The sequence below is a fragment of the Molossus molossus genome, unplaced genomic scaffold (assembly GCF_014108415.1).
Source record: "Molossus molossus isolate mMolMol1 unplaced genomic scaffold, mMolMol1.p scaffold_m16_p_13, whole genome shotgun sequence".
Taxonomy (NCBI): domain Eukaryota; kingdom Metazoa; phylum Chordata; class Mammalia; order Chiroptera; family Molossidae; genus Molossus; species Molossus molossus.
In genome coordinates, this window is record NW_023425348.1 from 47,783,992 (window position 1) to 47,856,080 (window position 72,089).

The 72,089-nt window shown below is 37.6% G+C and overlaps 6 protein-coding genes and 1 pseudogene across 6 annotated transcripts; 3 read left to right on the forward strand and 4 right to left on the reverse strand.

Annotated features, from left to right (window-relative positions):
- Nucleotides 1-468: 468 nt before the first annotated feature.
- Nucleotides 469-1,464, reverse strand: LOC118628801 (olfactory receptor 51E2). Its single transcript, XM_036259764.1, has one exon. It carries the CDS (start codon nt 1,420-1,422, stop codon nt 469-471), a length of 954 nt encoding a protein of 317 aa, XP_036115657.1. The 5' UTR covers nt 1,423-1,464.
- A 6,681-nt stretch (nt 1,465-8,145) lies between these two features.
- Nucleotides 8,146-9,090, reverse strand: LOC118628475 (olfactory receptor 51F2-like). Its single transcript, XM_036259465.1, has one exon. It carries the CDS (start codon nt 9,088-9,090, stop codon nt 8,146-8,148), a length of 945 nt encoding a protein of 314 aa, XP_036115358.1.
- Nucleotides 9,091-27,256: 18,166 nt separating this feature from the next.
- Nucleotides 27,257-28,201, forward strand: LOC118628337 (olfactory receptor 51F2-like). The gene has a single exon (XM_036259219.1). The coding sequence runs from the start codon at nt 27,257-27,259 to the stop codon at nt 28,199-28,201; it is 945 nt and encodes a 314-aa protein (XP_036115112.1).
- A 3,461-nt stretch (nt 28,202-31,662) lies between these two features.
- On the forward strand, nt 31,663-32,613 carry LOC118628553 (olfactory receptor 51F2-like). The gene has a single exon (XM_036259535.1). It carries the CDS (start codon nt 31,663-31,665, stop codon nt 32,611-32,613), a length of 951 nt encoding a protein of 316 aa, XP_036115428.1.
- Nucleotides 32,614-35,302: 2,689 nt separating this feature from the next.
- LOC118628554 (olfactory receptor 51F2-like) lies at nt 35,303-43,999 on the forward strand. The gene is given in 4 exon segments (XM_036259536.1): nt 35,303-35,350; nt 42,811-43,058; nt 43,319-43,596; nt 43,599-43,999. Coding segments are annotated over 4 exon segments (975 nt in total).
- Nucleotides 44,000-47,572: 3,573 nt separating this feature from the next.
- LOC118628472 lies at nt 47,573-48,510 on the reverse strand (annotated as a pseudogene).
- Nucleotides 48,511-59,134: 10,624 nt separating this feature from the next.
- LOC118628340 (olfactory receptor 51F2-like) lies at nt 59,135-60,079 on the reverse strand. The gene has a single exon (XM_036259225.1). It carries the CDS (start codon nt 60,077-60,079, stop codon nt 59,135-59,137), a length of 945 nt encoding a protein of 314 aa, XP_036115118.1.
- Nucleotides 60,080-72,089: the final 12,010 nt, after the last annotated feature.

The following is a 72,089-nucleotide window of genomic DNA, read 5'->3' on the forward strand; positions in this document are numbered from 1 at the left end:
CCTGCTGCATGCTGCCAACTCTACCATCAGCTGTGATGTTGAAGAATATATGTTTTAATACAATTTCCTTTTTGATTGTGAATTTTCATTTATGAAAACTGCTAATTTGATAGGCAAAAAATGCTACCTTGGATTACTAGTCATATAGAGTAAGTTGTCCCTTGTTTCAAAGCCAATTGTATTTTTGTCACTCTTTTTTAGATGCTTTTAAAAAAATACTTATTGGAGCATTGGTAGATTTTCTAATTTAAACTTTTTATATAATAAAGGTATCAATAACATTTTGACCTGTGGAAGGAAATCATGATATATCCCCAAATTTTACTCTAACTTGAGGCAGAATCTGTAGATCAAACCAGAGTAAAGCATTGATATACTCATAGGCAACTGGAATTAAGCTTACATTAGTAAGTCATTATATCAAGCCATTAAGGATAAGGGAAAGTGGATTAGTAAGGGTCACCTGCTTCACACAGCCTGAATGTCCTTGCCGCAGCTGATCTTGAACATAGCCAGAACTCGAGTTCTGATCTGTTTGGTTTTGGCACCATAGATGATGGGATTGATCACAGGAGGCAGAAGTAGATAGACATCACCCATGAGAACACGCACAATGGGATGAAGGCTGTTTCCATAACGATGCACCACTGAGAGGCCAATGAGAGGCACGTAGAAGGCCAATACCACACTGATGTGTGACACACAGTTTCCAAACGCCTTGGCCCGATCTGACTTGGAAGGCAGTTGTAGAACTGCTCGTATTATCAGAAAGTAGGACAAGGAGATGAACAGGACATCCACGCCCATAATCAACAGAATGACAGTAAGACCATAGACCACATTGGGCCGTATGTCTGTTTGGGCCAAATTCATTACATCCTGGTGCACACAATAGGAGTGTGAGAGCACATTGGAGTTGCAGAAGGCTAGCCGCTTGATGAGCAGAGGCAGAGGGATAAAGAAGAGGGATCCACGGACCACGGCCACCACGCAAATCTGGGCTGTTACCGTGTTGTTGAGCACAGCAGCATGGCGCAGTGGGTGGCAGATGGCTATATACCGGTCAAAGGCCATGGCCAACAGAATGGTGGACTCAATGGCTGAGAGTGCATGAATAAAGAACATCTGGGCAATGCAGGCATCAAAGGTAATCTCTCGGGAATCAAACCAGAAGAGGGCGAGGATCTTGGGCATGGTGGATGTGGACAAGGCCAGGTCAATGGCTGCCAGCATGCAGAGAAAGAGGTACATGGGAGCGTGCAGGCTGCGCTCCATCCTTATAATAAAGACCACGATGCAGTTTCCAAATACTGCCATGGCATACATTGAAAGCAGAGGGAAGCCGATCCAGAAATGGACTTCTTCTAGTCCTGGGAAACCATTAAGCACAAAGGTGGCATGTGTGAAGTTGCAGGAACTCATAGCTGGCACGGAGAAGGGGGCACTGGAGAGGATCAGGTCACACTGGCAGCCTGGTAAGACATGGAGCACAATCAGAGAGGCCTGCCCTGGAAACCTAGGGACTGAATGCACCTCAGCTCTCCCCTTATTCTCTCCTCCCTCTTCAAAGCCATTTAGGCTCTTTCATAAGCTATGAAGCCCTCTCCCAAAGGGAAAAGTGACAGCTCAAATTCATGTACTAATCACTATTCTCAAGGTCCATTTATATTTTTAAAAAGAAACCTTTTGGAAACCCCTTCTAGAGCTGTGTCCTCCTTCCTCTTCCCTCCCCTTCCCTTCCCTCCTCTTCCTTCCCCTCCCCTCCCCAAGCCTCCCCTCCCATCTCCCTTCTTTCCTCCAATTATTCATTCACTCCATAAACATTAACTTATATTACCTACTATCAACAAGATTATTTGCTAGATGCTGCTAATACAGAGGTGAAAGACACTTTTTCCCCTTCAGATGCCCTGCTTAGGTTGAAAAACAGACAAGTAACCAAATTATTAGAGTTTTGGGATATGTTAGCATAAGGTGAGCATTTAATGCATGGGAAACAAAGAAGCATGACCAAGGGAACCTTTCTGAAAAAGATGATCCTTCTGTTCAGTCTTGAAACGAGTAGAAATCAAAACAGAGAAGGGAATAAAGTGTGTACTAAGCCATTGAGGACAGGGAGGTTATTTTTTTATTGTTGCAAATTTTCAGGATTCTAGGTCCCCAGATTTTCAGGTCTAAGGTCAGTGAGGGGGAAAGAAACACAACAGCATATATATATATATATATATATATATATATATATATATATATATATATTAAAAGGAAAAAGAATATGAGACAAAAAGGTCAAAAGTCATTCTATTAAGAAAAAACGGAAACTCATCTGGGGTCATGGAATGAAAGGCAGTAGCTCCCTCCAACGCCTTCTCTGGAGATAAAGGTGCTGGCAGGGTGTGTGGACTCTAGCAGATCCTAGATGTCTGGCATGGTCTCTGAATGCTCTTCTCTCTGCTCCTGGAGGATGGGTTCCTACATACCTGAACACTGCCTCCAAGGCCACTCTCATTGCCCCAAGGAGAACCTGGGCTGAGTGTAGATGTTTCAAGAGCTTTGTCTTACCTGGAACAATGTCCAACAAGTCATTTATATGAGGGCAGACATTTCCTTTGTGAAAACCCAGTGTTGTTCTGCCCCACCCCCTCCCCAACCCTAACCACATATGCTCTGACTTCCCTGCTAGGCTCCCTAATGCCATGACTTTTAGAGCTAATTATCTATAAAGAGCCAAGGGCTTGGCTTCAAGAAGAGCCTCTGAATCTAGGGAATAAACTCTGCAGGAGTCTTCATCAGTGGTGTTCATGTTAATCTGTTCATCTGCCCACGAGTCTTTACTCCTAACCTTGGTCCTTACTGCAACTGGGAGAACTCTTCCATTTGGTTTTAGGAGAGAATTTGGAAACCAGAGATCTTAAAATAAATATGATAAGATGAGAACTAAAAGATTTGACTTGAATTATCCCCATCATAGATAAACCAGGAATAACAAATCCAGGGTTTAAAGGTTATAAAATCCATACCCCTGACCACCACTTGCTCTTCTCCATCCTCAGAACTTGTACAAAGACATAACAGCTATTCTCCTTGACAAGTATAGATCCCAACTTTGGACCCTAGCTGCTGTGAGAAAATAAAAAACCCTTTCAGAGACAGATAATTGCATCCTTCAGTGAGATAAAAGGTAGCTTCTATCTTGTATCCGTCCAATCATCTATGTATCTATCATAGGTAGATTAGGTAAAGGATGGAAAGTATGTGGTAATGCTAAGGGAGGGAGGCCAACTTACTGCACCTCTATGTCCAAGAGAAATGGGGCCCACATGAAGAAAAATGTGGGCATGGAAGTAGCAAGGGAAGCATAGTAGCATATTTCCCCCCTTTGCAAGGCCTCCTGCCCCTTCTACTGCATGTGGCACTTACAGATATAAGGGTCTCTTTTGGCCCAGAGTTGGATACTGTCTTAACCCATCTCTTCACAGGACATCTTTTCTGCTTGTAGCAGTCTAAGACTTTGGGCCATCATCTTATTTCCCTGGTTACTTATCTCAGACGACCTCATGTCTCCCTCCCATGTTGCCTGGCCTTTGCTTAAGGTGACCCCTGGCTAGACCCAATTTCCGCTTCTTTTCGGGTCCAAATGTGGCTGTTATATTCATACTCACTTGCCTTAATGGATGGTCAGCTAATGCTCTGGGACATCCCTTCTTGGCCCATGAAGGTGTAGGTGGCACACAAAGGCTTCCCCTGCTCTGCCATGAGGCAGTATGTGGGGTCTTCAAGGTCCCTTAGGATGCAGAATTTGGGCCGCCTAATCCCACGTGAGGGTGCAGTCCCTTGAAAATGGTGCAGAGGGATCAGCTGGAGCTGGTTTGCCCTTTCAGGCACAGGCTTATTTATAATGCTGTCCAGGAGGCCCATGGGAACAGGCTGTGGGAACATGGACTAAGGCTCCAGGGGTGTGACAGACAGGAGAATATCAACATGTCTTTTTGTGTGTCACTCCCACAGGCTTCACACTGCTTTTGTCTGGGGGCGGGGAAACCACAAAGGGCCCACTGCCTCTTCTGTTGCTCCCACTCTTACAGACACAGGGTCTCGACAGTCCGTCTCCACTCCTCCAGGTAACTCAAACTCCCACAATCAGTGCTTTCCGCATTAGCCACTTTGCCAACACAACCGTCAATGAGCGTTTATTAATGTCCTTGCGTTCTAGGAGCTTATATCCTCTTTATAAATCAAAGGAGCATAAGAAAATGTAGCCCTGTCATTCAAAATAAGGGCATGCACTTCTTCAGCTGTTCTTTTCCCATCTTTTCTTTCAGTTAATGAAACACACTGATGTATGGAAAAGATTAGATGAGATTAAAGCTCTTTGTGTTAGGTCACATAGTTAATTAGTGATAATTTTGGCTGCAGGACCAGTTTTTCTGACTCTTTATTCATTCACATGCAACAAATATTTATCAAGGGCTTATAATGTAAAAAACAAAACAAAAACAAATAGCACCCTAGAACCGCCCCAACTCCCATCCTCATGGAATATACATTCTGGTGAGAGGGACAGACAATAAATGGAGTTAATATGAAAAACCAAAAAGGATGTTAAATAAAGGGAAGGTGGGAACAGATAAATATCAAGGGGGCAGTTGAACTTTTAAACGAAGTTGCCAGGGATGGCCTCACATTATAGAACCATTTGAGGAGAAGCCTGACGGGAATGAGAAATATATATATGGAGATATTTGAGAAAGGCCATTCCAGGAAGAAGATACAGAAACTAAAATAAAGTTCCTGAGAAGAGTGTATGTGATAGTTTAGAACAACAAGGAGGCCAGTGTGCCTGAGCAGACAGACAAGGAGATAATAGTAGGGGGATGAAATCATAGAAGTAATGGGTAATTGAATCATACAGGCCCTTATGGGACTTAGACAACTTTTAACAGTTTTCACTTGAGTAGCTACAACAGTGGTCATACGTCTACTACTGCTCTGGCTTTTAGAAAAGTCTCCAGCTTATTGTGAGCTTGTCCACTTTAGTCAGAATACAACATTTGCTCTGTAAACCACCCATTCATGAAGGGTCCATATTACCCACTCCCTAGGGATGGAAGCTTGTAAGTTTCTGAAACTGTTAGGCAGTGGGGCTGTTCACATGTTAGTGTGTAGGGGGAGGTTGGGGAGGAACACCTGTAGAAATAGTGTGAACATCTTGGCTATGTGGGTCTTGAGACTGAAGTTACCTCCTCTTCTTTTCATTTTTAGGACTCTGAGTATCCCCATCCTTTTCCTTTAGTCCATGTTACTCTTTTTCTTTGTCTTTTCCCTCTCCCCATGCCCTATCTTATGTTGTGTGTTCAAACAAACAAACAAACAAACAAACAAACAAACAAACAAACAAACACCCAGTAGGTAATTCTACATCATCTGAACTTTTTCACTGATTTCCAACAGTGGATAAAATACAGTCCCTGGTCTTGAGAAGTGGGCATGGAGTCTGCTGTGGAAAGCTGGTTACAGTGGATTCCAAAAAGGGAAGTCGTGCACAAGGAAAAAAACACAGGTACTGAAGAAGTACCTGGAAAGGACACAAGATGGACTTGAGAAGTGAGGAAAAAGTCTCTGAAGGAAAGTCACTTCTAAGTCAGGAGAAGGGAGACGCAAGGGTGCCATAGGTGAAGATAAGAGCTCGTTCAAGGAATGAAGTGAGGTAGAGCAATCAGGTTCAAGGAAATGCAAGTTGTCTGTTGTGTCTGGAGCACCACATACAGGGGAAATAATAGGCTTGGGAGGAAAATAGAGCTAGGTCACCAGAGATTTTATTACTTTTACTATGTGGTAGAATCTATTTTAGAGTCTAGAAGATAGCAAAAATGAAACAAAGACCTTAAATACCAAGATCTTACCTTGTAATGGGAACCAAGACAAGAAATAAACAGATATGTAGTATGTTGAGGGATGAAACAAGGCAGATAGGAAAGACAGTGAATGCAGATAGGAATTGAGGGAGAAGTTTTGTTATTTTGTATAATGTCAAGAGCCCTGTAATAAGGTGACACTTAAGTAGAAGTCTATATAAAATGATGCAGTAAATCATGTCGGTACCTGGGAGAAGAATATTTCAGGTAGAGAGGATAGCAAGTGTTAAGTCTAAAGTTGAAGCAGGCTTGGTGAGTTTAAAGAAACATCCAGAGGCTAGTGTGGGTGTAGGAGAGTGGATAAAGGGGAGACTAGTCAGAGAAGAAGTTGAGATGATGGAGGGGAGTCAGATATAAGATATAATGACTGTGAATATTCCCTGAATAAGACAGGAGGCCACTGGAACATGCTCAGTGGAGGAAATGACATGATTTGTCTTGTCTAGACTGTAAAGCTAAAGTAGATGAAAAAGATTCACCAGCAGACTATTACATTTCAGGTCCAAGATGATGATGGATTGGATCAAGGTGGTAGTAGTAGAGGTGGTAGAAAGTAGCTGGATTCTAGATATCAATATCTGAAATATCTGGAAGAAAGAGTCATCAGCATTTTCTGATAAATCAGATGTGGAACGGGAGAGAGGGGCCATGGCTCCAACTGTTCTGTCTCAGCAGATTCAAAGGCAGAGTGTCTGAGTTTTGGGAGACTGTGGTTGAGCCTGTTTTTGTCTTGATGTGCATATATAGTGTTGGACATGATGAATGTAACATGATTATTAGATATTCAAGTGGAAATACTGATCCATAGGCAGTTGGATATGAAGTATACATATTAACTTGGGATTTGTCAGCATATAGATGATATTTAAAGCCATAAGCCAAATGAGATGATCAAAATGCAAATACAACAAAGAAAAAAAAAACAAGTCTGAGAACAATATCCTGGGACATTAAAGATCAGGGAGATAGAGTTTACAATAATCGAGACTAAAAATATTATTGATAATGATAAACATGCTGAGAATTTTTTCAACATTCTTATTATTAAATCGTCATATAGTCACTTAATGAGTTCCCTGTACATGTGACTGACTACTTCTACTTCCTTGCTGGACTGGATACCAGCTGCAGAACCCACCTTTACGGAGTGATTCCAATATGTCATTAAAATATGTGCTTTAACAATTTGAAAATTAATGGAGAAACCCAAGTTGAAGAATAATCAACTTGCTGGATTAAACTGTTACATAAAATATATGACACAAATGAAAACATTTCTAAGTAAATTACACAAATTATAATTAATTTGCAATCTATAGTCACTTTTCAGTTTCTGCTAGGGCAGAGAGTTAATGGAGGTTTGAGACATATTCTAGAATGTACTTAGTTCAGAAAAAACATCAGAAATACCTTTGTGAGATTTAAAAACTTTGTTTTGGGCTTTTCCTCCATAGTTTGAAAATTTCTAGAGGACAGAGTTGTATAATTATATATATATTTGTGATATGTAATATATATGTATATACACATACCTAATAGATATACATGTATACACCAATTATGTATGTATATGTGTATATATATATATATATATATATTATGTGTGTGTGTATATTTATATATACAGTTTACAGTATAAGCAACAATAAGAGCAAAAGGACCCTGGAGTCAGTTTGCATGAATGTGAAATATGGCTGTCACTTACCAGCTGTTTAAGCATGTTATTTAACATTATGTACTTTGATTTTTCTCATTGATATTAGAAGTAACTACCTTATAATGCTTAATTGTAAAATGTGTTAATATATGCTAAAAAAACACACCTAAAACCATGACTGGCCAAGGGAAATAATAAGAGTTAGTTAAAACTATTATTACAGTTAGCAAATACTACCTAATTCTCACAAAGGAGTGATTTTTTTTTTCATGATGTGTTGCTCTGACTGTTGTGACATGGATAAAGTAAAAAGGGAAAAATTGTTGGCAGGATTAACAATAGTTTAGATTGAATTGTGCTGGGGATAAGAATTTTGAGATTCAGAGCTTTAGGCTGTTCGTCCCTCTCATTCTTATGTCTCTGTCTCCACATCTGTAAAATAAAGGAATCAAACTAGGTGATATTCTACATATAACCCAATCCTAACTTTAAATTTTTGCTCACTTAGCTTCATCGAGCACTAGTTCTGTTTTGCAATAACATGACCTGATGTAGACTGTCTCTACAATTCTGAGTCTATATGTTTTTGGAGTGGAGAATTTTTATTACGGCCCTGCGTATCTGTTTGGTCTTCACGCTGTAGATGATGGGGTTCATCACAGGGGGGATCAGCAGGTAGGTGTTAGCAATCATAGTATGCACATAAGGGGGGGCCCGTTTTCCAAATCTGTGTACAAAGGACAGACTGATCAATGGAATATAGAAAATAGCAACAGCCCCGATATGGGAGATACATGTGCTGAAGGCGTTCTTCCTCTCTTCTGGGGATGCAATGCTGAGCACAGTCTTAATAATCAAAACATAAGAAAGGAGGATGAGGATTGAGTCCACCCCAACAGTAGAGATCATGGCAGTCAACCCCACCACACTGTTGATCCTGGTGTCTGTGCAGGAGAGCTTCATCACGTCGGGGTGGAAGCAGTAGGAGTGGTGGAGCACATGGCTGCGGCAGTAGGACAGTCTTTTAAGAAGGGCCACCATTGGTGTCAGCATTAGTGTCCCCCTGATGACAACTGCCACTCCAATTTGAACTATTCTGGAGTCAGTTAAAATGGTGGCATACCTGAGAGGATTGGAAATGGCCACAAAACGATCAAAGGCCATGGCCAACAGCACCGAGGATTCCATGACAGTGAAGAGCTTAATAAAAAACATCTGCAACAAGCAGGCATTAAAGCTGATCTTTCTGGCATTGAACCAGAATATACCCAACACAGTGGCTAGGGTGGATATGGACAAGCCAAGGTCAGTGGTGGACAGCATGGATAGGAAATAATACATGGGTTCATGGAGGCTGGGCTGAGTGACAATGGCAAAGAGAATCAGGCTGTTTCCCGAGAGGGCGGTTATATAGAGAAAGCAGAAGGGAATGGAGATCCAGATGTGGAAGGCTTCCAGCCCAGGAACACCAGTGAGCAGGAAAACGATGGAAGAGGACGTGGTGTTCTGGAAGATGGACATGCTGAATTATAAGCACAGAATTCCAAGGTGAAACTCTGGAACAACGAAAAAAACTACATTTAAAAAATCAATCTAATTTCAAATAATTTTATTGAACTCCAAACTAACCAAAGATGAATATCTATATATTGTATAATTATGGATGACTCGTTTAAATTGATAAAAGAATTGTAAGTTTTAATTGCTGTGGTAGGTGCTGTTTAAAATGTTTGTATTTCTATTTTTTGTATTTATCTTAGACTACAATTTTTCTTCCCTGGGGCCCTTTGCTCATAGCTATGTTTATTCTATGTGACCTTTTCTTTCATTCCTCTAGTGAGAAATGTCTGAACTAAATAAAGACATTTACCCAAGACTGGCCGATCCCAGTTCATTCTTTCTGGAATGCTTCAGTTGTGATAAAGAGGTAGCAGGTTGGTTTTCATGGATAGTTCACATCAGAGAAAAGTAGATGGGGTCTATATTACATCAGCCGTAAGTATAGAAAGCAGAGAATCGTAGGACAATCTGGGAAGCCAGAAAATGTCGAGAAAGAAACACAAGTAACACATATTAAATGATACTAAATGGCGTAGGCACCAGTGCAGCGTGTCTATAGTATCTGACCTTTACAATGACCCTGAGAATGCAGCACCTGATGTCACATTTGAGAGAGATGGAGAGTTACAGCACAGGCCTACCACCGTAGGGACAGTGGGGGCATGGTCTCTGCCCTCACTTGACATATGTGCTACCATGTTCAGATATATTTCTTCTGTCTGCCTGAGGACTAGTTGTTCTCTAGAACAGATTTTCTCCATTTTAGTGAGACATACTTTTCAAGAGATACCTAATACAATGTTACTGTTTTGCTCTCGAGGGAAAGATGTTACTTTATGGCAAACATCTCATTTCTTTTTTCACTGAGTAGAAAATTCAAACTAAGCATGTGGGTATGTATGAGTTGGAAGAGGCCCTGAGGATCACAGAGCTCCATCAGTGAGAAGTAGCCGATATTAAGGTAATTCTTCTTCGGGGGAACCGAAGTGTTTCTAGGACACACAAGTTTGCCCAGATAAAGTGCCACCTCAAGGATTCTCTAAAGAAGCATTAGTTTAAAAATTGGGAAACACTGAATGGAAATTAGAGAAGATAAGAAATGTTAAGTTACATGAGTTGACTTCGTGAACTATAACTGAAGAATCTTAAGTTTAGAGTTATAAGTGTGTCCTCAGGGAACCAATGAAATTACTGTCAGGAAGGTATTATCAAATCTCATCACAAAAATGAGTGAACAGAAAGGGAACATATATTAAGAAAGAGAACATTTTTAAATACTACTTCCAGTGATTGTTTATTAAATGCTAGGAATGCAGTCGACATTATACAGAAATAAAGTCTGGCCCAACTGGCATGCATGTCACAATACATTGTGAAAGTCTAATAGGTTAACAGGTTCTATTAGCACTTTTCATGAATAGATTGATTTCTGAAAAACATTTTTGGTAACTATACTTAGTTTTGAAAAAATACATATTGATCAGGACAAACTAAAAATATATTTATTAAATGAATGATACTTATGTTAATATTTTTTTAAATCCTCACCTGAGGATACTTTTCCACTTATCTTCAGATAGAGTGGGAGGAAGGGAGGGAGAGAGAGAGAGAGAGAGAGAGAGAGAGATCGATGTGAGAGAGACACATCGACTGGTTGCCTCCCCCATGACCCTGACCAGGGCTGGGGACGAACCGCAACCTAGGTATGTGCCCTTGACCAGAATCGAACCCGAAACTCAATGGTTTGAGGGCCGATGCTCTAACGGCTGAGCCAAACTGGCCAAGGTGGCTTATGATAATATTTAAACAGGTTTTCCTCTCATTTTTTCACAAGTCTCTGGCCTGTTTATTTACCATTAATACACAGAACCTGGGACTCAGTTTTTAAAGTTAACTTCCTGGTGTTATTGGGAGGTAGAATACTTAAGAAAAAGGGAATACTTCAATTCTGTGTACAAAAGGTTTGGGGTATTTAAAGAAGGCTATTCAGTCCTTGAAAGGACTCTGTGTGTTGTGTAAGTCAATACGAAGTATTGCCAGGCTTTTAGAAAAAAGTGCTGTGTGAAAAGTGCTGCATCAGAATGAACTTGGATATGTCTTCCTTAGCTCCTGCTTTATGCTCTCAGAGACATTTACTGAGTACCTTCATTGTGCAGACTAGAACTAAGACATAACATGAACAAAATTCCTCTTAAAGAGTTTATAATCAAGTGAGGGAGAAAGACTAGCACTCTTTTTAAATAACTCCAATATCTGATATACTATGATGCATAATAACACTGGATATGAGAGTGCAGAGACCTTCATGTATTCTGGCTGTCACAAAGATTTTCATGATGATTATGGTAATATGCAATGACTGAGTTGTAATTTTGGTCACTGAGTTTTAGCAAATTTTATATGATCATTTTTTTTTTTTTTAAATTGCCATCTGAACAATTTTTCATTCATTCTAACTTCTTCATGGCTCTCCTTACACTATTTCATTAATTCAAACAATTTACTCATTGCTCAGTTGCACATTCTCCTTGGTGGTGTTTTCCCTTCCCTTTCTGGCTTGGAGATGAAAAGAAGAACATAGAGTTTAGGTTGAAATAATCTGTGCTGAGCCTGGCAACAGAAAACTCTTTCAAATCCTTTCACTTTATCCTTCTATATCTTCCTGCATCTGCTTCTCATTCATCCTGGGCTGGAAATGGGATTCCTTATTCCTTTTCATAGCCAGTAACTCCACACAAGCTCTTGAGCCCCCACCATCAACAGTTCATTTCAGTATCAAACTGAGAGCTCACACTGTGTATTGTGTCAACCAGAGAAAACCAGAGAAGTTGCCAGGGCATCATCTTTTTTAAAGCTGAAAACCTTATTATTATTATTTTTTATTTATTTATTTAATTATTATTATTATTTTAATCCTCACCCGAGGACATTTTTCCCATTTATCTTTAGATGGGGTGGGGCGGGAAACACACACATTGACTGGTTGCCTCCTACATGACCCGAGCCAGGGTCACCTCAACTGAGATATGTGCCCCTGGCCAGAATCGAACCCGCGACTCTTTGGTCCTCAGGCTGATGCTCTAACCATTGAGAAAAACCAGCCAGGGCTATAATTTATTTTTTTACAGATATTTCTCCTTTTCCCCCCAGACACCCTCCTCCTGATCCCACTCCCTCACCCCCAAGCATTGTTGTCTATCTACATAGGTTACACACATATGCATTTAAGTTCTTTGGTTTATCTCATCCCTCCCCCGGCCCTGCTTCTCTGAGGTTTGTCAGTCTGCACCGTACTACTTTCTATGTCTCTGGGTCTATTTTGTTCATTATATTCCACAAATACGTGAGATCATGTGGTATTTGTCTTTCTCTGATTGGCTTACTCTCCAGGTTCCTCCATGTGGTCTCAAAGGATAGGATATCTTTTTTTCTTCCAGCTGCACAGTGTTCCATTGTGTATATGTAGAAAACCTTATTTTTAATAAGAGCCTAGTAACTCTTATGAAAATGAGAAATGGAAAAGTACCAATTCTGAGCACCTACTACACGCCAGGAACTGTATTAGTTACACATCAGAGGATATGTAACTCTAGTGCAACCTGTAGAGTGCACAACAAGGGTAAGATATTTCTAAGCGGTAAGACAGAAATAGAGACCAGTGACAGATACTGAGTGTGCGTATACAAGAATGTGTCTGTGTGTTTCAAGAATGATTAGTTCCAAGAAGTCTTAACAGTGTAGGTAAAATATAACCATGTAAAGTTCTGATGAACAGAACAAGTTCACAAAGATGAAAAGCAGGAAAGGGTGTTTTTGACGTTGATAAAGACACGAGCAGGAACTGGGTGAATAACAGAAAAACAAGAAAATTGCTATGCTGGAGCCTCACAAGTGAAACTAAAGAAATCAGCGGGGCAGGACATGAAACTCTTGCATTCCATGGGGAGAATAAGAAACTTAGATTTTAGTTGCAAAGCACCAAGAGCCAGGCATTTCCCAATATTTTATGAATAAGTAAGACAAATCATTCTCCATCTCTTCTGATTTAATGCCAACAAAATTCCTTTCCTCTTTAGTATCTTATTTTATATCATTGGCTCTCGTTTGGCATTCTAAAATACTCAAGTTTTGCCCCAATCCAATAATAAAAGATTCCCACACTTATCAATAGATATTTTTAGCACACATCCAATTCATCCAAGATATATTGACCATATCTCATAACTGGCCATTGTTCTTAGTGAGGGCAGAAAGACATAAATCTGTTTCTTCTTTCATTTCCTGCCATATATTTTATGACAAAAATTGTTCTTTGGGCAATCTTTTGTTTATTATTTCTTCATCTAAAGTAACAATCTGGAATCTTTCTGCAATGACTCACAGAAAATTCTCCAACTGATGTCATCGATGATTTTCTAAACACCAACTCCAAAGTTTATTTTTAGACTTGTTTCCCTCTCCCTTGTCTCCAATTTCTTCCATGTTGCCCACCTCCTCTGAAATTTTCTCCTTCATACCTTCGATGATAGTTATTCTGTGGGGCCTTCTGCACCCATTTACCAAACAATATTTTTGTACTCTGTCTTTTAATTGTGGCGCTCCTTAGGAGTCTGAAATTTTTTCTTGCTATCTGACATACTATACTCTCCTTGGCATATCTTAGTTATTACCATGGCATTAAAGAGCATTTATATTCAGATGACTTGCAAATCTGAAATCTACATGGCCTTTTCTGAGTTCTATATTTCATAAGTTGATAGAATTTTTAAAGCTGTGGCAAGGTTTCAAACTTGAAAGCAGTAAAGGATTGTAGAACTGGAGTGAGGAGATCACATCAACAATGCAGGAAAATAACTGACAGCCATTTGGAGAATAAATCTAAGCTCTCTGCTTAGTGCCCATGAATAAAAGGTGAATACAATTTTATCTCCCCTAAGGGACATCTTCGTCCATAATCCCTCAGATAACTCAACTTCAATATGAACCAAACCCATTGTGTTCCTTTTCCCTTCTAAATGCTTTATTTATTAGTAAATTATATAAAATTCTAGCAAATCATCTAATTAGCATTTCTCCTTGCCCCCCACACATATATACATTCTTCTCCTGATTTCATCCCCTGCATACAATTTACAATGAAATTATTTTTTTTGTTAATCCTCACCTGAGGATATTTTTCCGTTGATTTTTAGATAGAGTGGAAGGGAGAGAAGGAGGGAAGAGAGAGAGAGAGAGGGAGGAAAAGAGAGAGGGGGAGAGAGACAGAAACATTGATGTGAGAGAAACACATCAACTGGTTGCCTCTCACATGACCCTGGCCAGGGCAGGATTGAACCTAGGTATGTGCCCTTGACTGGGAGCCAAACCCCAAGCCCTTTGGTCTATGGGCGGATGTTCTAACTGCTGAGCCAAACTGGCCAAGGCCCAATAAAATTCTTAATTTTACTTCTGAAATGTCATAAACTGGAGCATCAGGTGGTCTGCATATGAAGGCATAAGCAACAGCAATATGGTTGGTAGTGGGTGCTTGAAGCTGCATTTAATTGCATTTTCTTACATTGAAAGAATATAACTGTTCATATCAAAGAATAAAGGGAGACTAATGGATTTTATTAGAAAGACATATTAAAATTCCCCCAAGTCACACTTTTGCACTGTCATCATCCTTAAATCTGTTTAATCCATCCTCTATAATCCATGCACAACCTTCATTTTTTTCTTGTGAAAGTGAACTATAATCTCTCAACTAATTTTCCTGTCCATTTAGATCCCAATGATTCTCCTCTTCTGTTGTGAGCTGTGGCTTGTGTTTGTCTTTAACGTCTAAATTATACCATATGACATTATCACTATTGTCCAAGCCATTGTCAATGTGTGTGACTGACATGGGTTTGGATCCTTTCTCAAACACTAACTAGGTTTGAGACCTTGCACAGCAATACTAACAAAAATACGAATTATAACAATAGCTACTATTTATTGGAACTTGTTACTTGAATGTTACTGTACTAAGCATTTTATAAACATATTCTTTTAATTCTTAGTACAATATAATGTGGCAAGTATTATTAAATTTACTTTAAATTCTCTGATCTGATAAAGAAACTGAATATCAGAGAGGCTATAAAACGTATTCAGGGTCACACACGACTAGTGAAAGTCAGAGCTGGGATTCTAAATCCAGTTCTTAATTCCAAGGCTCATGATCTTAAGAACTACTATCACCTGCAAGTAATGAAAGTTTTTTTGATCCAGTTTCCTCATGTATAAGGTAGAATATGCTTAATACAGTGCCTGCCATGCAGTAGGTGTTCAAATAGGTATTTTTCATTTTTATTAGAAACATTGACCTTAGAAGTGAGGTGTTAAGCCCCTGACAACCTCTTTGGTTTATAAGCACCAAACCACTAACCATAAATATATTGGCACAATGATTAAGTCTTTTGACTAACGAACAACAAGCTATTCAACCTACAACTCACAGAACAATATACAGATCTCCTGAGGATAAATACTTCAACAAATTCTACTATCTACTTCAGTCCACTACCTCTTTATCTAATCTAATTTTGTTCAATGAGAGGAAATTCTTCTCTGTGGATAAGAAATCTCAGCTCATTCAGAGTCAAGCATTTTCACTGAACAAAACAATTTTACTTACAGAGCCCATGTAGCAGTTCTATCTGTCCCTCTCAGGCTGGCTTAGAAGGCTGAAAAGGCTTAGATTCCAGGAAAGATTTGAGCTTTTGTGGAGACTGTTCAGCCTGGTTGCAGGCAGTCACAGAGCTGAGAGACCAGTTCCTGGTGGTGGTGTAATTCACTGTGTCTCCAGTGTCTGGGGATTCCTAGAAGACTCCTCCCCACCCCCACCCCCCCCCATATAGTCTTTTTGTATCTGTTACATTATGCAATTACTTATTATGGCTATGTGCTTTATAGGCTGACACAATTTTTTTTCTGTCTTTGTGTTCTTTTATGGAAGGGCTTTTTGTACAATCAGTTTTGAGTTATAATTCATATACCATCAAATTCACCCATTTAAAGTACAATTCAATAGGTCTTTGTAAATTCACAGAGTTGTAAAACAACCATCATCATAGTCCAATTTTAGAAAATTTTCATCACCCGAATAAGAAACCCCATGCCCACTAACAGCCATTCTGTGGAGGCTTTTTAAAAATGAAATTTTATATCAGATTGCTAAAAGGCATTTTCCTATATAAATGCAAATATAAATCAGATTTGTGCCCCATAACTCCTTAGTATCTATTGCTATTCACAGAAGCCATGTTTCACTAGCCTACCTGTATGTCTTCGTATCCTCTCTTTACAAGTAGAAAAAATATAATTGCTTTTTCTATACATGTATCTAGTAAACATTTCATAAGAGTATCCTATATTTCAAATATCATGGTAAGTAATGGAGATCTAGAAAAAGAATACAACATAGCTCTTACTGTTCAGGGTTTCCCAGTTTAGTGTAGAAAACAGACAGGTTAATCAATAATTATCAATATTGATAACCAATGATAAGGTGATCTTAGAGACATGAACCAAGTACTTGATGAATCTAGTAGGTAAAAATATCAGCCCACAAGTTAGGTATGCAAAAATAAAGTTTTATTTACTTTTTCATAATTCAACCTGCTATTTTGAAACCTCAGCCCACTAGGTGGAAAAAAACTAATCAAAATAATTTGGGATATTTCCCCACTTGTGTTCAAATTTTAAAGATCTTATATCATGGAATTTGGGTAGATTGGTGATGGATCTGGCCAGTAATGTCATCTGATGGGAGGTGACTATTGCCCTCTTCAGTCTTCAGTAAATAGTCCCCACAGATTATGGCCCCATTAGCTACTCAGATATTCCCACTGTTTCTGGGCCACTCTTGAGCATATAAGTATTGGAGTCATCCTCGATTTCTGTCTCTGCGCTCTGTATACAAACCTGAAAATCTGGCCAACACCTTTGAAAATATAACCAGAATTTAATCACTCTTCATCACTTTAAAAAATGCTTCCCCTATGTAAGTAACACGTATCTCCCACTTAGATAATTTCAGCAGTTTCCTAATTTCTCTGTTCTTTCATTCTTCTCCCCATCACCCAGTCTGTTTCACCATGGCAAATGTTTTGGCCTAAAACATTTTATTCTTTATAATGTAACAAAACAATAATAACAAGACAATATTTTATTATGCATTCTATGTCCAGGATGTATGTCAAATGTTTATAGTAGGCAAAATAATGACGTGTGCAGATGTCCATGTCCTAATGCCAGGACCCTGTGAATGTGTTGCCTTTACATTGTAGAAGGAAGTTTCAGATATGATTAAAGACGAAGGCCTTGAGATAGGGAGATCATCCTGGATTGTCTGGGTTTAATCTAAGCACACAAGTCCTTCAAAGTAGAGAACTAGAAAGACAGCAGCATGAGAAGAATTTGATCCACTATTGTTGGTTTTGAAGATGACAGATGGAGACTATGAACCAAGGAATGTGGGCACACTCTAGGGAGAAAACATGAGGGTTTTGATTCTCTCCCAGACCCTGTGGAAAGGAATGTAGCCCTGCCCATGCCTTAGTTTTAGTTCAGTGAGACTCATTCAGGCATCTGACCTACACAACTGGAAGATAATAAATTTGGTAGAAGAATCCATTATTACTTTGCTTTATGCTGTTACCAAGGATTAAAGAGTTTAAATAATTACTTAGGTCTCTTAGTTAATAAGTGGCACAACTAGCATTCAAAGCTTGGGCTATTTGAAAAACGTATTCCTTAGAGAATCTTCACACACCATTTTTCTAGCCCTAGTTCCAGCTCAAGTCATTCTAAACCCTACAGCACACATGCACACTATTGACAGACAGGATGTTAACTCACTGTCATGGTGTATGCTCATATTTAGCATATGAAGTTTTGTTCTGTTGTGTCTGTTTACATTGAACTCCTTGAGACCTTTGGAAACACTTTCTCTACCTGGCTGGGTACATTCTAGGGCAGTGACTGATTTCCCATTAGTCTCAGAAATGACTTGGATATGATTACATTTATTTTTACTTTGGCTAAAAGAATGTGACTTTTTTCTCAGAACAATAGTTACTACAGGAGTATCATGTACATTCTGTGCCAGAACTTGGGTTAGGGTTAGAGTGAGGGTTAGGGTTAGGGTTAGGGTTGGTGCAAGCACATGGAGCTGGCGTGCATACTGGCAAAGCATGGACACACACTGCTACACATGCTTTCAAAATACAGCTCTTCTCACTGCCCTGTGCTCACCTAGCCTAGCAGAAGAGTTGCTGGTAATTCAACTCCACCTTTTAAAAGTCTGAGCAAAATGTCCCTCAATAAAATCACACAGCAACAGGAACATGCAGTTGTCAATATCAATACCATTCAGCCGAGTATATACACCACAGTCTGTGATGTCATTCCCCTTCATATTAATGTTTTCCAAACTTGTTAATCCAAACAGAAAGAGCAGAATTAGAAACAAGAAAACTATACCACAGAGACTTGCAATAAATATAATTTATTAAATGTCAACATTTTACCGCCCTAAACAGTGAAATATTCTTGCCTATCAAATCAGCAAATACGTTTTAAAACATAATACACAATGTTGTGTTTCTGTGTTATGGTGGACTAAACACTGTTTTACCATATTTGTATGAGCTTTCTGGAAGTGAATTTTCCAGTGTATTATTGTCTCAACATGCCCATAATATTCTATTTCTAGGAATTCATCCAAAGCAAAATATCAGAGATTCAGGCCATGTTTTATAGAGAGGAACATTGATTGCAGCATTATTCACAGTAGCCAAGACTACAGGTAACAAAAATTCTCAGTGACACAGAAATAAAGTATTTATATTCAGTCATAGGATGTCATACAACATCCTTTAAAGTTCATGCCTGTAATGGCTGACATGGATGGTCACACTGAATCAGGAAATGGAAAAGCAGAATTCAGGGCTGGGAGTCTTACAAGGCAAATCATAGTGCAGGTTCTGAAAGAAACAGAAAGTCTGAAATAGGAGCGTGTACCCTGAGGCATGTCTAGTAATCTAGGGTTAATGTATTCAACCAGTAGAAATAAATCTAAGACAAGCAAACAATAATAAAAACAAAATATGGTTGCTGCATCAATGGTTGTTCTATTTAGGCCACTATTTACAGAAAAATAATCAGGGCCCTACAACTTCTACTGACCCTCCATGGTCTGATAAAAGTCTAACTTTTCACTTTTCCTGGCTCCAGCCATGTCAAATTATTAGCAGTTCTCCTACTCTGTTGATTTGGACAACACCAACCATTCGATTTCAGTGAATAAGGAAATGCAGCTCTTTCTTATCTCTCTCATTCAAATTCTGGCTATTCCTACTTATTATTCCTATTTATCCCATCCCTCTCTGCTCTTATCATGTCTTGTATATGCTTCCACAAACATTCTTCATTCATTATTACAAAACTATTGTATACACACTATATATCTGTTAATAAACAAGATCTAAGGGTGCACCATTGAATATAATAGACATAACCCCAGATATTACAAAGTTCAGTGAAGGATATAGTTAAGTATATGAGAAATTACAATACTGTGTTATAGTTACTTTAAAATGGGAATTAATAGAGATCTTTGCTGCTGAAGGACCAATAGTATTGGTATCACCTGAAAGCTTATTAGAAATGCAGAATATTAGATGTATTGAATCATGCTGTACATTTTTGCAAGATACCTAAGGGACTCATGTGACAATCATATTTGAGAAGAACTCATGTAGATCATATACGTGTTGGGACAACCTAACCCTGTGTGGTCAAGGGAGGCTAATCAAATATAATTGCTAAAAGAAATCTGAAAAAAAAAAAAAAAAAAAACTAATTAAGCATCCTTCTTGGCATAAAAAGCCGTGCCAAGAATTATAGCCTTGCAAAGATCTGCTATATGGAAAAAGGTGGTGAGGTAACTATTTCCAGGGGAACTAGGGGGGAGGGCAGTGGGGTGTTTTATCCCATAGGCAGACTGAGCACCATATTAGGAAACCACACAGCAGGGCAACTGCAAACAAACGCAAAACAAATCAAAGCAAAATAAAAATTATTCAGCTTAGTTAATTTGTCTTCAATTTTGAAATCAGAAAACTTAGAAAAATGATTTTAATTATAATACAAATGCAAATTTATGTCAATAGACTTTCTTTTGAGTTTCATTTGAGGCAGAATTGAGGACTCAATAAACACCGATTGAGACAAGACTCAGAGGTGAGCAAAGCACGCCATGTTCAGGGAACTAGAATTGAGTTCAACAGTGTTGAAGCAGAGAAAGGGAAAGGACTGCTCTCAGGTTCAGAGGGGCTGCAAGGTCAGGTTCCTCGGGGACTGGAAGCCAAAGGATTAGAAACAGGGCGATGTCCTGATCAGATTTGTTTTATTCTAATAGTTGCGTTTTCTATCAGAAGTGTGAACTCCTTGAGGGTAGAGACTACTTTTCCTCCCATGTCCAGAGCATAGTATCTGACACATACTAGGCACTAAATGATAATTTACGAAAATTACTATATTAATGAAAAACCTAATAGTAGGACAATTAAGAACCATAAATAATAATGCTTAATGACATGTTTTGAATATGTACAAAGTGTATTATGCTAAGATTTTCCATGGATTAATATTGGCTCATTTTATTTATTATAGAAAACAAATCTATAAATTAGATATAATTATTTCCCCCATGTAAAAATGAAGAAATGGAGGTAGAGTGGTTGCATATTTAGCATAAATTCATATGTTTAGTGAAGAAACAGAGCTTTGGACCCTGGTTGTCTGGTTCCAAATACTTTGAGTTTAACCAATGCTATGTTAGTTGGGTAGGTAAATGCAGGGTAGGTATTCAAGATATTCATGCCTGGGGCAGGCCAACTAGAAAAGACACTCTAGCAGACAAAATGAACATTGCTCATCATGCCTTTTGTGTATGTATCCACTGATTATTAGGTCTGGAGTGGTGAATTTTTTAAATTCCTTGGGTTTTCTCTGGAAAGGAGACTGAGGTTCTGCTAACATCTCTGGCAGCCTTGCTCACGGACCAGCACTATTTGGATTGGAATCAGATTGGATCATCAAGATCTTCACATTTTCATCTCTGTACCAAACCTGGACATCTCCTTATGCTTTTGTGTCTTGGAAGCTTCCATTTGACTTGTTCAGTTTCCCCATGGAGTCTCATACATTTCATGGCAAATTTATCTCAGGCTGCACAAATATCCCCCCCAAACACTGAAGTGCTTTCTGGGGGGAAGACTATGTTTCTATTCATCCAGAAACTACCTAAAGATGATAGCATATTTGATCAGGTTCTTGATAAATTTCTGGAAAGGAATGTGTCTAGAATCTTGTAACAGGAGAAAAAAACCAAACAGGACAGTTAAGGTCTCTGCTCTTTGGCAATGTTAGTGGAAATAGTTACCCCCGCCTCCGCCCCCCGGCCCCTTTCTAACCAGCAGACCTTTGCAAGGCAATGTAAATCTTGGCACAGCTTCTTATGCTAAGAAGTATGTTTGATTGGTTATTCTTAAAACTGAGCAACCCTCTCAGTTCACCACTAACTGCCAAAGGCTGTATTAATAGACAAAGGCTAAAAGCTATTTATGAGTTTCCATAGTTTTAGCAGAAACTATCTGTCAAACATGCATAACATCTCTACCACAGAGATAAATGTTCTGGTTTCAGTGTTAGGCCAATTATCAGAGCAGCCTAGTGCTTGCAAGGGACACACAAGAGACTTGGAAAATTTTGCAGTCTTTTTTAGTCACTTCTCCCTTTTAAAAAAATAGACTTAATTCTTTAGAGATATTTTTAGGGTCACAGAAAATTGAGTGGAAGGTACACAGATTGATCATATATTGCCTGCCCCACACATGCATAGCCTCCCCTATTGTCAACATCCCTAGCCAGAGAGGTTTATTTGTTACAAATGATGAACCTACATTGATGAATTATCATCACTCAAAGCCCACAGTTTACAACAGGGTTCACTCTTGTCTTGTGCATTACATGGGTATGGACAAATGTATGATGACATACATTGATCATTCTAGTATCACACAGTTTCCATTGCCTTAATAACCTCAGTGCTTCCTCTCTTAATTCCTACCTCCCCCCAGACCCTTGCAACCACTGATCTTTCTACTGTCTCTGTAGCTTTGCCTTTCCAGAATGTCATACAGTTGGAATTATATGGTATTTTGCCTTTTCTTACTGGTTTCTTTCACTTAGCAACATGCATTTAGGTTGCTTTTATGTCTTTTCATGGTTGGTATCTAATTTATTTTTTTTATAGTATCAACAATACAACTAAAAATGGTAGCTAATTTCTTTTTAACACAGGAAATATTTCATTGTCAGGATGTATGATAGTTCATCCATTAACCTACTAAAAGATATATCAGTTGCTTTCAAGTTTTTGGCAATTATGAACAAAGCTGCTGTAGACATCCATGTGCAATTTTTGTATAGATATAAGTTTTCAACTCATTTGTAAGAAACCACCAAACTGCATTCCAAAGTGGCTGTACCATTTCACAATCCCACCAGCAATGAATGAGAGTTCCTGTTGTTCCATATCCTCACCAGCATTTGGTATTGTCGGTGTTCTGGATTTTGGCCATTCTAATAGGTATATAAGTGATATCTCATTGTTGTTTTAATTTGCATTTCCCTAATGACATACAATGTGGAGCATATTTTTATATGCTTATAACTTCCTTTTAGTTGAGCATTTCCTACATCTGTGCACAAGTTAGTAACAACACCCAAGATATTCACAATGCCCAGGAAAGGTCTTGGGCTCTGAACCATATAGTATCTCATAGCCTCAGTGAATGTAGTCACTCAGCAGCTCTGCTGTATGGGTTCTATGTCTTTCCATTGCTGTGCTACTGGCAAATGAGTAGGGAACAAACTGATGGGAAATTCAGAGCACTTTTGCACTATGCTTTGCACTTTGATTTATAGCTGCTCAGAGGTCAGATGGCTCTTGAATGAGAACTGGAATCAGTTTATCTCAGGACTCTCCTTTGGGGAAATGAGAGTGAAACTAAACTGTTTGGGGCACAAAGGATTAGCAGGACACTGCTGTGTAGAGTTCTCTCCTAGGAATTTGTGTTTCTGTTGGGTATCTCTCATCTGACAGCTTCTGGGTTCTTTATAAAGGCTTTCTTTCTCAAATCTGATAGCTTTCCTTTCCTGAGAACTCCCTGCGGGTTCTCCTGGCAAAAGAGAATCTCTTTGGAGATGGTTTAAGGAGGCAAGACTGATGAGAGACTGTTTCCCCAGCTTTACAACTTTCTTTCTGGCTGTAAAGACTCCCTGCTTCTGTCTGAGATGACTCTTCAAAGAGCAGGGGCCAGAATCAAGTGAATTCCCTCTATAGACCCAAGAATTCTTCTTTGCATGAGGTCAGTATTTAAGTTCATCAAGGTCTTTTCTGAATACATCAGAGACTGTAAAATCTTCAGGTACTTTATAAAACCAACAGTTTTGAGGAAATTAGTAACCTTAGTAGTATGTATGCAACACATTTACATATTATATATATTCATATATGACATCAATTTATTTTTATTAAAATTTTTTTTTCTTTATTGATTTTAGAGGGAGAGGAAGGGAGAGGGGGAGAGAGATAGAAATGCACCCTGCATGCCCCTCACTGGGGATCTGGCCCACAACCTGGGCATGTGCCCTGACCGGGAATCGAACCGGTGACCTCTTAGTGCATGGGTCGACGCTTAACCACTGAGTCACACCGGCTGGGCATGACATCAATTTAAAAACAACTTCTGTATTGTTCAAAATAGTCATTAAAATATAAACTGCAGTCATGAAGTCAATTGACGGTTTTTAAAAAGTTGAATTTCTTTTTAAGTAAGGAGTGGCAAAGCATGAGGTTTGAAGTCGGAGAGAAGAATTCTTCTAACATGACTCCTCCGAGCCTTGGTTTTCTAATCTCAGTTTTCTCATCTGTAAAAAGTAGCTAATAATACCCAATGCATCTTTCTGTGATAGTGATGGGTAGGATATTTAAGTCATAGCCCTGGAAGAATTCTCCTTGGGAGAGAAAAAAACATTTAAATATATCTTTCCAAGAACACTTATTTAATATTTGCTTATTAGTTTTACTGCAAAAACCAGGGTGGTTTTAGAATGATAAAATTAAAAACAAAAAACGAAAGCTATTCCTGCTCACAAGCTTTACTAATAGAATTCCCTGCATTGGAATAGTTCTACTATTTTCTTTTGATTGTATAAGCTGAACTGAAAAAAGATTCCATGAGAATTATGCAGAGTTGTGGAAAGAATGATCCAGAGAAAGAGATATAATAAATAAAATTGTTGGGCATGTAGGGAGTATTTAATACATTATTACCATTGCTTTTAAAGAGAAGGCTAGCTTGGATACTTAGATAATCCACTGAGGTCTCTTAATTCAGTTGCTATAATAAAAAGACCCTTAACTTGAGAGCCCTCATCTTTAAAATAAACAAGATATACATGAAAGGTCTTTAACACTTCATCTAAAAAAACTCTGTTTTTATCACCATGTATAAATTTGAGCAAATTCCTGGTATCAAGGATAAATACCCAATTAATAAGAATACTGTTACTTTTTCATCCCCTCTTTTAATTTATTCCAATATGGTTATATGACCATTCCATCTAATTTGAGGTGGACATATATCAGGAATCACAATATGTGCCTGATATTAAGTGTCTGGGGTCTACAACTATGACTAGAGGCAATTCATTCATTTATTCAACAGATACTCTTAGATGCTATTGTGTCAGACATTTTTCCTGGCTCTGAGGTCACACGTCTGGGAAAAACTGATAAGATCCTTGCATGTTTCTGGGGGTCAATTTTACCTTAGTGGCTATGCCTCTGCAGTCTTAATAGTAGATACTTCTTTTGTCTTTTCCTTAAATACTGTTATTTTCCAGGGCTGTTTTCTAAGACCTTCTTTATCTTAGATTTTATTACTCCAAGATATTTTCACCAGTCCCGTAAATCCAATCCAGACACCAGTTGGACAGTTCTCAAGACATTATCAGGAGAGCATCACAGAAGTTCTCGAGTATATGTCATAGGTGAAAAAGTGAGGCTTGTCTTCTAACTGGCATCCAAGTGCTCACTCCAAACCCCTGGATTATATTTTTGTTTTGCATTATCTCAGGTCAAGCTTTCCAACCATTAAATTTTTAGTGAGTCCTCAAAAGGCTTTGCTTAAAATTTTTTTTTCTTTATTGATTTTAGAGAGAGAGGAAGGGAGAGGGGGAGAGAGATAGAAACATCGATGAAAGAGAACATCAATTGGCCGCACCCTGCATGCTCCCCACTGGGGATTTGGCCTACAACTTGGGCATGTGTCCTGACTGGGAATTGAACAAATGATCTCTTGGTGCATGGGTTGACACTCAACCACTGAGCCACACTGGCTGGGCTCAAGAGGCTTTCTATATTAAACATTTTTCTCTTCTTTCTTCACATACCTAGAGAAATACCTTTTTGATCACATTTCCTATAACCAATCATTTTCATTAAATTTGAAGCAACTTCTTGTTCATTGAGGATTAGAATGAGACTCACCAGATTAATTTACATGCATATATTTTCTTTCTCAGAGTCATGTATGAACCTTCTTGGAGTACCAGGTCAAATTCTAATTCTGTCCATTGAACCCACTGCCACATTTTGGGTATATACATATTGTATTTGTTGAGAGAAAACATGCATCAATGTTTTAAGGAGGAACACAGGCTTAAAAAACCAAGTATTCTCTCTGTAGATAAAAATAGGGTATCAGAAAAGTAAGTAAAGAATCAATATAGAGAAACCTCTTTGACCCTATAGATTTATGGATCTGGGTGAATACATGCTCATATCCTCAAACAGAGGAGATGGTTTTCAATCATCACATTTCATCTAAATAGAGATGAATCCAGCATCAGTGATGGTTTCTTAGGGAACTCCCTGCCCCAATATATTTCAATGCCCTTTGGAAAAAATGAAACACTGAGAAACATTTGAAATATCTTCTCCAATAGATATCTGAGAGCTTCCAATGAGTTTTATTGTTCTTGTTGAACTAACTTTTAGGCTATCTGTCTTCAGGGATAATTTTTCTTGAATAATATCAGGTTCACAGCAATTACCTGTATAAACATTTTTCTCTCTCTCTCTTTTCTTTTATTCCTCATCCGAGGATATTTTTCTACTTATCAGGTAGAGTGGGAAGGAGGGAAAGAGAGACAGAGAGAAACATCGATATGATAGAGGCACATCCACTGTTTGCCTCCCTCATGACCCCACCAGGGCTAGGGATGAACTGCAACCGAGGTACATGCCCTTGACAGGAATCAACCCCATGACTCTTTGGTCCACTGGCCGACACTCCAACCGCTGAGCCAAATGGCCAAGGCTGTATAAACATTTTTATATCTATCACTAACTGGGTATAATTGCACAATTTTAATTGTTTTTTTTTTTCCCCTAGTATTTTATTTTTATCAATAGCTGTCTTTGTTCAATCAGAAGTATTTTTTCTGGTTGAATTTTCTAAATCTTAATATTATCTTTATTATCTTATTTTCATTGGGTACACAAGGACTTATAAATCTTAATGTCCCCTTAAGGGTTTTTGTCTTGGAAACTGAGAAGTAAAGAAAAGCAGGATGAATCGCCTTTTGTGTTGTTGTATGGTTGCCCAGAAATATCCTATCTCTCCATGAACATAGACTCATAAAACTGGAAAATATATTAACATTATCTATCTAATCTCCTATTTTATACACAAATGAAAATATGCAGAAGCTTATATAAAACGTGTGGGAGTCTTGCTAAAACTCATGTGTCCTCACACAGTTTAGTGATCTGTCTCACCCAAGATTAACTCCAAATCTAAGAAAAGAATAACTTGGTCTGCACTTCCACCGAAGCACAGGAAAAGGTTCACCAGTGATCCTAAATTATATAATATGTAGAGGAGAGTAAAAAATATTTTCTCCCCTATTTTTACAGAATGTGCTTTTCTTTCCATAGGGGAATCTACTTTCTTCACTCATCATGCCATCCTTCAATCAGAGCATCTTCCATCCTGCAGTTTTCTTTCTTACTGGCATTCCTGGTTTTGAAACTTACCATGCCTGGATCTCAATCCCATTCTGTTGTCTGTATGCCATTGCCATCTCTGGGAATGGCATGACCTTGTTTGTCATCATCACTGAGTCGGGTCTTCATGAACCCATGTACTATTTCCTCTCCATGTTATCCTTCACGGACCTAGGGCTGTGCCTTTCCACACTGGTCACCATGCTGGGTATTTTCTGGTTTAATGCTCAAGAAATCAGCTTCAATGCCTGCATTGGCCAAATGTTCTTTATCCACAGTTTCACATTCATGGAGTCCTCAGTACTCCTGGCGATGGCCTTTGACCGCTTCATTGCCATCTGTAACCCACTGAGATACACCACAATCTTAACCAATTCAAGGATCATCAAAGTGGGCTTTGTAATAGTGATTAGGGGAACAGCAGCTCTAGTGCCTTTACTCCTGCTCCTTAAAAACCTGTCCTTCTGCCATAGTCATGTTCTACACCATTCATATTGTTTCCACCCAGATGTGATGAAGCTTTCGTGCACCGACACCAAGATCAATAGTGCATTTGGCTTGGCCATTGTCATCTCTACTGCTGGCTTAGACTCCGTCTTAATTCTCCTCTCCTATGTTCTGATAATCCATTCTGTGCTCAGCATTGCCTCCCCAGAGGAGCGGAAAAAGGCCTTTGGAACATGTGTCTCACATATCAGTGCTGTTGCCATTTTCTACATCCCCATGATCAGCTTGTCACTGGTGCATAGATTTGGGAAGCATGCCCCTCCCCTTGTGCACACTCTCATTGCCAATGTTTATCTGCTTATCCCTCCTGTGATGAATCCCATAATCTACAGTGTAAAGACCAAGCAAATTCGCAAGGCTGTGCTTAAAATATTTCTTCCTAAGCTAATTTAGGAAATATTTAGAGTACCATATCTTCACAAAGTCTTCTCTAACTCATATTTTATCATCCACCAGTGTGAGTTACAACCATACCTTGACAGAGTGTGTTTATATATGCTTTTACTCTATTCTGATGGACTAGCAACTAACTACTTATGCAGAACATTCTTTGAGAGCAGGGACTGTGCATTGGGTACTTCTGGTGCTTCCACAAATACTTTGATGAGCACAGAATAGGACCATGGTTAAAATAGGTCTGCAAGAGAGATAAACCACAGAACTTATATGCATGTATGCATGAACAAAGGTCATGCACAACAAAGCTGGGGACAGGGTGGGGAGGGAGGGGAAGGGGGGACTCAATGGGGGGAAAAGGAGAAACATCTGTAACAAAAATAAATAAATAAATTAAAAAAATATAAAAAATAAAATAGGTCTGCAAGCCTGGATGAATGATGTCATGCTTTGGGGTCCAGAGTCTCACCACCTCTTCAGTATATAGCTATTCAAGAGATATCTGATACAATTTAGATCAGTAGGAAAATCTAGGTTTCAATAATTCTTACATTTAATTGGTAATGATTATTTCTCAAGAATAGATTATTTATTAAGTACAATAAAAAAGAATAAAAATGGCCCTGGCCGGTTTGGCTCAGCGGTTGGAGCGTCGGCCTGCGGTCCAGAGAGACCCGGGTTCGGTTCCCGCTAAGGGCATGTACCTCGGTTGCAGTTTGTCCCCGGCCCTGGTTGGTCGAGCGGGTGGCAGCCACTCGATGTGTCCCTTCACATCGATGTTTCTCTCTCTCTCTCTCTTCCTCTCTCTCCCTCCCGCTCTATCTGAACAAAAAATGGAAAAATTTCCTTGAGTAAGGATAAAAAAAAAAAAAAGAATAAAAATGAATAGAAAAGGTACTTTCCTAATTAAAAAGAGTCCTTTAGGTCTCTTTAGCTGGGCAACTTGGTTCTTTATCTAATCTTGTGGTTGGCAATTATTTCCCCCCTTAAAATAGCCAGTTTTTAAATGGATGTCTTGGCAATCAAAACGTAAGACAGGCACTTGCATTGCAAAAAAGAAAAACCAGCCCTGGCCGGTTTGGCTCAGTGGTTAGAGCATAGGTCTGTGGTCCAGAGACACCAGGCTTCAGTTCCTGCTAGGGGCGTGTTCCTTGGTTGCAGTTTGTCCCCGGCCCTGGTTGGTTGTGCGAGTGGGGGCTACTCGATGTGTCCCTTTCACGTTGATGTTTTTTTCTCTCTCTCTCCCTCCCTCTCTATCTGAACAAAAAATGGAGAAGTGTCCTTGGGTGAGGATGAAAAAAAAAAAGAAAAGAAAAGAAAAACCAGCTGTCAGAAGTCTATACATTTTCATAAATTTTTTTATAGACCTTTGAAACAACTCCCATTCAATACTGATAATAAATATGGTTACTCTGATACAGAATTTGGACGAGTAGGTCTGCTAAGATCTTTTTAGAACATTGAAATTCTGTTTGAGAATATTTCCTAAACTGAGAGTTCTGAATAATAGATATATGATAGCTTAGAGAAAAATTTTGATATTCTTACCATTCAGGTCTCCATTAACACCGAGTAGGGAACTGCAATATGTTATGGAGCCTCGAATAAGGTGCCCAGCTTCCTCAGTTGCTTCAAAAGGAGCTTTAGACATCTGTTCTTCTAAGAAAGGAGAACGATTGAATTCTTAGCTCAGCTATTTTTATTATGTTATTTAGATTTAAATGCTTCAGAATCCCAGGACTTCCATGAGGTGGATCCTGCCCCTGTTTGGCGTTGTCATTTGCTCCACCACTTGAACCCAGGGTTCCAGGCCTACTGAATATGTTATTAGTCACCACTGTTTTTTCTAGGTTCTGTGCACCCTTCTCTCCTGACGAACCTGGGTTGAACTTCCTGCAGGATGAATACATGCTCTTCTGTGCTCTCATCATAAATATGCCCTGATATAATCACCCAGTTTTATGTTTATTTCTCTACTGGGTTTTGGGCATTTAAAGGGAAATGACTTTGTCCTAGTCTCTGTATCACCAGTGAAAAACCCTGGAATATGGTAGATTCTCAAAGTGTTTGTGAAAGAATTAATGAAGCTTTTGTTTATCTATTTCATGGCCGAAGCAAAAATGTTTCTTAAAAAAGTACCAAATCCATCCAAATGATATGGGAGGATACATTTATCAGCTGGATATGGGGGAAGGGTGGGGATCAGGAAATAGCTCCTGCACAGAGTAGGTGTTCTTGTTTCAAATTTTACACTCACAAATTTACTTTTAACAAGACCTTATCAGGACATATGATCAAAGAACTATAACTTTAGCCCCTGCAAAGTAAGTGTAATGAGACAGAAGAGAAGGAAGTTATGAGGGAGAATGGACCCTTGGGAAACTTTGTGCTCTGGGGCCACAAAAACATCCACTAGGAGTTTTCTGATTAAGAGATTTCATGCAGCCTGAGCCACGGCTCCTTATATATGCCATCTGTTGCTGAGTAAAACACCTCCCAGCTCCTCAGGCCCTTTCCTGGAAAACAGGGCAAGAAAGACCACATCTCCATGCTTTGTAAGTACAACTACTACATTCAGGGGAAAAATCAGACTACACACACTGGATCCCTGTAAGAATAAAAGACTTGTTAATTGCAAAGAGCTCTTTCCAACAATCTGTATTTCTGGGCACATCTCTTCTAACTGATGGGGTTTAGTTGATCCATGGGGCATATGTTTTGCTTCTTGGAGCAGGTTGTTAGTGCCTGTGCAATGGATTAGATGTGAGTTTTGGGTTGAGTTACATTTCAAAACCATTCCCTAAGGCCAGCTGTTGTACTGACTCCACCCATCATCCTCATCCTCATTCTCACTCTCACCATTATTAAATGCTTCCTACTATTAAATATAATAGTCAGTATACTAGATGCTTTACAAATGAGGTACTAATTTCAACAGAATTGAAATCTGATGAACCTCAGCTAGTTGGTGACAGATCCAACATTTGAATCTAGATTTGCCTGACCCTGTCACCATATCACTGACTCTGTAATCAAGGAGAGAGATAACTCATAGTTGCCCCCATAGAACTGACAGCATTCTTTAACAGTGGGTTTGAAGTATTATCTTACAAGAAGGACAAAATTACTATCAATAAATGGGGGAGGGGACACAAATGTTTACAGTAAAAGACATTTGAACTTAAATAGATGAATCATTGATCCATTAGTTTGTGTCCAAATTTTGTATTATCATATAATTGTTCATTTCCTATTTTCTGTTCCTTCAAGGAGGTCTTATTTAGCCATTCTATATAAACTCTTTAAATAATACAGATAATAAATTTCATAAATGTTCATCAGATGAAATAATTATTTTCATGTTAAATTCAGAATAAAGAAGGCCTTTTTTTTTTTTTTTTTTTTTTTTTTTTTAATTGAAGGACACTCAACTTAAGATTCTGAAGTTTCAGTTTAACATGTCAACTTTCCAGAACACCACGTCCTCTTCCATCGTTTTCCTGCTCACCGGTGTTCCTGGGCTGGAAGCCTTCCACGTCTGGATCTCCATTCCCTTCTGCTTTCTCTATATAACCGCCCTCTCAGGAAACAGCCTGATTCTCTTTGCCATTGTCACTCAGCCCAGCCTCCACGAACCCATGTATTATTTCCTCTCCATGCTGTCCACCACTGACCTTGGCTTGTCCATATCCACCCTCGTCACTGTATTGGGTATATTCTGGTTCAATGCCAGAAAGATCAGCTTTAATGCCTGCTTGTTGCAGATGTTTTTCATTCAACTTTTCACTGTCATGGAATCCTCGGTGCTGTTGGCCATGGCCTTTGATCGTTTTGTGGCCATTTCCAATCCTCTCAGGTATGCCTCTGTCTTAACTGATCTTAAAATAGCACAGATTGGAGTAGCAATCATCACCAGAGGCACACTGACACTCACTCCTATGGTGCTGCTTCTTAAAAGACTGTCCTACTGCCGCAGCCATGTGCTCCACCACTCCTACTGCTTCCACCCCGACGTGATGAAGCTCTCCTGCACAGACACCAGGATCAACAGTGTGGTGGGGTTGACTGCCCTGATCACCACTGCTGGGGTGGACTCAGCCTTTATCCTCCTTTCTTATGTTTTGATTATTAAGACTGTTCTCAGCATTGCATCCCCAGAAGAAAGGAAGAAAACTTTTGGCACATGTATCTCCCATATTGGGGCTGTTGCTGTATTCTATATCCCACTGATCAGTCTATCCTTTGTCCACAGATTTGGGAAATGGGCCCCCCCTTATGTACATACTATGATTGCTAACACCTACCTGCTGATCCCCCCTGTGATGAACCCCATCATCTACAGTGTGAAGACCAAACAAATACGCAAGGCTGTGCTGAAAATTTTCTATCCTAGTGCAGCAAAAAAGTAATTGGTTCTAGTTTCAAATACTTGAAATGTCTTTGGATTTCAAATAGATTAAATTTTGGACCAGAAATTTTATTTTTCTAGTCTTGGTCATTGTATAGATGAATAAAATGCCGTGCAGAGAGGTTAAAATATTGAGACACATGCTTGGGCTAAAAGCATCCAAAAAGATCACTTCAGTTTAAAGTATAAACTGAAAATTCTTTATCACTGTTTTCCTCATATAACCATAATAATATTAACATTTTTTTCATTAAGATGAAAGAGTTTCAATGACCCAGACACCAATTACTCAGGTTCAGTTTCAAATATGGAATTATTTTTGTAAGAGATACATGTGAATAAAAATTACTGAGTTTTATCATCTGAATCTTGCAAATATAACTGGCGTTGCTCATGATTATGAAATTATTCTTGCTTTTTCCTCTTTGCCCATGACCTCCCTAACCTTTAATATAATAGCTAGTATCATCATCAATATATGTTTTACTGCTATGTTAATAACCTAAAATTTTGGTAAAATATTCTTAATTCTCCCTAGCTCTTCAGGAAAGATTTAAAGCTCAAGCATTCTATGTAAAATAAGCATTCTTAATTCAACTCCAATATGTATAGTTTCTTCAGAAGTACTAAGGTCATGCTTAATGCTTAACAAGTCTGTTTATGGATTTGGCAAATATCATCTAGTAATAAAAACTTTCTTTGAAGTCCCACATGCAGACAGAGTTTAATCTGGATTTATGATGCTGTATTTGAATCCTCTCCTCCAGGAAAGTTAAAGTGGGTATGTTAGCTTTGGCCAGTGTGGTTCAGTTGATTGGAGCATTGTTCTGTACACCAGAAGGTGGCAGGTTCAATTCCAGTCAGGGCACATAACTAGCTTGCGGGGTTTGTTTCTATTCGTGGCATGTGTGGTAGGCCACTGTCTACCTACCTGTCTACCTATCTTAAGTGAGCAAAGATAATGATTCCTTGATCCTGTTGGCAATAGTACCTCTACTAGAACTTCACCTGTGAGAACTTTTGAGCATAAGATGCATGAAAAAGGTGCTAATAGATTCTTTTGTCACCTGAGGTATAAAGCAAATGCCTTTTCTGATCATTTGACTCCAGGTATCAATACCACGAACCTTGCTTCAGCCATATAAAAGACCCCAGGGCAAGCCCCACCAAGGTGATTTCTAGGTATGGAGGAGCTATGTAGAATTTTCCTTCATACCTTAACAGATAGATATGAGACCAGAAAGATATGTGGAGTGGTCTTCTGACCTTTTGGTTGGCTGGTCTGTAGAAAGCTGAGCACACAACCTAGTGAATGTTTTTTTTTTTTTCTGGTACAAATAGAACACACAGCAGAATTCTGAACAGGGAAGAGGGAGGCTTTGGTTCCTCTCTAGAATTCTTCTTTTGACTTTTGTTTATATTAAAAACATAAAGTTAAACGAATGCATTCACTGTTTACTTGGTGCTTAACTTACAGAATCCAAAGGTCATAAGATCAGTAGTACTGGGAATGTGATGTGCAGCATGATGACTACAGTTAATACCGTTATATGGTGCACATGGAAGCTAAGAGATAAATCCTAAGAGTTCTCATCACTAGAAAACAAACCAACAGATTCTTCTCCTTTTTCTCTATTTACATGAGATAGTGGATTTAACTAAACTTATTGTGGTAATAATTCCACAATATATGTAAGTCAAATCTTTATGCTGTACACTTTAAAATTATACAATGATATATGTCAATTATAGCTCAATAATACTGGAAAAATAAAGAGTTTGCCTTTCTAGGCCTCTGGAAGTAGATAGTCTGGTTTGAAAGTGAGAGTCATACCCAAATGTTTTGCCAAATGTAAAAGCTAAAAATAAGTGGCTGTGTGTCCTATGCAGAGACCCCAGAATGTGTTTGTGGTGGGAGGAGATCAATTCTATATAAATAAATCTAACCTCTTCTTGTGTACCCCAAATCTGAACCCAGCTTGAATCCAGCTGATATGGAAGACTGAGAAATACAGCCCACAAGGGTCAGCTCTTTTGAAATATTGAACACAGTAGAGTAAAAAAAAAAAAAAAAAGAAATAAATTTGAGAGACATATCCAAAGTCATCATAGTCCATTCTTTCTGCTAATTATCAAATGTATATAATACTTTCATGATTTAACATAACAAGAGTCAGCAATTATTTACATAAATAAAAACACGTTCTTTCTTTCCCTAAAAAGTACAGATGTAAAAGCCTATTAAGCATGGTTCTCACTATCTTCAAGTGAAAAACTATGTTCCCAATCTGCTCAAGACATGGATCTTCATTATCTGTGACAAATTATCATATTAAGCACTACCATCACTCCTCATACAAAGTAGCAGGGAAAGAGAAAGCATAATTGATTACTATATATGCATTAACATACAGAAAGATGGTGCCATCCTCACTTTTATGGCTTGTCCTGAGACCACAGCTTACATTTATCATTTTCTTCTCCCACTATCATGCCACTATCATCTTTTCTTTAGCCATCATTCTAACTGCTAGGTTAACCCAAATTTTATTCCTGTAAGTACTGGGTCCTCACTGGTCTTGCCCTTATTGGGTTACTGTAGTATTTCACCTGCCTTTACTACAAACTATGGAACATAAGAAGTGCGCACGTAAAATCTCTGGGCTCTATCTATGGTCCTCACTGGCACCATGGTACAGCAGCAATACAATTTCTCTTTGCTTTTTGCAATCAGCTTTGTAAGTCCTTCTTTGCCTGTTTAACATGGTGGCATGGGGAACTCCAAATAGACGTTTTAGCACAGATGTGTGAGTAATAGAAAGTAATTTTTTGGGTTTAATATTAGGAAGAATATGAGAGTCAGAGTCAAGAGTTGAGGTAAGACAGCAAGACAAGATAGATAATTCATCTGTAAGAAAAAAGAAAAAAAAGAAAGGAGGAATAAATATAGTTTGCATTCACTCAGAATGTACAATAGTATGCATTCATTATCATAGAAAATGCAGGGCAATGTTGTCTCTGCACACCTTTGTCATGACACAGTCTGACGAGACCTGGAGCAGTAGGACACAGATCATCACACTTGTCCACTATATTGATGAAATGATGAAACTGTGCTAATCAGGTGGGATGGACAAGAAGTAGCAAGTAGCCCATGCATTTCAGAAGGTGGTTGGCAACCCTACGAAGATGCAGGGGCCTGCCACATAAGTAAAACTTTTTGTGGTTCAATATTCTGTGCAAGCTAGGGCATCTCTTCCACAGTACAAGAAAATATTGTGTCTTCCATTTCCAACCATGGGAAGGATGCACAGTGCTTATAGGCTGCTCTGGATTCTGGAGGCATTTGCACTGTCTGTGTGTCTCTCTGCATCTCTTCCCACACATAATTGTGTGGTCCAGCTAACACAGCTTTCCTTGAATACTAGGAGGGTTGTCAGACATTTCTCCATATAACCTGTTAAAGGAATGGCTTATCTGGATATGCTCTTTCTGAATGAAGAGGAAAACTATGTACTCATAGGTCTGCATACTATGGGCAGTTAAGAAACAAGGCTTTGGTCTGGCCAAACCTAAACACATGAAGAAATTGTCAGCAGCTTTGCTCCCCTGGTCCTCCCCCAACATTTACCTTTCTGGGCCGTGAAAAAGGGTACTCTAAGATACACTACATGTATAGCTCTGACGTGGGGAAACTTCAGTAAATTTTCTGGACTTAATATATATTACTTAATATGTTAAAGTGTGTGTGTGTGTGTGTGTGTGTGTGTGCATGCTCACACACATGTGGCTTTTCCTGTCAGTTTATGGCCCAATGAAATATAGTATGGTCTTTTACATAATTAACATTTTCTGTTCAGATTTTTGTGGTTATTGTTTCCATGTATTATAGTCTGGCTGCCATCTATGCTGTGAGGAAGGGATGAGATTACCTGCACGGGGAGGAAGAAGGCAATTAGCTTTCCACCTGGGCATAAAGGTTCTCTGTTCCTCCTGTTAGAGTACAGATCTGCCTTGGTGGCAGAATGATTCACATTCATTTTTTCATCTTTAAGTAAATTTCTCTGTGGCCTAAAATAATGGCATCAAGAAGGCCAAGTTGAGGTTAAAGGGATAGAAGGAAAATAGCCAGATATTTTATTATTTATTTATTTATTTCAGTTGTTTTTATTTTTTAAATTGACTTTACTGGGGTGACACAGTTCTTGAAACCATACAGATTTCAAGTGTACAACTCAACAAAACATCTGCATACTGCATCCTGCACCCATCACCCGAAGCCAAGTCTCTTACCCATCCCATTTCCACCCTCCTTGACCACTTCCACTTCCACCACTCCCCTTTCCCTCTGGCCATCACTGCATTGCTATCTGTGTCTATGGGTTATGCATATATGTTTTTTGGCTAATACCTTCACCTTCTTTCTTTCATCCAACTCCCACCCCCGACAGCTGTCAGTCTGTTCCATGTGTCCATGCCTCTGTTTCTTTTTGTTTATCAGTTTATTTTGTTCATTAGATTAGATTGCACATATTATTTTCATTAGATTCCACAGATTTTTGAATGGAATCCTCCAATTTAACACACAGGATTTGGGATGACCCTTAAAATAGCTTTCCTTCCCCTTCTGTAGGCTCCTGCATAAAATTTGGGCTGCAATTTCACCTGTCAATGTTATTTCATCATGTGTTCTATCTTCCATGAATTTTCCAGATTTACAGATCACTAATTATACTCTTATCCAGTGATACTATTGATTTAATCTTTATTCCAAACCCATATTCTTCCTATTCTAGGATGAGAGTAGTTTGGACATGTGTGCTCTCTCCACTTCCCTTATAATCTTGAATTCATCTTTGTTTTTAATGTGACAATATCATTATTGTGCTACAATTCACATTCAACACGATTCATCCATTGAACATGCAAAATTTGTTGGTTTTTATTAAATTCACAGACTTGTACAACTATCATCATAAAAAGTTTTAGAACATTTTCATGATCATAAAAGAAATATTGAGAAACCCTTTCCTACCTGGTTTGTTTGTCTTATGATTGCTACGATACTGGCAAATTACTGTGAACAGGCACATGGGTAATTAATTATCATCATTTGTCCCTTACTTTCACCCTATTACAGCTTTGACTTGCAGCTGTTCAGGGTCAAATTGCTGTTTGAAAAGTGGAATCAAAATTCATCTCTAGGACTATCCTTTAGGGAAGTAAGAGTGAGCGAGACTGAAAAGAAATTGCCCTTCATATTCTGTTATTTGAAGCACAAAGGTTAGCAGAACAAAGCCATGTAGAATTCTCTCCTAGGAATTGGTGTTTCTGCTGGGTAAAAGTCTCTCACCAGGCAGCTTCTGAGCTTTTTATAAAGGCAATCTTTCTCGAATCTGATAGCTCCATCTTCCTGAGAACTGCCTATGAATTCTCCTGGCAAAAGAGAAACTCTCCGGAGATGGTTTAAGAGGGCAAGATTGGTCAGGGACTGTTTCCCTGACCTTAGGACAGAAGGACCTCTTTTATTCTTTAAGGTTGTGAGGTTGAGACTCTCTCTCTCTCTCTCTCTCTCTTTCACACACACACACACACACACACACACACACACACACAAACACATACACATACACACACACTTTAAAAGACTCTCTGCTCCAAAAACAACAGGTTCTGGCAAGGATGTGGTGAAAAGGGAACCATTATATATTGCTAGTGGGAGTGTAAATTGGTTTAACCACTGTAGAAAACAATGAGATTCATCAAACAATTAAAAATAGATATACTCCATAATCCAGCAATTCTATTTCTAGGTATATACTCAGAGAAAATGCAAACAGGATTTGAAAGAGGTATGTGCACTCCTATGTTCATTGCAGCATTATTCACAATAACCAAGATATGGCGATAACCCAAATACCCATCAATGGATAAATGGATAAAAAGTTGTGGCACATATGCACAATGGAATATTGTTCACCCATGAAAAAGGAGTATATTTCCCCATTTGTTACAACATGAGTGGATCTTTAATACATTATGCTAAGTAAGATAAATCAAAGAGAGAAAGACAAGACTGTATGACACCACTTATATGTGAAATCTAAAAAAAGTAAACTTGTAAAAAACAGTGTAAAATGGCGATAGGAGATGGATAAGAGTAATGGCATTTAAGGGAACAAACTTTTAATGAGTAGTAAAAAAGTCATAGAGATCTAATACACAGTGTAATGAATATGGACAATAATATTATAATATAATTATTAATGTAGTAAATATTGGTACATCAGAATCATATTACAATATATAAATGTATCAAAGTGACGTGCGCTGTACAGCTTAAACTTACACAGTGTTGTACATGAAATTTATTAAAAAATAAATAAGTAAGTAAATAAATAAAGAAGTAAATATAGCTGCTGCTTCCTGGGATGACTTTTCAAAGAGCATGGGATAGGATTATATGACCTCCCCTTCCAGACTCATGAATTCTTCTTTGCATGAAGTCAGTGTTTAGTGCATTGAAATCTTTTCTGAATACATCAGGGACTGCATAACCTTCAGATAGTCTATAAAACCAACAGTTCAGAAATTGGCAAACTCACTAATATATATTCAACAGATGCACTTATTATGCCAATTTAAAAGTAATTCCTACAATGTTTAAAAGAGTTATTACAAATATAGAGTGCAGTCATGAGCATGTGTTCATTTATTTCACAATTTAAAAAAAAATTAAGTTCTTTTAAAGTAGGGATTAGTTATAAATATGGCATTTGGAGTCAGACAGAAGAAAATTCAGCTCCTGACCTGCCTTTGGCTTGTTGGGTGAATGTGAGCACGATTCCTCTGAGACTCAGTTTTCTAATCTTGGCCTTAGTTCTTCCACCTTAAAAAAGAAGCAATGAGATCCAATGCATGTTGTTGTGATAGCAATGGATATGAAACTGTACTGGGAGCTGTCTATTTTTATGTTACTGGTGGTCTGGTTATAGAAAAGAATTCTCAGAGGGAGGAAAGAGACATTTAAATAAATATATCTTTCCAAAAATAGCTATTTATATTGGCTCAGTGCAAGAAAATTCAAGGGTGGTTTAAAAATCATAGAATTTAAGGAAAAGGAACTCTCTGGTGACCTATGGACTTTGGGTGATAACGAGTTGCAACAAATGTACTATCTGTTGGTGCCAATGCGGAAAGTGATAGATGAGTCAGAGTGTATTTGGGAATTTCTTGTATCTTTCTTTCAATTTTGCTGTGAACTTCAAACTGAACTAAAAAATAAAGTCTTAACAACAGCAACAATAAAAATTAAATAGAGGGATATTTAATATTTTTCATTTTGATTGTGTACCTATGTCTGGAATATTATCTTCATAACAGGAGAGAATAAATATAAATAAGGAAGGGCAGCACGTAAAAGTTTACCCTAACATACTAAGACAGAATCTTCCATTAAAGAAACCCAACACACACACACACACACACACACACACACACACACACCTCATTTTGTGAGAATGAGAGTTCAGTGAGATTCTTCCAATTGTCACATGTGTAATGGTGCAATTTCAGGCTACATGATACAAATTAAATGGTCAAAGCTGGAATGTGTTGAGATTCTAAAATATTTCCAGAGTCCCTGGTTAGTTTACAACACTTGGATCTAAATTGTGTCAAAAGTATCTATTATCTTCTCACACTGCACAATACAGTGCAAAGGTATTGGGAATATAATAACAGATAAGCAATTATCTACCTGCCAGTAGCTTATGTTAGTGTAAGAGGCATATTAAAAAAAAAACAAACTATGATCACACAATGGAACTACTGCTATTTCAGATGTATAAATAAAAAAGAATGTGATTTGCCAGCCCGTGTGGCTCAGTGGCTGAGCATTGACCCATGCACCAAGAAGATTCCCGGTCAAGGCACATGCCCAGGTTGTGGGTCTAATCCCTAGTAGGGGGCATGCAGGAGGTGGCTAATTGATGTTCTCTCTAATTGATGTTTCTATCTCTCTAAAATCAATAAGAAAAAAAACCCCCAAATCCTCAAAAACGTGACTCCAGAGGAAGGACCAATTTCTTCTGACTTGACACAGAGAAGGTGATGTCACAAATGCTTTCAGAAGTAAATAAATTAATGTTGACTTTATAAATGGACCAAAGGAGCAAGTGATGAATCTTTAAAATTTAGAATTTAGGCTCATTCAAAGAAGAGTGGGGAATAGGTGAATGAAGCAAAGGACAGCTGTGAAGAAAACTGTTATGTTTGGTAGTCAACTAGAAAAAGCCAGGTATAAGTAGCAGGTTTTGGTGAGATTGAGATCTTTGACTGCTGTAGTAAAGAGATAAAGAATTTTAACTTTTTGCTGAAGGCAATGAAAAGTTCTGCATGAGGACCGAAGTGAAGATGTATTTTTGAGATTATACTTGCATCAATATGGAGAATTTAGAAACACTTGCAACTCAGGACAGGGGAATTACTAAGAGAATATTGCTGTAGTCCCTGCAAAACTAATGAGAGTTTTACATGAAATGGAGGTGATGGGGCTGGAGGATAAGGATGGTCAATCAAAAGTCATGTAAGATTTGAATCTATATGTTTGGAGATGGGATGACTAGACAGTTGTGCAGGTAGAATTCTAAAAGGGCCTTCAAGATTCCTGCCCCTTTATGCTAGTCCAGTATGAAACCCACCCCTTGAGTGTGCGTGGACCTATGAATGTGATGGGGTATCACATCTGTGATTATGTTACATTGCATAGCAAAGGAAGTTTGCAGATGTAAATGAGGTCCCTGATTATTTGACTCCTAGTTAATCAAAAGGGAGATTATGCTGGGTTAGACTGACCTAATCATGTGAGCTTGTATTTATTTTTAATATGTTTTCATTGATTTTTTTAGAGAGAGAAGAAGCGGGGGAGAGAAACATTGAGGTGAGAGAGAAACATTCATTAGCTTCCTCCTGCACACCCCCTACTGGGTATGAGCCTGCAACCCAGGCATGTGCCCTGACTGGGAATCAAACTGAACTCTCAGTCCATGGGACGATGCTCAATCCACTTAGCCACACTGACTGGCCTTAACATTAATTTTTTAAAGTGACAATAGCTAATATTTGGTGATCTTTTACATCACAGTAAGATAGCTATGTTTTTCACATACGTTAACTAATTAATCCTCACAATAATTCTATGGAGATATATATATATATATTTATATATAAATATATATTATATATTTATATAAAATGTATTTATATTATATATTTATATAAATAAATATATTTATTTATTTATTATTACTTTAGAGATGGAGAATTCCAGGCACACACTGTTTAGTAACAACCTGTAGGTCACTCAGCTGATAAATATATCAGTTCATGCTTGAACCCATCAGAGTTTAGAATATGTAATCCTAAAAAATTGATTTGGGATGCCAAATACAAATTGATATTATAAAAATATCCATAATAGTGACCTTTGAGACTCTTCATACTTGAATAGTTCTGTTTGTAATTGTCTTGATTGCTTATACTTGTTATGTGGTATGAAAGTTAAATAGGTACAGTTTAAGTTATGATATACTACAAATAGGATGTATGTTCATACAGAATATTATCACAACTACTGACAGAGAGTAGGACTCAACAAATGTTAGCTCTTTATTATGAGTCTATATAATCAAACTGACTGACAGAAAGTACCCAGGTGATGAAGACAAGATTTGTTTTTGAGCCACTGGAGGTTAACTTACTTTATTGACTAAACTGAATCACTGCATATAATGTTTGCTGTTCATCTAAAATTTTATACAACCTTCAGATGTGTTCCAACAAATATTTATTGACTGCCTACAAAATGAAGTCAGGAAGTTAATGGGTACAATCTCCCTGAACTGACATGTGAATTTAAATTAAATGGGCCACTGTTATATTTGTTTGTGTACAAATTCTGTATCCTCATATAATTGTTCATTTCCTATTTTCTGCTCCTTGATTAAATGTAGTCTTAGTTTTTTTTTAAACCACTCCTTATGAGCTTTATATATAATATAGATATTATCTTTTATAAATTTTTACCTGGTGAAATAATTAACTTCAAGTTGACTGCATTATAAAGAAATATAATTTATCACTGTAGGATACTCAGATTAAGATTTTGCTGTTTGAGTTCAACACATCAACTTTCTAGAAAACCACATCCTCTTCCATTGTTTTCCTGCTAACTGGTGTTCCTGGGCTGGAAGCCTTCCACATCTGGCTCTCCATTTCCTTCTGCTTTCTCTATAAAACCACCCTCTCAGGAAATAGCCTGATTCTCTTTGCCATTGTCACTCAGCCCAGCCTCTATGAATCCATGTATTATTTCTTCTCCATGCTGTCCACCACTGACCTCGGCTTGTCCATGTCTACCCTAGTCACTGTGTTGGATATATTCTGGTCCAATGCCAGGAAGATCAGTTTTTTTTTTTATCATCCTCACCCGAGGACATTTTTCCATTTTAGAGCGGGAGGGAAAGAGAGGAAGAGAGAGAGAGAGAAACATCGATGTGAAAGGGACACATCGAGTGGTCGCCACCCACACAGCCAACCAGGGCCGGGGACAAACTGCAACCGAGGCACATGCCCTTAGCGGGAACCGAACCCGGGTCCCTCTGGACCGCAGGCTGATGCTCCAACCGCTGAGCCAAACCGGCCAGGGCCAGGAAGATCAGTTTTAATGTCTCTGTGTTGCAGATGTTCCTTATTAAACTCTTCACTGTCATGGAATCCTTGGTGCTGTTGGCCATGGCCTTTGATCATTTTGTGGCCATTTCCAATTCTCTTAGATATGCCTCTGTCTTAATTGATCTTAAAATAGCACAGATTGGAGTAGGAATCATCACCAGAGACACACTAATACTCGCTCCTATGGTGCTACTTCTTAAAAGACAGTCGTACTGCTGCAGCCATGTGCTCCACCACTCCTACTACTTCCACCCCATGTGCTGAAGCTCTCCTGCACAGACACCAGGATCAACAGTGTGGTGGGGTTGACTGCCCTGATCACCACTGTTGGGGTGGACTCAGCCTTTATCATCCTTTCTTATGTTTTGATTATTAAGACTGTTCTCAGCATTGCATCCCCAGAAGAAAGGAATAAAGCTTTTGGCACATGTATCTCCCATATTGGGGCTATTGCTGTATTCTGTATCCCACTGATCAGTCCATCCTTTGTCCACAGATTTGGGAAATGGGCCCCACCCTATGTACATGCTATGATTGCTAACACCTACCTGCTGATCCCCCCTGTGATGAACCCCATCATCTATAGTGTGAAGACCAAACAAATATGCAGAACAGTGCTGAAAGTTCTCTATCCCCATGAAGCAAAGAACTAGATGGGTTTTTAAATTTTCTATTTCTGGTCATCACATAGATGAATAAAATTCCACTTACAGCAGTTAAAATGTTGAGTCTCATACTTGAGGCAAAAGAATCTCAAAAGGTCTCTTTAACTTTAAATAAGAAGACTGAACTACAAAAATAAATTTAAGGCTGAAATTCTCTGTCACAATTTTCTTCAGATAAGTAAGTTTCTTTGTGGCCTAAAATATGTTGGAGTTAGAGGAAGAGAAGTAAAATGATTGAATATTTCACTAGAATTCTCTAATTTAACACTCAGAACTCAGAGTTTCCCTTAGAAGATCCTCCACTTTCCCTTCATTATTCCCCTGTACTTATTTTGGGCTACAGTTTTGTCTATCAATATTATTTTACTTTTGTTTTACATTTTCCAAAAGCATAGATTATTGATTATATTTGTATTTATATTCTGGGTTACTATTAATTTATCTTTTTTCCAAACATATTTTATTCTATTTTTTAAGGGAAGAGTAGTGAGTATGGACATGTGTGCTCTACCCACCTTTCGTATGTAATATCCAATATTCTTCCTTTTTAATGTAATAGTTTTATTATACTTAATTCACATATAACACAATCTACCCATTTAGTATGTAAAAGTTTAATGTTTTTTACTATTATTACAGAGTTGTGCAACTATTGCCCCCATAAATTTCAGATCATTTTTATAATCCACAAATGGAGCTCTGTACCCATGAGCTGTCATATCTCATCACCTTCCATCCCACCCAGCCCTAGGCAACTACTAATCTACTTTTTGTCTCCATAAATTTGTCTACTTTGGACATTTTATATAAATCAAGTTATATAATATGTGGCTTATGTTACTGGCTTTTTCAATTAGCATAATATTTTCAAGGGTTTTATGGTAAGTGTAAGTACATCACCCTTTTTCATTGTCCAATAATATTCCATTTGCATATAGCTTATTTTTAGTCAATGAACATTTGGGAGCAGTACCATTTATTAAAAACACTACTCTTCCTCATTGAGATGTCTTGGCCCCTGTGTCAAAAATCAATTAACAAAAAATGTGAGGGTTTATTTTTGTACTCTCAATTCTATTTCATTGGTATCTGTATTTATCTTTGGCAGTACCACATTGTCTGAATGACTGTAGCTTTGTAGGAAAATTTGAAATTGTTAAGTGTGAATTCTTCGATTTTGCTCTTTTTATTTTCCAAGACGACTTTGGCTATTCTAGATTTCTTAAATTCTATATGTATTTTGGGATCAGCTGTCAATTTATGCAAAGAAACAAAGTTAAATTTTAATTAAGTCTATTAATCAATTTGGGGAGTATGGCTGTGTTAACAATATTAAGTCTTTAAATTTATAAACATGGCATATCTTTCCATTTACTTAAGATTTCTTTAATTTCTTTGAGGCAGTGCTATTCTTTTGTGTGTGTGAGTGAGTGAGTGTGTGTGGTGTGTGTGTGTGTGTATTCTCAGTATGAAAATCTTGCACTTTCTTGGCTAAATTTATTTCCAAGAATTTTTATTCTTTGAGATGCTATAGTAAATAAATTTTTTTCCCATTTTTTAGTTTTGGATTGTTAATTGCTGGTGTATAGAAATATAATTACATAATTAATTTTTTATATATTGCTCTTGTATGACTTTGATTAAGTTATTTATTAGTTTTAGTAACTTTTAGTAAATGTCTTAGAATATTCTATGCAAAAAATCAGATCATATGCTAAACCCCTGCTTTACATGCATGGCACTAGACAAGATAGCATATAGTCTTTTCAACTTTTCAGCTTGCAGCTCTGCCTTATGATAAAGCTGGGAAAAAGGTGATTGGCGTCCCAGTATTCTCTGACTGCCATGCCTGGAACTGAGCCTCTGCCATATGAGTGGGGCTGGGTAGATGAAGAGAGCCACTGACTTCTTGACTTCATGCACCTGAACTTTAGTTTCCACAATGGAGATAGGGTATGGGCAATAAGAAATACTGTGGTTTGTCCTTCCTGGGAGATGCTACAGCTTTACACTGGGAGATGGTGGGGATGAGAGTGGGGTGAGAATTGGGGAAAGAAGCCCTGTGTTCTTGGCTGCACCTACCTGGAGTGGAGCTATCAATATGCTGAACTGTGGGGGGAATGGAGAGGTGAAAGCAGGCTGCAATTCGAGTGAACAGTGACTCCCACTGTTCTTACAGTGATTTAACAGATTTTCTTAAATAAATGTTTTTCATTGTCCTTAGGGTAATTTCCAGAGAATTTAAGTCATATACCTGTATCTATATATCATTTTCTTTTTTCTTCCTTTTTTTTTAATCCTCACCCGAGGACATTTTTTCATTTTTTGTTCAGATAGAGTAGGAAGGAGAGAGAGAGAGAGAAACATCGATGTGAAAGGAACACATTGAGTGGCTGCCTCCCGCATGACCCAACCAGGGCCAGGGATGAACTGCAACCGAGGTACGTGCCCTTAGAGGGAACCAAACCCGGGTCTCTCTGGACCGCAGGCTGACACTCTAACCGCTGAGCAAAACCAACCAGGGCTCATTTTCACTATAATAGTTTCCCTGGGGAGCATGTTCACAGATCTCCTCCTCTGAAAGTTGATCTCTCCACTCTTGACTTTATAGTTCAAACAACATTGTGATTGTTTCCTGAACGTCCCAGGTTAGATTATACATTCTTCTTATATATTCCTATTACTCCTTCTGCTTATATGTGTATATTGTAACATATCACACAAGTACTTCAGATTTTGATTGGATACTTCTTATCTACATATTTCACTAATTATGACAATATCTTGTTTGTCTCTGCCATTCTACCATATTGTGCAATTTCTGGCAATAGTAGACACTCAGTAAATGAAAGAACGAATCAATGGTAATTAAATTTAATGTAAGAATTCTAGATAACAGGATCTAAATTAATCTAAGATTAAACAGAACTTAACTCTTTATCATGTATACTTTAAGAAAACAAAATAGGACAAAGAGATATGAGTTATATTAAGTACAGTTTTGGAAGCTTGGTTTAATGGGCAAAATGTTCATTTTAGCTATTGTCATTCATGCTTTCAAAATGTTACTAACATTTCCATTATATTAGGATATTTCATTGGGAATTCCTAAAGAGTAGATTAGTAATAGTTCTATTGAAAATAAAAAATAAGTTCTGCCAAACTGCATCCCCCACCCACTCCACCCCACCTAGTTTTTTTTTTTTTTTTTATCCTCACCCGAGGACATTTTTCCATTTTTTGTTCAGGTAGAGTGGGAGGGAGAGAGAGGAACAGAGAGAGAGAGAGAAACATCGATGTGAAAGGAACACATCGAGTGGCTGCCACTCGCACAACCGACCAGGGCCGGGGACAAACTGCAACCGAGGTACGCGCCCTCAGCGGAACCGAACCCGGGTCTCTCAGGACCGCAGGCCGACACTCTAACCGCTGAGCCAAACCGGCCAAGGCTAGTTTTTATTTTTTTTATTTTGCAGCACTGATAGAAGAGATAATATTGATTAAACACTAGGTCTTGGAAGTGATAACTAAAGAGTAGACTTTATTGGGGAGGTGTTAGAGTCATACCTCAGAAACCCTGGAAAAGAGGACTTTTTAAATGGCTCTATGGATCTGCTTGGTTTTTACACTATAAATAATAGGATTCATCCCTGGCGAAATAAGCAAATACATATTGGCCATAAGTGTCTGTACATAAGGAGGCACCTTTTCCCCAAACCTATGGACAAGCACAAACTAATGAGAGGGATAGAGAAGATGGCAACAGCACCTATGTGGGAGATACAAGTGCTAAAGGCCTTATGTCGCTCTTCTGGGGAAGCAATGCTTAGGATGGTCTTAATAATCAGGATATAGGAGAGAAAGATAAAGATGGAGTCTACTCCTGCGGTAACTACGAGGGCAAAAAGTTCTAAAACACTGTTGATCTTATTGTCAGAACATGAGGGCTGGATTATATCAGGATGGAAACAGTAAGAATGATGGAGCACATGGCTTTGGCAGAAGGACAGTTGTTTAAGAATCAGGACCAGAGGCATTAGGATCACTGTCTCCTTGACAAGAATAGCAAACCACACTTGGATGATTCTGGAATCAGTCAAGATGGCAGTGTATCTCAGTGGATTGCAGATGGCAATGAAGCAGTCAAAAGCCATTGCTAGGAGCACTGAGGACTCCATGACAGTAAAGAGTTGAATGAAGAATGTCTGGACAACACAGGCATGGAAACTGGTCTGTCTTGCATTGAACCAGAAGAGTGACTAATGTTGAAACACACAAACCCAGGTCAGTGGTTGAAAGCATAGAGATGAAATAGTATATAGGTTCATGGAGACTTGACTCAGTGAAATGACAAATAGGATTATACCATTCCCAGAGAGTGCAGTTGTGTAGAAACAGCAGAAGGGGATGGAGATCCAGGCACGGGCAGCTTCTAATCCTGGAACTCTCATCAGAAAAAAGATCAGAGAAGAGGAAGTGATGTTAGGATTTGATGACATGATTACTATGGAATAATAATTCTGTTGAAATAATATTTCCTAGAATGAGACATGAAAACACCATTCAACAACTTTATTGTGATTTCTATTAACTGTAGTTAGATAAATCAAATTGGAGAGTATCCTCTCCTTTTTGTTCCCATTTTCCTTTCTTTTCCTTTTGCTGTATTGGGCCTTCCATAATGCTTGTTTCCTGATTGATTCACAATAATCTTTTTTATTTTTTATTTTAAATCTCAGGGGTACTTGTTCTCATCTTATACTTTGACCTTAAGCATTTTCTTTTCCCCTTCCACTGTACTCCCCATTTTGAGGGAAAATTGGATGAAGATAATCTGAAAATACCACAAATTTAGTGAAGATCTCACAGTACTCTTAGTTTTTTAAAGTGAGATTTATTATTTAATAAAAACATGCATGCTTGAATATTTATGTTAATACTAGTACATTATCGTGAAAATTTATCATACATTTTAGAGCTATATAGCCTTTTAGAATATAATTTTATTTAAGAAAATAATTTTATACATATCCTATTCATTATTTCCTGGTCAATGGAACTTAGCCCTGTTTTGCTAGGGTTGTTTGTAGTCTAGGGTTACGTTTCTGGCCTTGACTTTATTTTTTTTATCTGTTCTCTCTGTAGTTGTGTTGATATATAACAAACAACATTCTCTATAAGATCACCTTCGACAGTTAGTCCTTTCAGAGTCAATTGGATTGGATTTCAAGGCTGAGAGTGAAGCAAGTGTATAGAGGCCTTGTATTAGATACTTCCCTCTCCAACCTAGTGTTTTGCAGTCATTGCTACCGTTCACTTACATACAGCCTCAGAACAGAATACTTACAGAGCATGTCTTCAAGGTAAATAACACACTTGAACTTTCAGCTCTTAACATTAGGTAGTATCTGATATGAGACTTACTGTTATGTAGGCGAGGTCCTGAGTAGGTTCTCTTCTTCCTTTCTCCATTCCCATATCGACTTAATTCTTGTGATCTAGTCTTCTTATGTACTGAAAATCTTGCTAATTTCTTCACTAAGCCAGTGTGGTGGTGCTCTAAATTTTATTCTTTTTGGATCTCAAAGACTGGATGCTTCCTTAGTCCCAGTGATTGGCTGGAATTCCATTAATCCTTCATAAACATCCAGAATTATGCCACCAACCGCTTGATTTGGAGAATACACTCCTGCAGTACCTACACAATTTTACCTTCTTAGCTATTGCAGCATTCTAGCTCCAAATCTTAGTCTATAACACTTCTCATGACTACTTGTTGTATTGTTGACTACTTTTATGTTTAATCTCAGCTATTATTGCTATCCAGTCTCAACTTTCATTCCTGCTCTCACAGGCTAATGAGATCCCAACATATCTTACATCTGAGGCTGTTCAGTTTGCGTTCAGCAAAAAAGAGTCTCTTGCTTTTGGTATTGTTATTTAATGTTAATATTAAAGATGATTGAATTACATATTATCCATTATTGTTTTATTATTCTATGCAATTACAGTTTAAAAAGACATCACAGAATCAAGCTTGTTGGCATCACTAAATATCCTAAATGCATGAGATATTATGGAAAGAACCCCATGCAGAAAACTTCAAATGTATGTTACAGTGATTATTTATTATGCTGATTTTAAGGTGATTCATTTTCTATTGACTTCACAATTATTTGACTGAAAAGTCTATTAAGTGAAGTAAAACCCATTTCTCACTCAGTTTTCTGGCATCATTCAAAAATTAATATGTAAAAGTAAAAATCTCTATTCACTAGATAATTTTAGAACATTTAAAGGTCATACATATAGAAGGATAGAGAAAGATTATATTAGAAACTAATGACTTTATGGCGAAAACAATCTATCCAAATTTAAGCAGATTTAATTTAAATAAAATAAATAACCAAGAAAGTCTATATTTAAAGCCAGTGTCCAGGGGTAGGAAAATAACAGCAGTAGGATTTCAGAAGAAATATTATTTTGGTTTTGAAAGTCTCCTCCAAGGTGGTCTAAGATATTGGCCTTAAATGTATTCATTTATAACATTTTTGAGTAATGAAGGAATCTAGAATTTAAGAATTAGAAAGTACCTTAGAGATATTTTAATTCCTTCCACAAAATTGATTAATTTTATCAAATCATCTTCCAGTTGCCTAAAAGGAACTAAATAATTTTATTAGTCTTAGTCCTTCAAGGTGAATTGAAGGAATAATGATGGGTGTATAAAGAAAAAAACATTTGGAAATGATAAAGTTTACAATCAACTAGGAGAAAATTAAGAGCAAATACATGGTTGTGTTCAAATGGGTGAAATATTATATTTGAGAAGAATTACATTTGATCTGTGTGCCATACAGAAGGTAAACCTAGAACCAGCAGCAGGAAGCTTGTAAGATGCACCTTTAAGGAGTGCTCTAATGCATGGAATGAGTCAGAAATAGTGTAGAAGTGAGCTTCCAATACTACATGACAACAGTCACTTTGTCTAAACACAAATACTGAAATTGGGATGGACACATTCATTTAGTCTTTCAGCAAATATATATTGAATATCTAGTATGGACCAGGCCCGGAAAATGAAATGTTAAGTACAACAATGTCTCTGACCCTAAATATACATAGTCAACCAGGGGATACAGATAAATAAAACAGAATTAGAGAGTGTTAAGAGTAAATCTAGAATGTTATAAGGGCACATAAAGAGTACAACAAGCTCATTATAGGGGATAAGAAATAGTTTCCAGTAAATAACAATGTCTAGATTGAGACCCAAATTCTAAGATTTGGTAAGAAATGCTTGTGCGTGTGTGTGTGTCTGTGTATGCTATAGTTAATTTTAAGTGCTAGCTTGAGTGGCCACGAAATGCCCAGATATGGGGTATGGGGTTAAACATTATTTCTGGGTATGTCTGTAAGGGTGTTTCTGGAAGAGATTAGTGTTTGAATCAGTAGATTGAGTAAAGCAGATTGTCTTCAATGTGGATGGCCTTCATTTAATTAGTTGAAGGTCTGAAGAGAAGGAAAAGGCAGAAGAGGGGAGAATTCTCTATCTCTGCTTGAATGCCGCTGATTGCTGAGCTGGGACTTCAGTTTTCTCCTTTCCTTGAACTGGACCTTATACCATCAGTGCTTCTGGTTTTCCTGCCTTTGGACTTGAACTGGAACTCACACCCTCAATTCTCCTGGCTCTTAGGCCTTCAACTTGGACTGAAACTTTACCACTGGCTTTCCTAGGTCTCCAGCTTACAGACAACTGATTGTGGGACTTCTCAGTCTCTATAATAATGTGAATTTCTCATAATAAATCTCCTTATCTTTATCTGTCTGTCTATCTATCTATCTATCTATCTATCTATCTATCTATCTATCTATCTATCTATCATCTATCTCTCCATCTAATCTACCTACCTGTCATTTATCTATCTCCTATTGATTCTGTATCTCTGAAGAACCCTGACTAATATAGTGTGACAGGGGAGGAAAAGCACAATAGTAAAATGCATTTTGTAATCAAAGGACTTAACAGAATATTTATGTTGATATTTTCTCATTGGTTAATTAGAAATGACAATAGTTACAGGTACTTTGTGAGGTAGTGAAGACCTTTCATTTTTAGAATCCCACAATGTGTCAGGCCTGACACATTGCTTCACATGAATTATCTCATTTAATTAAACAAATCACATTGCTTATAAGATTCCAGTTTTTTCATCCAGGAAACTAAAAATTAGAAAGATCAACAATCTTTAATATTTCATACCCTAAAAAAGCTAGACTTTAAAGTTCATTTTTGTAAATTCAAAATCTGTGATAGTTCTACATGCTACATATCAGTGCTTTTCCATGATGGTGAGCCCGGTAGAATAACATTAAAAGAAGAAACTTTTTTGTTACATATACATGTAAATTACTAAAATTTCAAATATTCAAATGATTTATTTTTCCTTCAATAGCCATATACTATCATTGTTCCCTATTTCTAAATAGTCATAAAATGCATAGATATTAGGGTTTCAATCACTTAATATTTGATAAATTTGTTTTTTACTTCCTGATTTGTGTTGCTCTATTTAAAACTTATTTTCTTGTTAATGTTCAAGGGAGATGGCAAACCATTATTTCCTTACACGTTAAATTATTAAGGCTACTGGTAAAATTAATAGTGCACATTATATGATGAGACCTGCTGGAATCATGGATTTGAGCTATGGACTCTAATTAGATCTGCTAATTTTCATAGCTACTGCTGACATATTTAACCTAAGTTAATTAATTTCAAATGCATCTCATTGTTATCAGCCTGGCTTAAATGTCTTGATCTCTTTAAGAGTGTTACAGCCTGGCCTGTCAGTGTGGCTCAGTGGATTGAATGTCATCCTATGCATTAAGAGGTCACTGGTTTGATTCTTGGTCAGGGCACATGCCTGGGTTGTGGGTTTGATCCTGGTAGGGGGCTTGCATGAGGCAGCCAATCGATGTTTCTCTCACCGATGTTTCTTTTTCTCTCTCCCTTCCTCTTTATCTAAATATCAATAAAAACATATTTTACAAAAAAGCATTATAGTCTGTTATTCTGAATAGAGTAACATTACCCCTACTACAAGGAAAAAAACCTAAAATCTCATGCTCTGCTACTAATAAGTTATTCTTAATTTTGGACAAATTATCTCTTTGAAGCTCAGCCCTGGGATTTGAGCATATGTCCCAGATATCTTATCTTCTACTGATAGCATTGTAATTAACTAGTTATTAATAATAGGAAAGAAGCAAAGGTATGGCCAGACATTATAAGCATGTCATTTGGGCAGCCTCACCAGGAGGCTGCAATTTTGTATTTCCCAGGAAACCACTGGCCCATCCCCTGCAGATCACTGGGAAAAGGGGTCCAACAAAGGGGAGATAGATCTCATGTGCAGTAAAGTTGAGATGACCAGGGAAGGTGCCTATCAATTACATCTGGGAACAGAGATCATTGGCTAGAATGGGCATGGCTATTGCAAGTTTACAAAATTTTGGGAATACATAATTCCCTAAACAAAGGAATTTCCTCTCTTGGCTCTTGTTGTACTTGTAACTCTTGGCTCATAGGGCTCTCTCATTTCTGCCTCCTTGTATTAGCATGGCCCATGGCCATGTGGACCTCACATGCAATGGACAGATGTATTGTAGCAAGAAACACAAACTAAGCTAGTCTGATGATGTTTTGGACTGCTCCAACATGGAATGGAAACTCCGGACTCTGGCTCTAATTCTAGTCCTATTAAAGCCATAGCTACACTTCTTCATTGGTGGGACAAGGGAAAATGGGACCTTGGCAACTCAGGGATTTAATTTCATACAAATAAAAATCACTTGTTCTCCTGTGTGAGTCTTAAAAAAATCGTTTTTCTTGGGATATCACAACAATTCTACACCCACAAGCAACAGGTGGAGATGATGACCATGTTTTCACTTAAAGAAATCATACTATTCTTGCTTTATATGGCAGAATTCTACACTGATAACTCAAATGAAGTTTTTAGGCTATTTGGAATCTCCATGTTTAGCACCATGGATAATTAATTTTAGACATTTTATATTATCTAAGGAATCTCAGCGAGATTTCAAATTGATCACATACTCTTTACTGTTTGTGATTTTTTTCAGAATGGAAATTTAGTACATTGGAAAGAATCTTTATCCTTTATTTCTAAGCTTTGATGAAAACAATAATAACATACTAGGACCTTTTTTGTTGTAAATTTTTAAATCAGACAATTCCAAAGCATCTTGTGTTTGTACAGTTGTTATCTTATAATTTTTTATTAGAAATACTTTCTCCTAGAAGTGGGATCACTGGGTCAAATGGAAGTTCAATTTTTAATTTTTTGAGATAACACCATATTGCTTTCCATAGTGGCTACACCAGTCTGCATTCCCTCCAGCAGTATACTAGCATCCTCTTTTCTTCACACCCTCTCCAACACTTGTTTGATGATTTGTTGATGGCGGCCACTCTGACAGGTGTGAGGTGATACCTCATTATTGTTTTAATTTGCATTTCTCTGATGATTAGTGATGTTGAGCATTTCTTTATATGCCTCTTGGCCATTTATATGTCCTGTTTGTAGAGGGGTCTATTTAGTTCCTCTGCCCATTTTTCAATTGGGTTCTTTGTCTTCCTTTTGTTGAGTTGTATGAGTACTCCAATCAGAAAGAATATATGTACCCCCTTGTTCATAGCAGCACTATTTACAATAGCTAAGATCTAGAAATAGCCCAAGTGTCCATCAGTAGACAAATGGATAAAAAAGCTGTGGTACATATACACAATGGAGTACTATGCAGCTGTAAGAAAGAAAGATCTCTTATCCTTTGAGATGACATGGAAGGACCTGGAAAGTATTATCCTGAGTGAAACAAGCCAAGCAGAAAAAGACAAATACCACATGATCTCACTCATTTGTGAAATATAATGAACATAACAGTCTGAGGAATAGGGTAGACCCAGAGTCCTGGAAGTAGGGTACAGACTGACAACCCTCAGAAGAGGGGGTGGTGGGGGAGGGAAGAGATAAACCACAGAACTTTATGCACGTACGCATAACCAATGGACATGGACAACAAAGCCGGGGATGGATCTGGTGGGGGGGGGATGGGGAGGAGGGTGTCAGTGGGGTAAAAAAGGTGAAACATCTGTAACAAAAATAAAATTAAAAATAAGAATAAATAAATAAAGTATATTTATATATATATATAAAAAGAAATATTTTCTCTAATGAGGCCAAAACTTTTGCTGCAAAATGAGCCCAAATAAACCTTCTAACATTAATGTATGTCCACTGTCTCACTGATGTCCCATACTTACATTAAGTGAAGATGATGAGGAAGAAACAGGGCTCTGAGGTCCAATTCAGCTCCAGAGTGGGGATATCTATGAGACCCCCATTCTCAGGAGACTCACTTACCTATCAGAAAAAGCTTATTCCTAAGGGATCTTTCTGGCCAACTGTATTTGCTTCTTTTGTCTTTGTTCTTCAGAGTCACACTGCATGCCTAATTCAGTCTACGTGCTCTCTCATGTGGTTTTATGTACTGCAATTTCTGAAGTTTTCTTTTTGACTTGTTATGATTAATATTGAGATATATACCAGAAAAGTACAAATATTGAACAAAGATAAAAGAGTGTGTGAATATAGTTTTCATAACTGCTATATGCCAGAAAAGTACAAATATTGAACAAATATAAAAGAGTGTGTGACTATAGTTTTCATAACTGCTTTGGGAAGGGGACCATTGAAATCATCCAATATACTTTGGGATTTTAGACCCAGTTATTCCACAGAGAGAAAGATCTTGAATGTAAATTAAAATTTTATATAGTGAATACTATATTCTCATTGACTTGCATTATTAATTCAAATAATATGCATATCACACTTTAAATTGTAATTTTTGAGGGGCTTCTATCATTTTAGTTTTGCTTCCTCCTATCTGTTTTAGTATCAGATGGTTTGTATTTTCATATCATGCTTGCAGTAAAGTAGAATTACTATATAAAGTTTTTAGTAATTTGAATTATTCAATATATGTGTCCGTTATTAAGTTTTCTTGAAATAGGGTATAGCTGTAATAAAAATTTTAATGACTTTATATTTTTTTCAAATTCTATTCCTTAGTAAGTTAACTTAAAGCAAGAAGTTAATCTTATTCATGCTCATGGTCTCAGTATATGTCCTAATACTTGGTTTATAGTAGATACTTAATACATGTTGTATTAGAAGGTGAATAAGAATATAATTTGGGATTATGTCCTTATTTTTTGTTTTTAATATTTATTTTATTTTATTAAATTTTTTTTTATTGATTTTAGAGAGAGTGGAAGTGAGAGGGAGAGAGATAGAAATATCGATGAGAGAGAATATCAATTGACTGCCTCCTGCATGCCCCCCACTGGGGATGGGGCCTTCAACCTGGGCATGTCTACTGAACAGGAATTGAACTGGTGACCTCTTGGTGCATGGTTTGATGCTCAGCCACTGAGCCACACTGGCCGAACTGTTCTTGGTTTTATTAGTTCTATTCTTATGGCCACAAAACTCTAAACTGGTGATGCCTCATGTGGTATAGTGCTCCATGGTCTTATTATTCTCTGTAAAGAAGTGAGTGTGTGGCCCTGGCTGGTATGACTCAGCGATAAGAGTATTGCCCGTGGACCAAAGAGTTCGGGTTTGATTCTGGCCAAGAGCACATGCATCGGTTGCAATTCGTCCCCCACCCCAGCTGGGTTTGTGCGGGTGGCAACCAATAGATGTGTCTCTCTCATGTCAATGTTTCTCTCTCTCCCTCTCTCCCTCCAGCTCTATCTAAAGATCAATGTAAAAATAAGATTAATGTAAAAATATCCTCAGGTAAGGATTAAAAAAAAAATGAGTGTGTGAAGTAGGTTGGGGTAAATCAGACTACCAAAATCCAGAGTATTGGATAGGCAATGAGCTAAATTGTGGTATGGTATTTAGTGATTATGGTTGATGTGTGTTGAGCCTGAGGAAATAATTCTTAGAGATAGTTCCATAGCATTTCTATGTCTGCATAAAGCAACAGTCCAGAAGTAGCTTCCCAAGCAGATACTATAGATGTAAAAAGAGACCTAGCTAATGGGGTTTGGAACAATATGAAAAAAAGGTGTTGAGTGGAATATATGAACAAAGAGTGAAATATATAGAAATTCTGAAATGAGTAAGTTTCTCTTGTTGCTTTTAATGTAGTTCTTGAAATAATAGGCAAATTATCTCTAGAAAATTTTATTACTGTCTGAAATACAACTGATAAGTTTTGCTTTACATATTATATTTCCCATACCTATGAATATAAATGCATTGAAAAGGTAGGATAAATATGGAGAAGTTAGAAAGACTGGACTTGAGGGAATATATCAAGGAGGACTTTGGCCTTTTCTATAAAGCCTTTATTAATGAGAGTGTATTTATTATTTCTCATATAACTAAAATTTGATTTGAAAGCATTTTTTTTCCTGATTATTTTGTGAAAAAACAGAGGTAGGAAAGGGAAAGGATTGAAAACCTAGAAACCTTTAAGAAAACTGTGATTTAGTTTAAAGATTTTAGTGTCCTAGACTAAGTCCAAGAGTGGAAATGAAGACATATTTCAGTGTTGTAATAGAAAGAGAATACAGATTGTTTGGATGCAAGAGCAAAGGGTGAGTGAGCATTAATTTTTGTCACTGGCACCTGAGAATTAAAAAAAATTACACAATAGCTCTGCCGGTGTGGCTCACTGGTGGAGCATTGACCCATGCACCAAGAGGTTGCCAGTTCGAATCCCAGTCAGGGCACATGCCCAAGTTGTGGGCCAAGTCCCCAGTGGGGGGGAGGGGCATGCAGGAGGCGGCCAATTGATGTTCTTTCTCTCTCATTGATGTTTCTGTCTCTCACTCCTTTCTTCCTCTCTCTCTAAAATTAATAAAGAAATTTTTTTTTTAAAATTACACAATAGCAGTTAGTTTTGGAAAACGTTTTATTCATGAAAAAAACGACTTGAATTATTCTTAGTCAAATTGGGCCTTATGCAAACTGAGAGAAGTTCCTGAGACTGAATTATCAGGTTCCAAAATTGTTTTGGAAGTCAGAGCCGTGATCAATTGCTAGATAATATAGGCAGAAAAGCTGAGATCAGTTATAAGAAAAATGTCTTATGTTATACATGCCAAACATTGAATTGAATGACTTATCACTGAAATTATTCAGATGGACTGTTTGATAATCTATTATGTTTAGTTCAGTTCAACAACTATCACTGAGTATCTGCTATGTGAAAAGTATTCTTTTAGGTAGTTTAGTAACATCAAAGAAAATAAAGACATTTTTAATTTAAGAAATTTACAGCTTTGTGGAATACTACTACTAATATGTACATAAAATATATAGTCAAAAACACATAAAGGAAATCACTATAAAAGGAAAATTATGTGAAAGAGTAGATGTCATTGAATCAATCATGAAAATTTATTGAAGAAGATATTTAAAGATGAGCCTTGACATATAAGTAGAATTTCAAGGTGGAGGAATAGGTGTCAAGGTTGAAGTTAAGTCAACAGTAAAGCCCATTATTAAGAAAGCTGTATGATGAAGCAGTTAACAGACTGTTTTTCTTAGAGTATGTAAAAAAAGAAAGAAGTAGATTAAACTTTAAAGGAGAGTTGAACCTAAATTGTGGAGAACTTTATCATAGAAAGGAGTTGATGCCTCATTTAGTTGTCAGATGAGAAATAAACACGGAAGAGTTGTTTATTAGTTTGTTTTTTTAAATTTTATTTGAGCTGGATATTTGGAAAATTAATATAAAGTGAATGCTAGGTAGTTTTGGGCATAAACAACGAAGAGATGGGAGATCAGTTAATCACTTATAAGAATAGGGGAATTGAGACGTAGTGAGAATCTGAGTTAGTATTTTGTATAGAAAATATAAGACTGCCTTAGGTAGGATTAGCTACATTGCAGAGATGTTTAAATTTGGATAATTTCTAATTCCACACAACTCTAAAATTGCATGGGTTTGTAACTCTAATTTGTGATAAATTTTCATTGACTTTGAGATGGATTTTTATGGGAGCAATAACTGCTAAATATGAGTTCTCTTGGAACATAGAAGTTTGAGCGTAGCTTTTTGAATCTGCTTTGTTTTCACACTATAGATGATAGGATTCATCACAGGGGGAATGAGCAAGTATAAATTAGCAATGAGTGTGGGCACATAGGATGGAGCATGTTTTCCAAATCTGTGAACAAATGACAGGCTGATCAAAGGGATGTAGAATATGGCCACAGCAGTGATATGAGAAATGCAGGTGCTGAAAGCCTTTTTCCTCTCCTCTGGGGATGCAATGTTGAGAACCGAGCGAATTATCAAGACATAGGAAAACAGGATAAAGAGAGAGTCCACTCCAGCGGTAGAGATAATCGCAGTTAGTCCAAATGCACTATTGATCTTTGTATCTGAACATGAGAGCCTCAACACATCAGGGTGGAAGCAGTAGGAGTGATGGAGCACGTGGCTATGGCAGAATGATAGACGCTTCAGAAGTAAAACTAGAGGTGTCAGAATGACAGTCCCCCTGGTAATAACTGCCAAACCAATCTGTGCAATCCTTGCATGAGTCAGAATGGTAGCGTATCTTAAGGGGTTAGAAATGGCCACAAAACGATCAAAGGCCATAGCCAGGAGCACTGAGGATTCCATGAAAGTGAAGAGGTGAATGAAGAACATCTGTGATAAGCAGGCATTGAAGCTGATTTCCCGTGCATTGACCCAGAATATTCCCAGTACTGTTACCAGTGTAGAGATGCATAAGCCAATGTCAGTGGTGGACAACATGGAGAGGAAATAGTACATGGGCTCATGGAGGCTTGGCTCAATGAGGACTACAAGTAGGATCAAAGTATTCCCAGAGAGGGCAGTTAAATAGAGGCAGCAGAAGGGGATGGAGATCCAGGCATGGGTCCATTCAAGTCCAGGTACTCCAGTCAAGAGGAAGGTAGGGAAAGTGGAGTTATAGTAGATTGACATTATAGTCTGAAGGAACAGAATTCTCATGTAAGATCTTGACTTTCTAAATTTAGAATTTTAAAATTATGTTTAGTTGATGTTTGATATACATTTAGTTCACAAAATTTTAGGGTACAACTCAATGAAGTTTGATATCTATGTGCACTCATGTAACAACGTCCAAGATCAACTGATAAAATAGTACCTCCAACACAATGTTTCCTAATGACTCATCCCCATCAGTGTCCTCTTCTACAATAGCCATTCTGCTGACTTCTATAACCATAATTACTTTTCTCTGTTCTTGATCATGATATAAATAAAGTCATGTAGTATATATTATTTGTATCTTGCTTCTTTCACTCAATATTATATCTGGGAGATTCATCAATGAAATAAGATATTTAGTTAAATCCAATTTACTTACCTAAGTATTTGGTGTTTAACACTTAATATCTTATACTTTTATCAATATTTTATGTTAAATTTTTATACTTCAACTGGATTATAAGTTTATACTTATTAATATGGTCTCATGAGAATAAGGAGTTATTTTTAGCTAATTTCTTAGTAGAATATTTTGCTTATAGTAGATATTGAATATGTTTTTGTTAATTAATTTATATTTTATTTGCTTTCCCCAAACGATTCCATTTAGCCACTAGTAGGACTTAGTTTAAACAAATATTTGACTAATTTTACCTTGAAATTTTAGAACTATGAAACTCAGATTCAAAGTGAAGATTTATTTTAACTTAGCAGGGTACCATCTCTTTTCAGAGACTACACACACATAAGAATTCACTCTGGCCCTGGCCAGTTTGGCTCAGCGGTTAGAGCGCCTGCCCATGGACCAAAGAGTCCCCAGTTTGGTTCTGGCTTAGGGCACGTACCTCGGTTGCAGTTTGTCTCCAGCTTGGGTGGGGGCTTGTGGGTGGCAACAACTCGAAGTGTCTCTCTCACATCGATGTTTCTCTCTCTCTTCCTCCTTCTCTCCCTCCCACTCTTAACTGAAGATAAATGCAAAAATGACCTTGGGTGAGGATAAAAAAAAAAAAGAAAAGAAAAGAAAAAAGAATTCACTCTGGATATAATTACAATAACTTAGTATCTTTTTGGAAACAAATACAACCCTAGGACAGAATTAAAAGTACAGGGAGAGGTCTAGGTAAACATTTAGTTAAATATGAAAAAAGTTTCTTAAAGCAGTAGTAATAGAGTAAGTTATTGAATAAATGGAGTTTGGTAAACTCATCTAAAAAATATATAATAAAGCATACAACACAATATACATTTTAATTATTTCCTGATGGTTAAATATATACTAATGATAAACCACATATAATTTAAATGAAAATCAGATGAGCTCTGATTGGGTGGTCCAGTTGGTTGAAGCATCATCCTGAACACCATCCCAGCCAGGGCACAATACTTAGGTTGTGGATTTGATCCCTAGGCAGGGTATGTATGGAAGGCAATCAATTTTTTTTCCCTCTCTGTCCCCTTTTCTCTAAAATCAATGAAGGTGATCCTTGGGTGAAGATTACAAAAAAAATCAGGTAATATTTGTACAATACTTGAGTGAGAAATAATTTTCTAACAATAACATGAAAGATATAAACCATAGAGGTACAGATTAATATATTTGATTTAATAAAATACAAGGAATTATTTTATTGTTTAAAACCCCATAATTTCACAAAATTAAAAGAATAACTACAAACTGGGAGACATTTAAAGTATGTACAACATTCAGTTGAATAATGTGCTTACTGTAAAACAGTAAAAAAACAACCAACAAGACAATAAAAAAATGAGCAAAACACATGAAAATAGAATTCCCAGAAGAGAAACTGCTAGTAATACAGAAAGAATATTTGATTTTATCATTAGCAAAAGAAATACTAAGTAAAACCATTGTTTTTAATTAATTAAATGATGAACATTGGTAAAGATTGTTTGACTAAAGGAAAACTGCATTCTTAATGATGGAGAGTGATTAGGTAAAAGGTCCATTTGTCATTATTTATTCAAACACTAAAGATAATTTTCTTTGAATTAACAACTTAATTTCTCAGAAATTACTAGTAGTGATAACAGCCACTGCTGCTAGTGTGCATATGATATTTATATATATAAATCAATAATTCCTTAATTATTTCAATAATTAGGTACTAAGTGTCTATTTTATGCACTTAACCCTCAAAGTGACCTTTTATTTTCAAGGTAATAGATATTTATAGACAGATTAGTATAGTATACAGTATATATGAGATAAATTTCTTAAATTTGAAATTGGCCTTATTTCTTATTGTACTAAAAAAGCAAAGAACAGATTGCTATATCCTATGGTTATTGAGAGATAAATGATATCTATGTTTACAACTTACTAGTTCCTTTGACATTTTCCAATGTTTTCTTTCTTCATCTAAGCCAAGGACACTTTCAAACATCTCTAAAAATAATAAGATTTCTACTCTAACAGAAACATAGGTGCAACTTCACCAGCTTGCCCATAGTTTGTTTCTTAGCATCACTGTGTTTTCTAGAGTGGACAAGGTTGGGGGGGTGGGGTAAGGAACTGATGGACTAGCACATGCTTAGTATCAGGCAGGACCAGATAGTCTGGGATTGATCTCTGTTTTGTGATCTCCACTTTCAGTTAACTTTACTTTAGTCAACTCAATTTCTATCAGTAAAATGTTAGGATGTGTAATTGGACATAAGTTGGAATATGTGTCTGAGGTTCTAGAAAAAGAGGACAAGGAGCCTTATTCTCATCTAGTTTTTTAGAAGTATGAGTAGTCAAGAGATCGGTAAAATACTTCTAGGGTTTTAGAAAAGAATATGAAGTCTGGTTTTCTAGATGACTAGACATCTCTCATAGAAAGGAAGGTTTGGAGTTACTTCCTGCTGCAGAGGAAAATCATATGATGATCTGTCAACACAAGGGGCCCCAAAACAACCTCTCTGGAATGACAGAATGATATCCCTATGATTGCAAATGCCACGAATTCATGTAATTAAATTACTTAATTGATTATCCTCAGAGAACAATTTTAGATATTCCTTTATTATATTTTTCTAAATTTAGAAATGGTGCTTGTGGGATGTCACAAAGTTTACCACCTACATGGAGGGGAAGCTGCTACTGTATCCTATGAATGTGCTAACCTGAGGCACGACAGTCTCAACTTCTGGGGCCTGGACTGAAATATGAACTACGTGACAGTTTGGTAGACAGATGACAGGATAGTTTTAATATTTTTATAAAAAGGAGAAGTTAATATTGAGCCAGATTCTTTGCTAGATATCTCAACATGCTGTTAGGCTCTTGTTGACACCATTTAACAACACCATTAGTAGGCTCTGACTAACATTTCCAGTTTTTAGGTGAGTGGACCTAAGTTCAGAGTGAAGAACTTATTGAAGGTTCCTATCTGTGTACACAATGGGACCAGAGTATGTATCCAGGTCTTTCTGACTAAAGGTATTGTCACTTTATGTGCATACTGCTTCTAACATTCAGACAAAATAAAAGGAAATAAATCAGATTGCTGCAGACCTAAAAGACTGAATAGTATAAATGTGCTACAGTAAGTATAAACCAATTAGAAATGTAAGTTACATAATAGTGAGGATGAGCCAGTGATTGTATTTTGTGGTTTGGTTATTATTTGTGTCAGAAAATACATACAAATAAAAATGATTAGCTAACCAGATGAAAACAAAATATGTATATGGAATTTCTTTAAAAAAATTTTCAATTATAGTTTACATTCAATATTTTGCATTAGTTTCAGGTGCGCAGGATAGTGATTAGACTATCATATGCTTTACAAAATGGTCCCCTTGATATTTCCAATACCCACCTGATACTATACATAGTTATAATATTATTTACTAGATTCCCTATGCTGTACTTTACACCCCCAGGACTATCTTGTGATTGCCAGTTTGTAGTTCTTAGGGTTTTGGAGTTTCTTATTAGGTAGGAGACCCAGGAAGTGAACAAAACAGTGGAGAGTAAGTATAATCAGAAGCTTGGAGGGTTTGGAGATCAGAGACCAGGGGTAAGAGGGAAGGGTCTTACCTTTCGAGATACGGAGAAGAGACACAACTATAGATAGTGAAAGAGCAATGCAAGACGATAAGGTGAATTATTGTCATTAACTTCACTTCCAAAGAATTCTTCCTTGTGTTTATCTAAGTTAAATTATGCAGCTCAAAGTCACCAGACACATTCTATTCTAACTACAAGCAAGCACTATTTCTTATCTGAGAGCAGCTATATACCTTGGCCTTTGGACAGGGAGGAGAACCATCTGTTACCTTTATTTAGAGTGAGTTAAATAAAGGTCACCAATTTACCTCTATGAATGAAAAATTTTAATAAGAGACCATGATGGGTAGCCATTTACCCAACTGAGATAAATATACCCTTGGGGGACTTCTGTGCCATTCTGTTGTGCTTCACCTGCCTGCTCCCTGGGTGAGTTAGTTGGCACCAGGAAATGTAGATGTTCAGATAAGTGGAAAAGAACCAAAGCAAAATCAACATAGTGACACAGTGACTCTGTGTTTACATGTTTTAATTAAAACTAAAATTGAATCATGGCTTTGAACATGGATACAGCATTTAAGATGAGTCTCCAGAATTTATTTCTAAATTTTATTCTGCTATGTATTTCTTATAAGTAAACTATTAAACAGATTTTTGTGTACAGATGTGGAATGACAGATGCTTTGAAAGTATCTCCAGGCAGTAGCATAATTTCAGGTATATAGTACATATACATTAAATGTTTGTTAAAATGAGTAACTGGATTCTTACAAATCAGAAGTAAGCAGTACAATAGAATTAAAAAGTCAAAGGTGTCTGTGGGGTCCCCCCCCTTTTTTTTAATCCTCCCTAGGAGAATATTTTTCCGTTGATTTTTTTTCAGATAGAGTGGGAGGGAGTAAGGGAGAGAGAGAGAGAGAGAGAGAGAGAGGGAGAGAGAGAGAGAAACATTGAGGTGAGAGAGACACATTGATTGGTTGCTTCCCTCATGACCCTGACTGGGGTCATGGATCAAATCCCCAACTGAGGTACATGACCTTGACCAGGAATTGAACCCAGGACTCTTAGAATCTGAGACTCTTTGGTTCGTGCCCAGCACTGGCTAGGGTGAGGTTCCCTTTTTAGAATCACCATGTGATCCAGCAATTTTACCTCTGGATATTTATCCAAAGAAATTGAAATTCGGATCTTCAAGGTTTACTGCAAAGAAGTCTTTATACTTATAATTTTGGTATGTGTTTTTACATAAGAGGAAAGGAAAAGGGGAAAGAGATTCAACGAGGATGGTAGCAAATAGTTTAAGCATTTCCATTGCTGGAAGAAGCAGCATAGTCAAGTTCTAAGAATCCTGCATTATGCAACCAGAAAATCAGAAAGTTTTGGTTTGCCAGCTGTGTGGCTCAACCACAGCTAAGGGCATCAGTTTTTATATTAATTTATTTTTGTTACAGATGTTTCTCTTTTTTTCCCCATTGACACCCTCCTCCCCACCTCCCTGACCCCATCCCCAGCTTTGTTGTTCATGTCCATCGGTTATGTGTACATGCATATAAGTTCTGTAGTTTATCTCTTCTCTTCCCCTCAACCCCTCTTCTGAGAGTTGTCAGTTGTACCCTACTTCCACGTCTCTGGGTCTACTTTTTTCCTCAGACTGTTATGTTCATTATATTCTACAAATAAGTGAGATCATATGATATTTGTCTTTCTCTGCTTGGCTTGTTTCACTTAGAATAATACTCTCCAGTTTCCTCCATGTTGTCTCAAAAGATAAGAGATCTTTCTTTCTTATAGCTGCACAGTACTCCATTGTGTATATGTACCAAAGCTTTTTTATCTGTTTATCTACTGATGGACATGAGCTGTTTCCAGATCTTAGCTATTGTAAATAGTGCTGCTATGAACATGGGGGTACATATATTATTTCTGATTGGTGTTTCAGGCTTCTTAGGGTATATTCCTAGAAGTGGGATCACTGGGTCAAATGGTAATTCAATTTTTAATTTTTTGAGTTAACACCATATTGTTTTCCATAGTGGCTGCACCAGTCTGCATTCCCACCAGCAGTGTACTAGAGTCCCCTTTTCTCCATACCCTTGCCAACACTTGTTTGATGATTTGTTGATGGCGGCATTTCTGACAGGTGTGAGGTGATACCTCATTGTTGTTTTAATTTGCATCTCTCTGATGATTAGTGATGTTGAGCATTTCTTCATATGTCTCTTAGCCATTTGTATGTCCTGTTTGGAGAGTTGTCTATTTAGTTACTCTACCCATTTTTTAATTGGGTTCTTTGCTTTCCTTTTGTTGCGTTGTATGAGCACTCTATATATATTGGAAATTAACCCCTTATCTGATGTATCATTGGCAATTATGCTCACCAGTTTCTTTATCTGCAGAACAGAATGATGAACTGGATAATCTCTTACAATGTTAAGGAAGTATACTGGATTGAGATTTAGTGTTTTCTTGGCTAATGGAATTTGTTTACAGTTTAGACAGCGTGAGAAGCTACTGAAGGTTATTTTAAGCAATGTTGTAATTCCATTACAAGATTAACTTGACATTTGCATAGATGATAAATTGCAATGAGGAGAGAGTGGAGGTAGGGCCACTTGGTAGAATGTGCCTATAGCAAAGAGAGATTCTGAAGGCACAAAATTGTGGAGTTGGAAATGAGAAAGTTTATTAAGTGCAGCATCAAAAAAGTTACAGTTATTCTATATGGTAACAGTTTTGATGTTAAGATATAGAGAAAAGCCAAAGGTGACATAAAAAATCAGGCTTGGTTGACAAAGAAGGGTGGCATCACAAGAGGAGATGAACAAATTTTTGGTTTTAATCACAGACATTTAAACAGAAAGATACGTTGCTGGGGGTCAGAGGAGCGCTTAGTCAAAGTTTTTCAAAGAGGAAAATCATTAAGTCACCTTACATCATTCATTATCAGAAGTAATTTCACTCATCAACAGACTGATTAGATTGTTTTTTAATAAAACAAAATAAATTTGGCTTTGACTTGCTGACTTTGAGGTATTGATGGGGCATGTGGATTATTTTGGTAGGAAGATGGATGCAGTTAGAAATACTTTGTGTGAGTACATGTCCCTCAAGAGCACGTTTTATTTATTTTTACATGTAGTAGGTATTGGTAAATATACACTGAATGAATAAATAATAAAAAATAAATGTACAATTTTGTAAAATTAATTTTGAGTAACGAATTTCTTTTCTGACTGTCTAACACAGCCATAGGACAATGATTTCAGAAACATAGATTTAAATGACTATTTTGCCTCATAAATTGCCTCAGATTAGAGAAAAGATGGTGGTAGGCAGGACCAGAGGGAGGGTCAGTGTGTGAGAGAATGAGTTAGTGTGTGAGAGAGTGTGAGTGAACGTGAACAGCCAAACTCCTGCAGTCCAGAGACGCAGAGCAGAAGGTTCCTGGGCTGTGGACAGAGCAGCCAGCTACCATGGTAAGCAGCTCTTCAGGGCGCTTCTTTCTGTGCTGCGGAGAGGTCCCACCATTTTGGAAGATCCCGGGTCTTTCCTGGGAGGAGGCAGTGGGAGCAGTTAGGGCCCAGCAACCTGAGCCCACCAGTGCACCTGGCACCATCGGACCAGTGGACACTTTGTACCAATACAGACCAGTGCACAGTAGTGGAGCTCCCAAGGTGCCGGTTGCCTAAGCCACAGATGGCCAGGAGCTCAGCACCATCCCTCACAGTAGCAGCCCGATCAGAGTTGAGATATACCTTCAGCAACAGAGGTTGAAGAGCGACATACATCCCTAGGCAACAGAAACACAGATCAGCAGCTGAGACCCATCCCCAAAAACTGCAGCAAAGGATGAGCAGGAGCTGAGCCTTACTGGGCAGCAGCAGTCCCCAGCTGCCAACGGTGGGACTTGGGGCTCCTAAGGGGCCTATATGACCCAGTGGCCCACAAGAGCAGTGGAGAGCCAGGCTCGAGAGGGACCGGTGTGATCCAGCTGCCTATGGGACCTGCAGGGAGCTGGAGCACCAGAGAGGCCTGTGTGACCCAGCTTCCCACAAGATAGGCATGGAGCCGGGTCTCCAGAAGGGACTGTGTGATCCAGCTCCCCATGAGATCAGTGGGAAGCAGGGGCTCCAACGGGGCCTGTACAACCCAGCTGCCCACAAGATCTGTGGAAAGCCAGCACTCCAGTGAGGCCTATGCAACACAGCTGCCCATGGTGTGGGCAGGGAGCACAGCTCCAGCAGGGCCTGAGCTATACAGCTATAGGTGGAAGTAGTGACCAGCTGGGAACACAGCTCCAGAGGGCCCCATGTGATCCAGCAGCAGCACCTACCAGGACTCATTAATACCAGCCCCTAGTAGTCAATCCTACAGGATCCACTGCGGGCAAGAGGCGACATGCAACAGAACAGTCTGGGAGGCACAGTGACTTAGAAGACAAGGTAGAGAAAAACACTCAAATAGAGCAGCAAATGGAAAAAAGTTTAAGAAGCAGGGGGAGAATTTAAGAGAGCTGTGGAACAATACAAAACATAACAGCACTTGAATTATAGGGGTACCAGAAGAAGAAGAATCAGAGAAAGAAATAGAGAACTTGTTGGAACAAATAATGACAGAAAACTTTCCTAAACTAGTGAAAGAAAAAGTCACACAAGTCCAGGAAACACAGAGAGTCCCAAGCAAGATGAATCCCAGAAGACTCATAGCTAGACACATCAAAATAAAAATGGCAAACATTAAAGACAAAGAAAGAATCTTAAAGGAAGGAAGAGAGAGACAGAAAGTTACCTACAAGGGAGCTCCCATTAGATTGTCAACTGATTTTTCAATAGAAACAATGCAGGCCAGAAGGGAGTGGCAAAGGACTGCAAGGCAAGGGTCTGAATCCAAGACTACTCTATCCCGCAAGACTATCATTCAAAATTGAACGAGAAATAAAGAGCTTCATAGATAAGAAAAAGCTAAAGGAATTTACCACTGCCAAACCAGAACTGTAAGAAATGCTGAAAGGACTGTTGTAAGAAGAAGAAGAAACAGAGAGAGAGCAAGATAGATAGATAGATAGATAGATAGATAGATAGAGAAAGGAACACAGGCATAAAATTAAAATGGCAACTAATAACTATTTATCAATAATTACCTTAAATGTAAATGGCTTAAATGCTCCAATCAAAAGACATAGGGTAGCTGATTGGATAAGAAAACATGACCCATATATATGCTGTCTACAAGAGACCTACCTCACAACAAAAGACTCACACAGGATGAAAGTGAAGGAATGGAAAAAATTTTTCCAAGCAAATGGAAATGAAAAAAAGCTGGTATAGCAATACTCATATCTGACAAGATAGACTTCAAAACAAGGGCCATAATAAGAGGCAGAGAGGGTTACTACATAATATTAAAGAATCAATCCAACAAGAGGATATAACCCTGGTAAACATATATGCACCAAATACGGGAGCACCAAAATATATTATAAAACTTCTGGAGGACTTCAAGGGAGAGATCAATAGCAACAAGATCATAGTAGATGACTTTAACATGCCACTGAGACCACTAGATAGATCTTCTAGACAAAAAATTAACAAGGACATAAATTCCTTACAAGATAAACTAGATCAGTTGTGCTTCATTGATATTTACAGAACATTTCACCCCAAAGCTGCAGAATATACATTCTTTTCAAGTGCACATGGGTCATTCTCAAAGATAGACTACGTGTTAGGACACAAAGCAAGTCTCTGCAAATTCAAGAAGATTGAAATCATATCAAGCACCTTCTCAGATCACAGTGGCGTGAAACTAGAACTCCATTACGATAAAAACACACAAAAACATTCAAACACTTGGAGGCTAAATGGCATGTTATTAAACAATGAATGGGTTACTAACGAGATCAAGGAAGAAATTAAAAAATTCCTGGAAACTACTGAAAACAAACACACAACAATACAAAATCTATGGGACACAGTAAAAGTATTCCTGAGAGGGAAGTTCATAGCACTACAGGCCTACCTCAAGAAACAAAAAAAATTACTAATTGACTTTCTAACCCTATACCATAAAGAACTCAAAAGTAAACAAAAAGAAAAACCCAGAGCTAGTAGGAGGAAAGAAATAGTAAAGGTCAGAGCAGAAATAAACAATATAGAGACTAAAAAACCAATTCAAAAGATCAATGAAACAAAAAGCTGGTTCTTTGAAAAGATAAACAAGATTGATGCATCTTTAGGCAGACTCACCAAGAAACAAAAAGAGAGAAAACATAAACAAAATCAGAAACAAAAGGGGAGAAGTAACAACTGACCCCACAGAAATAAAAAGGATCATTGAAACATACTATGAACAATTATGCGCAAACAAATAGGACAATCTAGGAGAAATGGACAAACTTCTAGAAACACACAGCCTCCCAAAACTAAACAGGAAGAGATAGAAAACTTGAACAGACCAATAACAACAAAAGAAATTAAAGATGTAATTAAGAAACTCCCAGCAAACAAAAGCCCAGGCCCAGATGGCTTCACGGGGGAGTTTTACCGAACATTCAAAGAAGTTCTAATACCCATTCTCCTCAAACCATTCCAAAAAATCCAAGAAGACAAAACACTTCCAAACTCATTTTATGAGGCCAGTATAATCCTAATTCCAAAACCAGATAAAGACACAACAAAGAAAGAAACCTATAGGCCAGCATCCCTGATGAACACAGATGTTAAAATCCTAAACAAAATATTAGCAAATCGGGTCCAACATTACATCAAAAAATTAATCATGACCAAGTGGGATTCATGCAAGGATGGTACAATATCCGCAAATCAATAAATGTGATACACCACATAAACAAAATGAAAGATAAAAACCATATGATCATATAAATAGATACTGAAAAAGCGTTCGACAAAATCCAGCACCCATTTATGATAAAAACGCTCAGCAATGTGGGAATAGAGGGATCATATCTGGACATAATAAAGACCATATATGAAAAACCTACAGCCAACATCATACTCAATGGCAAAAAATTAAAAGCATTCCCCCTAATAACAAGAAAAAGACAGGGATGCCCACTTTCGCCACTTTTATTTAACATAGTACTGGAAATCTTAGCCACAGCAATTAGACATAAAGAAAAAAAAGGGGATCCAAATTAGAAAGAAGGAAGTGAAACTGTCATTATTTGCAGATGACATGATATTATACATAGAAAACCCTATAGACTCCATCAAAAACCTACTAGACTTAATAAATGAATTTGGCAAAGTAGCAGGATACAAAATTAATGTCAAGAAATCGATTGCATTCTTATACAACAATGATGAACTCACAGAAAGAGAAACTAAGAAAAACAATTACATTTACTATTGCAGCAAAATTAAGATACCTAGGAATAAACTTAACCAAAGAAGTAAAAGACCTCTTCACAGAAAACTATAGGTCATTGAAAAAAGAAATAGAGGAAGATATAAAAATAGTGGAAGCATATACCTTGTTCATGAATTGGAAGAATTAACATCATTAAAATGTCCATACTACCCAAAGCAATCTATAGATTCAATGCAATCCCCATCAAAATACCAATGACATATTTCACAGAACTAGAACAAACACTCCAAAAGGTTATATGGAACCAAAAGAAACCCCACAACAATCTTGAAAAAGAAGAACAAAGTACAAGAGATCACATTGCCAGATATCAGGTTATACTACAAAGCCACTGTAATCAAAACAGGCTGGTACTAGCACAAGAACAGGCAGATAGATCAATGGAACAGAAGAGGGAACCCAGAAATTGACCCAAGACAATGTGCTCAATTAATATTTGACAAAGGGGGCAAAAGAATACAGTGGAGTTAAGACAGTCTCTTCAATAAATGGTGTTGAGAAAATTGGACAGCTACATGCAAAAAAAATGAAGCTAGACCACCAACTTACACCATACATGAGAATAAGCTCAAAATGGAT

Bases quoted from the DNA above. Each gene is read 5' to 3' on its own strand.
- LOC118628801 (XM_036259764.1), bottom strand. From the start codon at position 1,422: ATGAGTTCCTGCAACTTCACACATGCCACCTTTGTGCTTAATGGTTTC.
- LOC118628340 (XM_036259225.1), bottom strand. From the start codon at position 60,079: ATGTCAATCTACTATAACTCCACTTTCCCTACCTTCCTCTTGACTGGA.
- LOC118628475 (XM_036259465.1), bottom strand. From the start codon at position 9,090: ATGTCCATCTTCCAGAACACCACGTCCTCTTCCATCGTTTTCCTGCTC.
- LOC118628337 (XM_036259219.1), top strand. From the start codon at position 27,257: ATGCCATCCTTCAATCAGAGCATCTTCCATCCTGCAGTTTTCTTTCTT.
- LOC118628553 (XM_036259535.1), top strand. From the start codon at position 31,663: ATGTCAACTTTCCAGAACACCACGTCCTCTTCCATCGTTTTCCTGCTC.